Here is a 70,320-nt window from a genome sequence, read left to right as displayed (position 1 = left end):
CCAAGTCTGCAAGAATTTAAATACCTCTTTCCTCCCCAGGGCAGCACCTTTTTGCTGAGTCACATCTCCAGACAGTCTCACTCAGACCCTCTCTGTCCTTCTCACTTCCTGGTAGAGAAGGATGCAGAGGGAAGGGTAGGAGCTCCATCAGGAGACCAGAAACCCGGCTTGGGAGTGGGGAGGCAGAAACGTCCCAGAGCAAACAGACCACTGGGGAGCCGAGGACCGGAGGAGCTGACTCTAAAGTCACTGCTGTACTCTAGCAACAGTGCAGACCCAACGGCCCGCACTCTGCGCCCTTTCCAAAGGAGTTAACTCTTGAAGTTCGCTTATAGAGTGCCCGAGAAGCCTCTGTGAGTTTCCATTTATGAGGAAAAAATGTAAATAAAATAAAATAATGACAAACAAAACACTACTCCCTATTTTTTCCACTCTTTTATCCATCTCCTGTCGCATGCGACAGCCTCCTCTTTTGGGGTTACACCTACACTTTACTCTCACACACTGTCACTCATCTCAGCCCCAAACGAGCGCTAGACTAGTACTGCTGATATTTGGCGCATTTTAGACCTCCGCGGTTCTGCAGCCTGCAAAAACGAACACTCCTTGGCAGCGGTGGGATTCGAACCCACGCCCCCGAAGAGACTGGAGCCTTAATCCAGCGCCTTAGACCGCTCGGCCACGCTACCCGGTCGCGGAAACCCCTTTTCTACTCTTCCTGATACCAACTACTTTCTTTTACATTTCAGAGGTGCTGTATGCAATGTGTTCTCGAAATCCCAACTTTAAACATCAAGAGCAAGAAAAGGTATATGCAGTTTATTGCGTCAGTTGTATCTCAATAAAAGTTCTTAAAAAAAAAAGAGCAAGTAGGGGAAGGGTTCAGAGAACAGCGGAGGTTTATCATGAAAGCTTACTTTCCTCACTGGCTCTGAATTTTTCATCTTCCACCTAGTGCTTAAATGGGAAGAACTTAGTGAATGAATAAATGAATAATGAGTGAATTGAATATGTGCCACATACCAGGCTGTGGGCCTTCTGTAGGTGTCACTACGTTTTATTTTGGGGCGCTTCCTCTCAGTCTCGTCACAAATTTCTTAGGAAGATAAACGAAGGTTGACGCTAATTAAAACCACAAGAATCCTATCTTCGAAGGAGCATGACATCAAATGGCGTTTTAGAGCATTCGCAAATGCTTGAGCACCTACTTAAAGTTGGAATCTAACCAACAACCTAAAGATGTCAACAGAGCTCTACAGCGCACGCCCCCCCGCCCCCATTTTACCAGCTGAGGCATTAAAGAATGCACACTTGTGGCTCTGCTTAATTATTTCCTCAGAGAAGGCGAAGCCTCTCACACGGTTTTACACTCTATTCCCAAGACACTTGGAGATGTCTTCTGCTCTCATAGGGAGCAGATGCTCACTTCCTTTGAATTTGACGGTTTTAGGACCTTAGGGATCGCCCAGGCCGCCACGTTGACATCTCTACGTTACAAATCCAACCTCTTGCTGCTCCGAAACTTGCGCGGGGAAATGTCGATGTGAGCAAAAGGCAGCGCTCAAGTTCTCCGTTGACAAACTCTGCTCCCCTGGTGGAACCGTCAACGCACCACGAAAAGCTCTGCCCAGGGCTCCGGAAGGAGCTCTGTCTGTCTCTAGAAGTCCTGCTACTCCACAGAGGCCTGACTGGGGCTTCCGATCCCTGCAGCTGCCCTCTCCCACCAAGCAGTTTTTACTACCACGGAATATTCTGTTCTCATGTACGGATCACCTTCGTTTGATGGCTGACACCATTTTTCAGAAGAACATTCGGGCTCCTTCGGGTTTTTAACCTGGCACATCACATCCAAAATAATAATTAAATTCTGAGTGCAGTAGTTCTCAACCCTGGCTGTTCATTAGAATCACCTGAGGAACTTAAAAATATTCCCCTGTCGAGGCCGCACCCTCTACCGATTACATCAGAATCTCTATGGGTAGTATCCAAGCATCAACGTTTTGTGAAGTTTCCCAAGTGCAGCCAACATAAAAAAAAAGTGCAGGAGGATATTCCAGCAAACTTGTTCTATTCCTTTTAAGGACATCTCACTTGTCCTGCCTGTCAAGTCAAAACCTGCTTGGCCAGAAGCTATTTTCTCTGGACACCTGCTGGGACACAGCCAAGAAAGGTCATTGCTGGGTTCAATGCCTGGATGTCAGTGGGAGAATGCCACTTGGCTACCTTTGTCAGATCACGGAAAATATCGTGTGCTCTACATCTTACCAGTTACTAGACTTTCCAAAAATCAGGGTAAAGTTGTTATAGATTACAAGGAGGAACCACGTATAAGAAGGGCTTTTCCCCAGTCCCTCTAAATTCCTGACTTTCAGTCCTGTTCTTTGACACGTCTCAGGGTGATCCAGGGCTTCTAACTCCCTTATTCCCACCTATACACCTGGGGTGAGCTCTGGACTTAAAGCCTTAGCACTAGGAGCAAATACATATCCGAAAGGACACATGAGAATAGGTTTTCCGGTTCACAATTTCGTGGATCCTAAATCGTTCATTTAATTGTCGGAGACTGATTTAATCAACATAGTCTAAAAGTGTTGACTTCTCCTTGATCTTTGACGTGGCCTATAGAAAAGATGAGACAGAGATGCTACTCCCAGAGCCACTGCCCTCTTCCCAAAGCTTCTGCCCAGGAATTGGGGAGATTGCGGCGGGGGGTGGGGGGGGGGGAGAACCTTGGGGGAGGGTCTGGCTCCAGTCTCAGAGCCATCTGCACCAACACTGGAGATCTCCTATTAGGAGAGACATAGAGGTTGAAGTGGGTATTGTACGGGACAAATCAGGTGTGAGGGGGTGGCGGCTCCGTGTATCGTGGGCTTTGTCCAGACTCAGCAGCGCAGGCGGCATTCATACAGATTGTGTTCCTGTTTCATCTGGGCCTTGTCTTCTAGTGTGACTGCCTCCGGAGAGTGACGTGCAATTACCTGAGCCTAGGGACAAATATCTCCTACTTCTTCCTTCTGCCAGTTTTGTTGGTTGTGGATCAACAAAATGAAAGTCTCTCTTAGAAAAATACAATAAGGAGATTCAAAGATTAGTGCACCAGACAGGAGCTAAGATATGAAATCCCCATGGGGCCCTAGCTGTTGCACTTTTTATACTCTGTGATGTATTTACCAGACCAAGAAGACTTCACTGGTGAATTTTAACAAACATTTCAGGGAGAAACAATGCCATTTATACACAACTTCTTCCAGAAAAATTAAAGAGGAGGTAATAAGTCCTAACTCTTTCTATGAGGCCAGCATGTTTTTGACATCAAAACCAGACAAAGACATTACAGGAAAAAAGAAAACTACAGACCAATGTATCTCAAGAACATAGAAGCAAAACAAAACAAAACAAAAAAGAAAAAAACAACTTAGCAATACTTTAGCAAGTTGAATCCATGATATATAAAATAATAATACATAAGATCAAGTGGGCTTCATCACCGACAAGCAATGTTGGTTTAATACTCAAAGTCAATTAATGTAAGTTATCATAGTAACACATTAAAAGAAGAAAAATCATAGGATCTTACCAAAAGATGCAGACAAAGTGTTTGACAAAGTACGCATTCATTCTTGACACAAACTCTCAGCAAATTAGGATAAGAAGGGAACTTCTTCATCCAATAAAAGCATCTATGAAAACTGTCAACTAACATTGACTTAATAATAAAAGACTGAATGTCTCCCCCATAAGATAAGGAGCAAACAAGTACATCTGCTTTCATCACTTGTATCAACATGGTACTAGAAATTTTTGCCCAATCAGTAATGAAAAAAAATTGAAATAGAAGGCATCCAGCATCTGTGTTTGAACAAAGAAGTAAAGCTGTGTTTTTTTCCAAGAAAACATAACAGCCTGGGGCATGCGGAAGCTGCCTGGCTGCCGGGACACCAGGTAGGAGCATGAGGATATTCTCAGAGCTTCAGGGTGCTGCCCCATTGGCAGATTACCCCCCAGGCCGCCCTTTCCCCAAATGGTGAGCTATTGGGATGGTACCCCCGGAAACTCCTGGGTCTGCCCAGTGCCTATGCCCTTCCCTGGCCAGCTGGAATGCCAAGAATATGCTTTGGAGGAAAAGCAAGAGGAAGAGCCGACAGCACCAGCACTTCATGGCCCCAGAAGGCTAACTACAAATTGGCACTTGCCATCTACCTCTACAAGATTAAATCACATGTGCTGCTGTAGCTGCTGACCTTCCACATCCCCTGAAGAGAATTCAGGGTGGAGATCAGGAATGAGACACTCTGTGCTTTGGAAAAATGGGTGGAACAGGTCTTCAGATAGTTAGATGTTTTCAGGAGCTGATTTTGTAAGCCAATCTTTGCATCTCCTCATATATAGAAAAGTACTAAATCCCTTCATGGTGATGTCTGCTCCTTGTGACTAGCAGAAACCCGCTACAAAAATATGTGTTTGATTGCATGTACTCACTCCTTCACCAAGATCACATAGATACTGACCTTCCACCCTACCTCTTCAGAACAGTGTCTCAGAGCTATCTGGGATGCTGTTTCCTGGGCTTCAGTCTTCATTTTACCCCAAATAAAGCTAAACTTGCAACTCTCAGGTTGTGGAGTTTTTTTTTTTTTTTAGATCAACACAGGCTCTCACTCTTCCTTGTGCTGTGTGGATTTTCTGTCAGTCTGAGCAAAGTGGCAGGGCCAGGAAGGGAGAGACACATTACTGAAACCACACAGCTGTGAACTCAGGACCACAGATTGTTCCGGGAGCTGGCTGAGTCATTGACCGCTGCTGGCCTGGCTCCAGGACTTCGTTCTAGATTCCTTGAAAGTCTGTAGCTGACGCCACACTCAAGCTGAGCAGTAGCTTCAGTTCTTTGGTCTGTGGGTTGATGGAGGATGGAGCTGTTAGCAGTGGGGAAATGTACTCGGTTTAAAATGTTCTGGAATAAAACTCAATTGGAAAAGTGAAAAAAAACCATGAAAGCATGTATATATATTGTGTATACCGTATATAGTGTCTAGCAATGAACAATCAGAAATTGATTTTGAATTCTTTTAAGAAGCAATCCAATTTACTATAGAATCATTAAATATGAAATACTTAGCATTAAAATATGTCCAAGACTTGTACACCAAAAAAAAAAAAATGCTGAGAGAAATGGAAGAAAACCTAAATACAAGGAAAAACATTTTGTGTTTGTGAATGAAAAGACAATATTGTTAAGATATCAATTATCCCTAAATTGATTTATAGGTTCAATGCAATCCAAATCAAAATAACAACAGTTTTTTTCCCAGAAAATGATCAGCCGATTCCAAAATTCACACAAAAATTCAAAGACATAGCATGCCCCAAACAACTTTGAAACGAAGAACAAAATTGGAGGACTCACTCTGCCTGACATCAAGATTTATAAAGCTGCTATAATCAAGACTGTAGCATTGGCATTAAGATACAAAAAGCCAGATCTATGGAACAGGAGTACAGAGGTAGAACCATGCATGTATTATCAACAAATTTTTGACAAAATCTCAAAGGCAATTCAGTAGAGAAAGGTAGTCTTTTCAACAAATGATGCTTTAAAAAATTGTTTTTATCCCTACTTCACACTGAATGAAAAATTAACTTAAAATGGATCAAAAATCAAAACTATAAAATACTTAGAATAAAATATTTGTCAACTTGTGTTGGAGGAAGATTTCTTAGATGCAACATTAAAAGCATGACCCATAAAAGAAAAATTAAGTACAATGATTAATTGTACTTCATAAAATTAAGAAGCCCTGCCCTTTAAAAGACACTGTTAAGAGCTTGAGAAGACAGTACGGAAATATATGTATAAACACAGCTGATTTACCTTGTACAGCAAAAACTGGCACAACAGTGTAATGCAATTATACTCTAATAAAGAGCTTAAAAAACAGAGGGAGAGAGACTGAAAAGACAAACTGAACACTGGGAGTTAATACCCTCAGTCTTTAAGGGAGGATTCTGCTTCCCAGGGGACATTTGACAATGTCCGGAGACATTTTCCGTTGTCACAACTGGGACAGTACTACTGGTGTCTAGTGGGTAAAGTCCAGGAATGCTGCCAAACATTCTACAATACATATGACAGGCCCGCACAACAAGGAATTAACCAAAATGTCACTATGGTGAGGCTGACGAGTAACAAGTCACGTGGACAAATTTATCTCTCACCTCCTTTAGGGCACGGGCCAGTCAGGACCATCACCACCTACTAAAATGAACCGATGACTCCTTCCCAAAGGCTTGAGGAAAGAAACAACGCCTGGATTCAAACCTAGGTGCAGTGGCTGCCAGACCTTTCCCAATGCACCCTTTGGGTACCAAAGGCAGTACACATGGGGCAGGAAAGGCATTGCCCAAAGGTCAGAAAGTGAGACTAGTCCTTAAAGAGCTCAAATTCTGACTTTGAACCCATCCTAGGACACTTTGTGGGCTAGGTAGGGGTCAGGGTACTCTTCATCGTCTGGCTCAAGCCTGGGAATTGAATCACTTCCCTGAGCTGGTGAGCATTTGCCTCCTTTGATGATTAGCTTCCTGCTTAACCCATCTCCTTTACTGGCCTGACTTGACCACCTTTACCTGGAGGGAGAGACGGAAAGAGAAAAGGGGCGGGGGGTGGGGGTGCTATTGTAGCGGGGAGACCAGCAGAGAAATAGGGAACATCCTGTAGAAAACAGTAGGGGTCCCAGAGGCAGTCAGCGGCAGAAAGTATGCACAGGGACACTCTGCACCTGCCCGAATTTTGCCGGGTTAACACTTAGGAGCAAACGATGAGACAAAGCCTTACTTCACTCCCTGCTCTCCTCCATGTCCTGCCGTCCCGCCGCGCCGGTTTTAGGAGACATGCATTTTCAAGGTAGAAAGCCCCAGCTTAAATGCCATCCCTTTGGCAAGTCCTTATAGTGATCGTTTACGATTAATAAGCAAAACCCTGGCAGCGGTGGGATTCGAACCCACGCCTCCGAAGAGACTGGAGCCTAAATCCAGCGCCTTAGACCGCTCGGCCACGCTACCAACCCTACTTTGCAAAATTCCTTATACTTGCTAGCTATACTTTTCTGCCTTTTTTCAGCGTTGTCTACTCCCTGACCCGAAACCATGATTCTAGATATCACCAAAGGACGCTAAGAAAGTTCCCTGCTCTACTAGGACTCTAACCTGCACCCACCCAACCCAAACAGCTCTTCTCACTCCAGGAACTAGAAGGAAAGACTTTCAAAACCAAGTATCCGCTCCCGAAGCGCAGCACTAGGTGTCTAGCTAGAACGTTAAATAACTCCCCGAAGGCGGGTCGCATCAGCGTCCGCCTGGCGCCCAGCGAGCGCTCAAAAACTATTGGTTGAGAGGAAGAATGAACACCTTTAGACTTCAGATCACTTGGGGATAGTGGTGGTGGTGCAGTAAGAAAGGGAAAAGCTGTCTTTCCCTGTCACTCCCGCGGGGCGCGACTTTGATTCTTTGCTAAATTTTGAGTTTGATACTTTTCGGTTCTGAAGCCAGGAGAGGAGTCTGAGTCTCCAAAAGGCATGCATAGGGCGTGCATTACACGATTATAAAAAAAAAAAAAAAAAAAAGCAGCTTGTCTCTTAGTTAGTTTCCCTTTTGCTCCTCTTGGTGGAAAGCGCAAATAGCCGACGCCAGTCAGTGCCCGCTCCCTAGTGTCAGCCCAAGCAGAGTCGCAGAGTCTGCAGAGTCTTCCCAACTCAGCCTGACGGAAGGGAGGCTGTCTTTTAGGTTGGATCGGTTCCTGCTTCCGCGGAGCTTCCAGTCCCTTTCTTTGGAACATGTATCTCAGCGTCTTCCATCGCTGCGTCTCCCGGAGAGGTCCCGTTCCCCTGCGCAGTTGTAGCCATGCGGCGGCTGTTATTACCGGAGACTGCAGAAAGAGATGGCTGAGATGCCCTGCCCTAAGGACTGAGGCCAGATTCTGAGCTCAGGCTGGAACTCGAGGCACCCAGGATTTCAGAGAACTCTGCATGCTCCCGCTCCTCATCCTACCCAGAAGCCCAAGCCTTCAGACCTCCGGAGAGGAGCCTGGAAACTCGGCCAGAATAGGCGAGATAATTAGCTTCACATTGCCACTCCTCTTGACACAGAAGTGTAGCCACACATCGGTACTCCAAACGTTTTAGCATCTGTCTAGGGTCCACCAAACTTGAGTTTCCATGTTCCCTATGTGAAAAGGAATTTTTGCTTCTTTTAGTTACAACGAAGGGGAAATTTCAGAATGCCAAGATGCTGATACATCTGTTTTGCTAGCTTGCGGCGGTAGCCGAGAATTATTTCACAACTACCGCCTAGAGCTGCGGGGAGATGGTGGGGGTGTGTGTGGGGGGCAATTAAAACCATTGCAGCAGAGATCAGTATTGTATTTTGGAATTCTAACAGGTGACTGAGGCAAAAGGCTGGGTGATGGGATTGGGGGATGTTCCGGCCAATTTTCTGCCTTATAAGGGCAGAAATTGTGGCTCCCTGGTGACATCCGATCACATCCTTCATTTGATAAAATTAAAACTATTTGGGGGGGGGGCAAGTTTCCGTCAAGAACTTTAAATAGGGAGGTTGTATCTGCTCATGTTCTGTGCTTCCCTCTCGCTTTCAAATATACAGTCTATGTCAGGGAAGAAGCACCCAGACCTGGCTTAGTTCCTTAAGAATGGACAATTGTCATTGTCTCTTAGTTCCTCCAAGAGAAGGGAAAATTAATCCCATGGTGGTATTGGAGTTTCCCAAGTTACATAAAGGGGATTTACCCAGAGCCTCCAGTAAAATTCTGTGATCTTTGTTATGGGTAGAATTGTGTCCCTCCAAAAGAATATATAGAAGTCCTAATCCCCAGTACCCCAATATGTGACCTTACTTGGAAATAAGGCAGTTACAGAAGTAATCAAGTTAAAATGAGGTCATTATCACTAATCATCAGAGAAATGCAAGTCAAAGCCACAATGAGGTATCACCTCACACCAATCAGAATGGCCATCATCACAAAGTCTGGAAACAACAAATGTTGGAGAGGGTGTGGAGAAAAGGGAACTCTCCTGCACTGTTGGTGGGACTGTAAGTTGGTACAGCCACTATGGAAAACTATTTGGAGGTTCCTTAAAAAACTACAAATAGAACTACCATATGATCCAGTAATCCCACTCCTGGGCATATACCCAAAGAAAACCATAATCCCAAAAGAAACTTGTACCATAATGTTTATTGCAGCACTCTTTACAATAGCCAGGACATGGAAGCTACCTAAATGCCCATCAACAAATGAATGGATACAGAAGATGTGGCATATATATACAATGGAATATTACTCAGCTCTAAAAAGGGATGAGATGGAGCTATATGTAATGAGGTGGATAGAACTACAATCTGTCATACATAGTGAAGTAAGTCAGAAAGAGAAGGACAAATATTGTATGCTAACTCACATATACGGAATCTAAAAATGGTACTGATGAACTCAGTGACAAGAACAAGGAAGCAGATACAGAGAATGGACTGGAGAACTCGAGGTATGGGAGGGGGCGGGGGGTGAAGGGGAAACTGAGAAGAAGCGAGAGAGTAGCACAGACATATATATACTACCAACTGTAAAATAGCCAGTGGGAAGTTGTTGTATAACAAAGGGAGTCCAACTCAAGGATGGAAGATGCCTTAGAGGACTGGGGCAGGGAGGGTGGGGGGGACTCGAGGGGGGGGCGTCAAGGAAGGGAGGGAATATGGGGATATGTGTATAAAAACAGTTGATTGAACCTGGTGTACCCCCAAACAAAAAAATAATAAAAAAAAAATAAAAAAAATAAAGAAAAAAAAAATGAGGTCATTAGTGTGGGCACTAATCCAATAAGACCATTGTCCTTATAAAAAGGGGAAATTTGGGCATAGAGACAGAGACCTCATCCTGAAATCCCAAAAGTTTCAACATAAAAGTGAAGAGAACAGGGACTGGAGGAAGACTAATAACTCAGATTCTCTGTGGGATCTCTGTAGAAGAACCTCAATGTATTTTCAAGGATAATAGAGGTAGGCATATTAGGGCCAGCGCTCCCTGTTGGTGTGGAAAGAGACCATTGTAGAGAGGCATCTCTCCAGTGGTAGAGCAGCAGCTCTCAAATGTTAACATGCATTGCAATCACCCCAAGGGCTTATTAAAAAGACAGATTACTGGATTCAACTCTTAGAGTTTCTGATTTGGAAGACCAAGGGACTAAAAATTTATATTTCTAACAAGTAGTTAGGTGATGCTGATGCTACTGATCCAGGGACCATGCTTTGAAAACCATTGCAGCAAAGTTCAGTTTTGTATTTTGGGATTCTAACAGAAATGAGGAAGGCGGACTGAAGGAGTCAAAGATCTGCAGACCTCTTGAAAGTAGTGTGCAGGGAAGAGATGTATGCTCAGTGTGGTGGCAGTGGGGGGAAAAATTAGAGACCCCGGATATAAATGAGAGGGAAAAGCCTGGTGAAATATTCGGGGCTACTATTAAAGATAAGGTGAAGGTCCTTCCAATACTGGGGAACAGTACTGGTCACTTTATGACCCTTAAGACATGAATAGAATGTGGACCCAAGGATGCCCAGGACTAGAAACACTAGAGGTCTCAGATGAACCACACAAAAATGGAATCAAATGGTGCTGTCTTCTGAGGTCTCTGGCCAAGCGTATTTGTCTTGCTGGGCATGGCATAATAACAGCTGCAACCTTATGATTCCAAGGTCTTCTCTTGTAACTATGTAACCATTTTGGACCTCAGCCACTCCTTGTTTAACAAACATCCTTACTTCTTGGTCCTCCAATCCTAAATCTTGACAAACAACTTATATAACTTTGTAGGCCTCCCCCATTTTATAGGCTAGTGGAGCACAGTTCAAAGGCTTTTTTTTTAAATCTTTTGGCTGCAATGCAAGGCTTGTGGGATCTTAGTTTCCCAACCAGGGATTGAACCTGCAGCCCCTGCACTGGAAGCACAGAGTCTTAACCATTGGACCACCAAATAAGTCCCTCAAGGGCTTCTTGAATCTGTGTCTCCTGGGGTATAGTCCTTGGTTTGGCACAAATAAAACTCTTTTCTATTCCTATTGTTCATTGTTTATTGATTATTTCTGTCAACACATGTCTTTAGATTTAAAATGTGTTTTCTGGGATTTCCCTGGTGTCCCAGTGGTTAAGACTCTGTGCTCCCAATGCAGGGGGCCTGGGTTCGCTCCTTGGTCAGGGAACTGGATCCCACATGCATGCTGCAACTAAGAGTTTGCATGCCACAACTAAGGAGCCTGCCTGTCACAACTAAGACCTGGTGTAACCAAGTAAATAAATAAATATTTTTTAAAAATAAAATGTGTCTTCTATAAACAGTATAGAGTTGGGTCTCATTTTTACTCAATCTAGAAATTTTTGCTTTTAACTACAATATTTGTTCCATTTACATTAAGTGTAATTTCTGATATGGAGAAGATTAAGTCTACCAATTGCTATTTGATTTCTATTATGCCCATCAATACTTTTTTTTTTATTTTTTTTATTTTTTTGGGGGTACACCAAGTTCAATCAACTGTTTTTATACACATATCCCCATATTCCCTCCCTTGCTTGACTCCCCCTACCTCGAGTCCCCCCCACCCTCCCTGCTCCAGTCCTCTGAGGCATCTTCCATCCTCGAGTTGGACTCCCTTTGTTATACAACAACTTCCCACTGGCTATTTTACAGTTGGTAGTATATATATGTCTGTGCTACTCTCTCACTTCATCTCAGCTTCCCCTTCACCCCCCGCCCCCTCCCAAACCTCGAGTTCTCCAGTCCATTCTCTGTATCTGCATCCTTGTTCTTGTCACTGAGTTCATCAGTACCATTTTTAGATTCCGTATATGTGAGTTAGCATACAATATTTGTCTTTCTCTTTCTGACTTACTTCACTCTGTATGACAGACTCTAGGTCTATCCACCTCATTACATATAGCTCCATCTCATCCCTTTTTATAGCTGAGTAATATTCCATTGTATATATATGCCACATCTTCTTTATCCATTCATCTCTTGGTGGGCATTTAGGTAGCTTCCATGTCCTGGCTATTGTAAAGAGTGCTGCAATAAACATTATGGTACAAGTTTCTTTTGGGATTATGGTTTTCTTTGGGTATATGCCCAGTAGTGGGATTACTGGATCATATGGTAGTTGTATTTGTAGTTTTTTAAGGAACCTCCAAATAGTTTTCCATAGTGGCTGTACCAACTTACATTCCCACCAACAGTGCAGGAGAGTTCCCTTTTCTCCACACCCTCTCCAACATTTGTTGTTTCCAGATTTTGTGATGATGGCCATTCTGATTGGACCCATCAATACTTTTTAAAAACAACTTTATTGAGGTATGATCTGCACACCTTAAATTCATCCTTATAAATGTACCATTCAATGATTATTTTAGTAAATTTACCAAGTCATACAACCATCACTATAATCAAGGTTTAAAACATTTACATTATCACCATAAGATCCCTCTTTATCTGTTCTTTATTTCTTTATTCCTTGTTAACCAAGAATTTCAGGAACAGAGACCTGGTTGAGACAGAAAAAAAAGCTTTTATTTGGGGTTTGTTAGGACTGCAGCCCAAGAAGCACAAATTCAAGGAAGTACTTGAATTGTGTTCCGTTGGATTACAAAATGAAGGAAGCTTACAAAGGCAAAAAAACAAAAAAACAAAAAAAACAAACCTGTGAGGTTACATAAATCTTTTGTTAAGAATTAGAAGTAAGGGTGTTTATTAAGCAAGGATTGCTTGGGGTTTGAAATGATTACACAGTTGTGAAATAGGTGGGGGACACTTTGAAACTACAAGGTTGCAGCTAGCAGCAGCTAGCAGATATTATTTTGAAAATGACTGGTGATGTCTTTGAGTCTGATACAGTTCAGCAAGTACATTTTGGATGCCTGAAACATAGTTACTCCATTTTGATTTCTAAATGATCTTAAATATGGCATCATTGTCCTTTTCTGCCTTTCTTTGTATTAAACAAGCACTTTTATCATTCCATTTATCTCCTCTGTTTTGTTTTACTTTTAATGATGATTCTTTAAGTTCTTAATCTTAAATTTACTAAATGCATCATTTTCTTATTATAGGCTACCTGAAATTACCATTTTGTCATACCTCACTGCAAGAAACTTACAATGCAAGAAATGTATTGCAGATGGCAGAATTTCCTTCTTTTGAAGGGCTGAATAATATTTCGTTGTATACATGTATACCACATTTTCTCTATACGTTCATCCATCAACATTTAGGTTGTTTCCATATCTTGGCTACTGTAAATAATTCTGCAGTAAACATAGGAGTTCAGATATCTCTTTGAGATAGTGATTTCATTTCCTTTGGATATAAACTCAGAAGTGGAATTGCAAGATCATAAGGTAGTTATATTTAAATTTTTTTTCAGTAACTGCCATACTGTTTCCATAATGGCTGTACCAGTTAACATTCTAACCAAAGTCCACAATGGTTTCCTTTTGTCCTCATCCTCACCAGCACTTGCTATCTTTTGTCTTTTTGATAGTAGCCATTCTGGCAGGTGTGAGGTGATATCTCTTCATGGTTTTGATTTGCATTACTCTGATGATTACTCTGATTAGTTAGTACATTTTCCTATATCTGTTAGACATTTGTATGTCTTATTTTAAGAAATGTTTACTCAGGTTCTTTACCCATTTTTTAATTGGTTATTTGATTTTTTGCTTTTGAGTTGTGTGAGTTTTTAAAATATATTTTTGATATTAATCTCTTATCAGATATACGGTTTGCTAACATTTTTCCCCATTTGGTAGAAAATATTCACTCTATTGATTGTTTCCTTTGATGTACAGAAACTGTTTAGTTTGATGCAATCCCACTTGTCTATTTGCCTTTGTTGCCTGTGCTTTTGGTGTCATTTACAAAAGAATCATTGCTTAAGCCAATACCGAGGAGCTTTTCCTGTATGTTTTCTTCTAGTAGTTTTATAGTTCTAGGTCTAACATTTAAGTCTTTAATTCATTTTGAGTTGATTTTGTATAAGATATGAGATAAGGGTCCAATTCCATTCTTTTGCATATGGATATCCAATTTTCCTAACACCATTTATTAAAGAGGCTATCTTTTCCCTATTGTGTGTTCTTGGCCACCTTGTCAAAGATCAGTTGAACATAGATATGTAAGTTTATTTCTGGGCCCTATATTCAGTTCCATTGATCTATGTCTATTGAAGGCCAGTATCTCACTGTTGTGATTACTGTAGTTTTGTAATACACTTTGAAATTAAGAAGTGTGATGTCTCCAACTTGGTTCTTCTTGCTTACAGTTGCTTTGGTTAGCCAAGGGTTCAAAGAGGACAAAGAAGACAAAGAGATCAAAGATAATAAATACAGTCCTTTGTCTCCAGGTGTCCGAACTTTTGTGCAAGAGTTGTAAATAAACATTAATATTTCATGGGGGGGAAAAGAATGCTTTGGCTAATCAGGGACTTCTATGGATCCATATGATTTTTAGGATTTTTTTTCTATTTCTGTAGAGAATGAAATTAGGATTTTGATAAAGGTTGCCCTGAATTTGTAGATCAGTTTGGATATTTTGGATATTTTAACAATATTAATTCAATGTTAATTCTTCCAATCCAAGAACACAGAACACTTTTCATTGAACAGATGTTTAGAAAACAAAGTTGCTCTGTTGTGCAGATAAGTTTCTTAGGTGGGGCTTCTCTCACTGGAAAGTCTGTCTTTCCATTTGTCTGTGTCTTCTTTAGTTTCCTTTATTAATGTTTTATGACTTGCAGTGTAAAAGCCTTTCACCTGTTTAGCTAAGTTTATTCCTAAGTATTTTATTTTTATTTTTTGTTGCTATTGTGAATGGGATTATTTTCTTAATTTCCTTTTGACGTAGTTCATTGTTTGTATATAGAAATGCAACTGATTTTTGTATGTTGATGTTGTATCCTGAAACTTTACTGAGTTCATTTATTAGTTCTAACAGGTTTTTTTGTTGCTCAGTAGTTAGGATTTTTTACATATCTGATCAACTCATCTCCAAACAGAGATGATTTTACTTCTTTCTTTCCAGTTTGGATGCTTTTTATTTCTGTTTCTTGTCTAATTGCTCTGGCTAGGACTTCCAGTACTATGTTGAATAGAAGTGATGAGAGTGGGCATTCTTGCCTTCTATCAGAGCTTAGAGGGAAAGCTTTCAAGTTTCCCCCATTAATTATGATGTTAGCTGTGGGATTTTCATATATGACCTTTACTGTGTTGAGATCAAGTTCCTTCTATACCTATTCTATTGAGAGTTTTTATCATGAATGGATGTTGAATTTTGGCAGGTGCTTTTTGTGCATCTAGAGATGGTCATGTGGCTTTCTTTCTTTTTTTTTTTTCTGTTAATGTAGTGTATTGTATCAATTGATTTGCTTATATTGAAACATCTTTGCCTCCCAAAGATAAATCCCACTTGGTTATTGTGTATGATCCTCTTAATACACTGTTAAATTCAATTTGCTAGCACTTTTCATTGGTACTGGCATGTAATTTTCCTTTCTTGTAGTGTCTTTGTCTGGTATTTGTATCTGCATGATGCAGGCCCCATAAAATGAGATTGGAAGTGTTCTTTCATTTCCTAACACATGTATTCAACCCTGCTAGGGCAAATTTCCCTTGAGAAATGCCTCACTTCCCTTCTCAGATGTTTAGAAAACAAAGGTTGCCCTGTTAGGCAGATAGGTTTCTTAGGTGTGGCTTCTCTCACCAGAAAGTGTGTCTGTTTGAGGGTCTGAAATCACAAATTAGCCTGAGAAAGGTCTGACACATTTTAGAGGAAATCTACCCCAGCAGGGCTAAATGCACATACCATCCTAAACTTAGTCTACCTAGTGATTTGCTATGAACATTATCTTAGAGATTCTCAGTCTCAATAGGTAACCATGTTTATTTTTAGGTAACTTCTCTTTTCTGTAAGGATACTCTGTGTGTGTTGGGTGGGTAGGGCATTCATCTCTGTGCTGGTATCAGGTACACCATTTAGTGACTGCAAAATATGAGAATTGGCACGTGAGTTCAGACTGGTTTCCTGGAATTTATGCTAAATTTATGAGAGCTAAAAGTCCCTTAGAGATTTTCAGTGCTTGTTTTACCAAGAATTTCAGGAAGAGGAAACTAAAAGAATCTATTGTGCTCCAGATTTCTGGGGGTAATAATTTCCTTTATTCTCTGCACCTATCTGTGTATTTGTTTGCTCTCCATTTCAAGTATTTATTAATGCCCTGATATGTGTTGGTCACTTTGTTAAGTATTTTGGAGACCCAGAGGTCTCTAGGTATTTTGGAGACCCATACAACTTTCCCCCAAAAAAGCTGAGGATATAATGTGTAAAACTATTGATGGTGTACTAATACACAAAATTCTAAAAACAAAATAAAGTAGTCTATACCTAACTGCAATAGAGTCTCCTCCCCTTTTTCTTTTGCATCTCATTCAGTTCTTTCTTTGTATTTTTGTAGCGTTTTTCAAAAGGTGGACATAGACATAGATAGAAACCACAATTCAGAAGTAATTCTGAAGGATTAAAAAAATTAAAATGTGCTTTCTTTTGACAATATTTCATATAAGATGAAGAAATATGGGAAAGAGGACAGAACAATCCGATAATTTCATGATTGATTGACTGCAGTTGAATGGGTAATGTCAGTCTGGATGCTTACTTTCGGGTGCTAGGGACCACCTCCATTACATGTGTCTTGTTCAGAATCTTGAGAGAGGAACTGAAAAAGAAGGAACAACAAGAATAAAAAAGGTTCATGGGTTTCAGAGGGGAAAAGAGATGAAATCTATTTGGTAAAAAGCAAAGGCATGGTGAATTAGAACATTGAGATGGTCTTTCCGGGAGAAGTAATGTTTGATAGGTATAGAGAAATGGGAAATCATTCTAGCTGAAGAAATAATAGGCACGTGATCACAACTAGAAAAGGTGTGAGTGAGTTATATTTGGGGAATTATAAGTGGACCAAGCTGACCAGAACAAAGATCTGTACAGGGCAATCTATTGCCAACATATAACTGCCATTTGATGAATGTTGAACAAAATATTAGAAGATAAAAGCAATAAGGTAGAGAGACACATACTAACACCTTCAGTGTTAGTTAGGAGTCTTTTAAGTTGAAAATAATTTTTGCTAAAACAAAAAGGGAGGATTTCTGTAAGAATTCAGGGACGTCTCATAGATTCCAAGAGGGAATCCAGAGTGGCCTCTGGAATGGGCCATAACTGGAGACTTGGAAGGTATCCAGGCTTCCTTTCTCACTATCACCACTCTCTTTTTTGTGCTTTGGCATTCTCTCCCTTATGCTCTTTCTACAGTAATGCTTTCTCTGCTTCTTAGTCCATGTGGTAGAATATGACTGATGTTATAGCTCCCACCACTCTAATTTCTTTGCTAGTAATTGTGGGCTAATTAATTTGGACCAACTTCCTTGAGGAAAAATGATAAAAATATTGGATAAAATTTTATCAAATCTTCGTAAAAGTAATGAAGTACTGATATGATAACAAGCAACTAATAGGCCAGAATCTAAGGGAAAGATAGAATCTGAGAGCATTAATCTTTGTAGCTCTTAAGACACTTGTTTACTACTGCAAAAGTGGGCTATAGTTTTGGCAGCATATTTGGGTGGGAGAAAAAAGAGGGACAGATGTCAAGATCCAGCACCCACTCAAAGTGGAAATTCTAGTAAGGCACTCTCCCACATATTAAGTTGGGATCCCAAAGAGATAGTCTCACAAGATAAGGATGAACAAAAAGTTGACCTTCTACTTCCAATAATTGTTGTGGAGCTCCTCAGAAATCAGCTGAGCTTAGCAAGGGGAAATAGAAAGGATGAGTTTTCAACTTTTCCTGGTAACCACAGGTCAGATTTGCAGCTTGGACTTACATCATCTTGCAGGCCCAGGGAATATCTGGCCATGAACTTTTTTAAGGGTCCTCTTGGGTTGATAATAGTCCAGGTACATGTGAGAAACAAAACCCACATATATATATAATACATACTTAAAAAATATATATATATATACTTTTTTTATATATATACATTTTTTCCCCCAGGAAGACACCATCTTGACCTCAAAAATTCACTGCATGTATGCGGAGCAACTAAGCCCGTGTGCCACAACTACTGAGCCTGTGCTCTATAGCCTGTGAGCCACAACTACTGAGCCCACATGCCACAACCACTGAAGCCCGGTCATGTAGAACCCACGCTCCACAACAAGAGAAGCCACCGCAATAAGAAGCCTGTGCACTGCAACAAAGAGTAACCTCTGCTCTCCTAAACTACAGAAAGCCCATGCACAACAAGACCCAACGCAGCCAATAAAGAAAAAAATTAATTAATTAAAAATTCACTTCATGTAATTTTGCAAAGATAGTGAGCACTACACATTCAAAGATGAACAGTTACACATGGAAACAATGTGACATGAGTAAGAATCAACTAAAGCAACAGCATAATACAGAATTACCAGTTACAGATATTAAAAATTATAAATAGTATGTTTAAAGAGATTTTTAAAAAGCTGGCAGATATCTGCGAGGAATAGAAAATTACAAAATTTGGCTTAGCAGTTTTGAAAAAGAAACAAATAGAACTTCTAGAATTGAAAATTACGATTTATAATTACAGTTTACTCAGTGGGTAGATTTAACAGCTGATTAAACACAACAGTAGAGAAAATTAGTGAATTTTGAGTAAGAGCATGTAATCCAGAATGCAACATGGAGAGAAAAAAAAAAAAGGCAGAAAATACAGAAGAGAGGTTAAAAGAGATGGAGGACAGGGTGTGAAGGTCTAATATATGTTTAATTCCAGTTTCATGAACAGAGAAAGGAAAACAGAGAAAAACAACATTTAAGAAAATAATGGCTGAGAATTTTCCAGAACAGAAGAAAGACAACAATCTATAGATTTAAGAAATCCCACAGCCAAGAACCTGACACCTTCACCATTGGAAAAATATAGGACTTCCCTGTGGGATATTTACTCATGTTTTACACTTCTAAACCAAAATCTTCCCTCTATACATCTGATTGGTGGACCTAGGTCATAAGCTCACTCTCAGCTGCAAGGTGGGAAAGCAAGTTTTCTAGGACAGAGTTACTTATAATAATATGTGAAATTACAAAAACTAAGGAAAATGTTTAAAAAATGTCGGACACACTCGTATGACAAATGCCCGCAACAGGGCTATTCAGAAAGCTCATGTTCAGGTGTCTGCTGTTTTCTCTTTGTACTATCTTCCTTCAAGAGCACATAACTCTAAGAAGCTCTGACTCAATAAATAACTTATGTAATTTGATCTAACCTTGACCTATCAATGTACAGAACTCTAGACACAAGAGTATTCTGGGTATCATAAATTCTTTTTTTTTTAATTTTATTTATTTTTTGGGGGGGGTACACCAAGTTCAATCATCTGTTTTTATACACATATCCCCGTATTCCCTCCCTCCCTCGACTCCCCCCCAACTCTCCCTCGAGTCCCCCCCACCCTCCCCGTCCCAGAGTCCCCCTCACCCTCCCCGTCCCAGTCCTCTAAGGCATCTTACATCCTCGAGTTGAACTCCCTTTGTTATACAACAACTTCCCACTGGCTATCTATGTATCATAAATTCTTATGTCCTCCACCCACACCTCAAATTCAGCCTACCTAAATCCTAGCTAAATCCTAGCACTTCTTCACCCCTCTGCCTTCTCCAGATACTCGTCTCTCCTTTAGATTTTTTTTCCAGTAAGTATCACACTGCTTCGTCAAAGTATGACATTTGAGAATCCTCCCTCTTTCCTCTTTATTGTCTCTTATTTCGTCTTCATTCACCTCTACTTCTCTAACTTCAGCAGAATCTCGCAGAATCTCCCTTGCCTATTACCTCTCTCATTTTTTCCTTCCTTTCCAGTCCCATAACTATTACTCTCCTTCATTTTATGTTTGAGGATCTGCACCATGGCTAGGCTAGTCTCTGATGTCCCCTTGACTCTGGTTTCAATCTTCCCTTCGGTTCATTCTGCATCTGAGTTTTCACTGTTCAATTTTAATTTTATTTTTAAGTAATTATTTATTTATTGAGTGTTCCTTGCTGCACCGGGGCGGCGGGGGGGGGGGGGGGGCGGCTTGGAGAGCGGGGGCCAATAGTTATGGCACAAGGTCTTAGTTGCTCGAGGCACGTGGGATCCTCCCAAGCCCAGGGCTCGAACACCATGTCACCCTACAGTGGCAGGCGGGTTCTTAGCCACTGCGCCACCAGGGAAGCCCCTCAGTAGTCAGCTTCTAAAAGGGTGTAACTTCATTCCAGTAATTTCTCAGTCTCCTGCCAATCTGTTTTACAATCCCTCACTTCCACAAGGGCCGGCATCTTCCCTAGCCAGTGTTCTGCCTTGGCCCTCTCAATGCCTAGGTTTTGCTCTCCAACTTTGCTCACAAACTTTTCTCTACCAGGGATCGCTCCGCCCCAAACTTGTATAAGTCTTGACCTTTCTTCAAAGCGCATTTCAAATCCCATCTCCTCCTGAAGGCCTGCCTCTGTGATGGCACACTCTGTAGGTCTGGGAACCTTGACACTGTCCACCGCCCCCTCACACCCGGCACAGCTACTTTTCATTGTTCTCTTTCACCAAAACTAATGTTTTTTTAATACCACAAGACTATGCCAGTGACTTCAAAGTAAAGACCATATCTCGATGCCTCGATCCCAAGTGCACAGCCTAGCACAGAATTGGAGCTTAATGTTTATTGAATGAAGGGATGAATTAAACAGAATTAAATAATGCCTGCTCTGGCGCTGAAACTCGAGCTGTAGAGAGGTCCCTAGTCTGAGGAACTTGAGGGACGGTTGCCGGTCGGTGGATGTCCTAAGTCAAGGAGAAAACCAAATGCGGATGTCTGAGTTTCGTCTGAGAGGTCTGCGGTCGCAACGTACGCTATGCAGAGTTTCCCTTCTTAATTTTCACAGTCTGCAGAGCGCGGAGGGGGAAAGCTTTCACAACATTAGATGGTGTTAGGACAGATTTCTGCAATTTAAAATAGTGGTAGTTCCTGTCACCGCTTCCCCATATTGCGCTATCTCCCGCAACAGCCTACAAACTGAGTTCCAATAGTTGGGAGATAGATTGAAACGACGTCCATGTTTTGTTTGCCCGGTACAGACACTCAAATAAAGGCCCAGCATAAGAGCCTTCCTTTTCTAGCGAAGCGAGAGAACTTTCGTACGTCAGGCCCTATAGCTCAGGGGTTAGAGCACTGGTCTTGTAAACCAGGGGTCGCGAGTTCAAATCTCGCTGGGGCCTGCTGTATAGCAGCTGCTTTTAAACCTTTCTTCCCAGCCACCCACCTCTCCTCGGTAACTTTAACGTCTGCGAAAATTCCGCTAACTTGTATCTTTTCTCTAGGGTCCAGATATTCCAAGTAAACACCCGAGCGGAACCGCTTCCACTTAGGTTCCAATACTAGTGCGCAAGTGCTGCTTTGGCTGTCTTGACTGCGGCGGAGTCCGATACAAACTGCGGGAAGTACTGCCACCCTCCGCGGACGCCCTGGCTGTGCAGACCCGCAGCCAGAGCCCTGAGGGCGACCGAAGCCGGAGAAGGGCATAAGGGCGGCGGGGAAAGAGGTGGGATCGAGCCCTCAGCACCCGCTCTGGGCAGGTTTGGAGCCCCGAACAAGATCCCCTCCCCACAGGGGAAGAGCCGGCGTCAGCTGTCTCGATTAGGCGTCCGGGAGAATGTAGGCTGTCCGACAAGGTTTCATGTTTCAGTGTTTTTCGAACTCTTAGGTATCTCAGCGGGAAAATTAGGGTCGGAACTTGGATCACTAAATTTGTTATTGACTCAAAGAAACTGTGGCTTCCTCTTTGGAAAACCTTAAAATAGTTTCTCCAAGAGTCAGTTCTCATAGCAATATTGGGCTTAGCCATATGTATTATATACCATAGCCTCTCCCTCCCCTAGTCTGTGGACGTGTAAGCGGAAGAGAGGAGCAGCTTGCGTGTGCAAACTCCTGGATTTGGAGACGAGATCAGGAAATGAAGAAAAGAAAGGCCCAGGCCAGAGCTCCGAGGCCCGCCCTTCTCCTTGGCTAGCAGTTGCGCGATCAGAATTGTGTGTTCCACCACCGCTGCCCCTAGTTCTTCGATGCCCGGGTGTCCGCTCCCACTTTAGACACACATCACGCCAGGGAGGCCCCAGGCAGCGCGCTACGTGAAGACAACAGCCTGGGGGCGACCAGATCACCCCCGTTCGGGGCGGCCTCGGGATGCATAGGCTCTAGGTGCGCCTGTGAAGAGCCGACTGGTTGGTCCTGCTTGGAAGCTCCTCCCTGAAGGAGGAGAATCCATCTCTAGAGGGATTGTCCGCAGAACTGAGGATGTATGAGTTTCTCCTAAGCTGGCTGCTATGTGGTGTCCATGCACCAGCAACTAGTGGGCCGTTAGGCTAGAAGCTCTGTTTATCAATGTCCGCAGTATAGAATTCTAGATGAGGTAATTTAGCGCTTCCTTCGATAGCTTAGCTGATAAGGCGGAGAACTGTAGAGTTTCGCAGTATGGTTATTAGGTCGCTGGTTCGATTCCCGCGCGAAGGAGTGGGGTTGACGTTTTAGGGCAGCAACCACCCGGCGAGGTATTGCTCTCTAGTTTCTTACATCGTTTTCCGTCTTCTGGAGTCATTTTCTCCAGACCTTACCCCGTCCCAAAGATAAACGAGGCATACGTGTACGAACTTCGAGTGTAACATCCTTGAGAAGTTGGTCTCGTTGGGCACGGTTCTCAGTGAAAAGGGGAGTATGCACTCACTCTTTCAACCAACTAAAAAATTCTGGGTTTGATGTTCTAGCTGAATTCAGGTTGCTGCCTGAGGTCCAAAGGTTGGAAATCCAAGACCACTCGTTGGTACAGAATATATCCTACGGCCCTTGGGACTCTAATCTGAGGGACAAACCACTGAGATCTTCATTCACTCCACACATACACATTCATAAGGGGAGGCCCTTTTAATTTATTCAGCTGTGCATAGGTTTTTCTAGTTCCACAAAAGACTTTTTGAGCTGAAGCAGGAAGGAGGAACAGGATTTGACGTGAGTTGGGATGAGACTGGGGAGAGAGAATTCCAGACCGAGGAAACAATTTGAGCAGAAGTGGGGAGATGGAACATTTGATTCTCATTCAGGGGAATTGCGGGGGTCTGGACTTCACGAACACGCCCCAGACTGCTTCACCTCCAACAGATCAAAATACTGGCTCCCCGTATTTTGATGCCCATCAGTCCTGCCCCTAGGATTTTATACTCTCGCGAAGTAGTAGCAGCCCGACAGACACACATCCTGTGCGTCTGTCCTGGAGCTCAGGACCCTGCAGTCTTGCAATCGAACCCATCTCGGGTCCTCAGGCTCCAACTCGGTTCTCTCCAGGCTCCCTCCAGGCTGAAGCTCAAGGCTAGACTCTTCCCGGCGGGGCTTGAGGGAGCTGAGACACGCGGCCTGACTTAGGAAAAGCTGCCTCTCCTCACCCCATCCGGCGTCTCGAGGGGTCCAGGACGTGGATCGAGAATTAGCGAGGCTAGAGTCAGACGTGAGATTTCTTGAAGACGGAAGAGCTAAGCAAAGCCAAAGGGAAATGTCACAACAGAAAGAAAACACTCCAGAGAAACCTGGCGGCCCATTGCTGACAGAGAAGTAAGCTTTAGGGAAAATGTACAGGAGCGATCAGCAGCTTGGCTCGTTGGTCTAGGGGTATGATTCTCGCTTTGGGTGCGAGAGGTCCCGGGTTCAAATCCCGGACGAGCCCAACCTTTTGAAAACCTCTGCCAACTGCGGAAAAAAACCTCAGTTCTATACAAACTTTCCCGCGTTCCGAACTGTTCCACAAAAGAGACACACTCATCGAACAGGTAGTAGCTGGAGCTGATCACCTGCGTGAGGCCAAATTGCCTGGCTTCCTCGACTCTCGCCAGCAGGCGCCTGGGAGCGGCAGCCTCGCTCCCTGGAGCAGGGAACAGGATCCCGCAGCCCTTGTGCTCACGACCCCTGAGCGTCGGGCCCGGATCTCCAGGATCGCTCCCGCCCCAGGCAGGAACCCACCAGCTCCGCCTGGGGCGGGGGCTGCTCTGACACCCGCTTAGAAGGCGGGTCGTGGAGGAAAGCGCCTCCTCGGAGACACTGGGCGCGGTCTCAACTACAAAAAGGCTCACACCCCGACCCTCCTCTCCTCTTTGCATCTTTGCGTTTCTATCGGCTCCCCATCGTCCTTACAGAGAGGAAGAAGCGGGTGAGAAGCAAAAACTTCTCTTTCCACCGTTCTGCCTGTCTTTGCAGACTTGTTCCGAGGCCGAGGTAGGTTCACTCCTACGTACACTCCTCCTCCTCCAGCTCCTTTTCCTCCACTTCCCCGCCTCCTCCTTTTAGTAGCTTCATCTGGGGCGTTTGGGCTGGGGGAGTCCCTTCTTAGCAGGGGCAGTGTGGAGCTCCTTGGCCAGGCGGGACCGGACTGGAGGAGCTGAAGAATGGGAAGGAAGGTAAATGTCCAGTTCTTGTACAGTTAGTGATTCCACATTCCTAGTTCGAAGCTTATTTTCTGCAGCTGAGTAGAGATGCCAGTGTGAAATGCCAGTTGCCTAGAACTTAAGGCTCTAAGGGGGACCCCAGAATTGGTGAACCGAAGGGAAATCCCGGGAGGCCTGCAATTCCTCGAAACTAACGATTCTTTTGCTTGGTACCCACGGTGATAGCCAGATTTATGAAACAGGTGTTGTCCAGTTTTTGCAACCATAACTGACATTTGAGAACTCGTGTTTTCTTTTTCTGTTTATTCCTGTCTCCTCACCCTTAACCCACCTTCAGCCAGAGTTGTGAAATTTTTTGAGACACTGCCAACAACCTCTTCTCTAAGCTTTCTTAGTGGAACCATGGAATCCTCAGCTTTCTTACTCTGTGACAGCACATCAAATGATAACACAGGGCTTATTTAGGAAGGGCAGTAAAAGCAGTTTCAGCAGCATTCTGGGGCCTGAGGAAATCTCAAGTGAGCTCTAGGGGAACAGAATTTGCCGCCACAAAATGTCTCTTTAGCATACTATTTTAACCTGGTTATTTTAACAGCAGACAAGAGGAAAATCCTGAAAACTTAGTAGGAGTTACCTTTTTGTAATAAGAAACATTTACATTTATACGAGAAATCTCGATTTGTAAGAGTGTCTCCCTCGCTGTATCAGGAAGAAGAGGATGACCAAATCTCTACAAACTCCTGCCAACTGGAGAAGGCGAAGACTTAAGTTTGCATAATAGCCCTACCCTCGTTAACTGTGCTTTTCCTGGTAACCTTCCATAACTGACTCTCCCCACCCTCGACATCCTCTTTTGTCTTTAGCTGAGGATGGTATTTAAAGAGAGGGCTTCTGCCATTTTGGTGAGTTACTCAGTTTTCCTGGGTCTCTCTAATGGGTGCATGTTTTTAAACATCTGTTTGATTTTTCTCCTGTCAATGTCTCATGTCGTTTTGATTCTTAGACCAGCCAGAAGAACCTGGAAAGGTAGAAGAAAATGTCCTCTTCCCCGACAGAACCAAGACCTTTCCTGTGTCATTAGGAACCTCATAATCAAGTCATAAATGTAATCACTAGAGACCCAAGTAACATAATTATCTGAGTGACACATGGCTAACTTCCCAGAAGCAGCCAGAGGTATTCAAAGATCTACTTAACTACACAGCTACTAACTGGTTAGTGCAGAAGGATAAGACACCTGATTTCAAGCAACTTTTTTACAGATAATGGGGGAGTAAAATATTTTTGGAATGTATGGAAATATCCAAAGTAGTTTTCTCTTAAACAGCAACTTTTCATTGGCACCTTTAAAATTATCTTTGATTTCCTAGAAGTTACTAGTGTGGACTGTGAAAGCTGTGTGGTGCAGTGGGAAGCTACTAGTCCCTGGAACTGCAGATGTTCACTGAGGGATACATGTTCTTTTTTTGTTCCTCAGTTTCCTCATATGTAAAATGAGGGGTTGATAGATAGTCTCTGAGGCCCCTCTTCTAATTCTGACTATAGGATATTGGTAACATGACTCATATGAAAGAAGGTAGTCCAGTAATATGGAGAAAAACTACAGTTTGACAGAGAGGCTGGGGAAAATCATTCTAGAAAAAGAGGAGTGGCTCTGGCTATTGTTGAAAGAACAGATGTGAGTTTATAAGCTGTCAAAACTAAGGGGTTTGCCGGGTTACTGTTGGAAGCATTTGCCAGTGTGATTCATAAATTAAAGTAGATGGCCAAGAAAGTGGACCACAGCAAGCCGGTGTAACCGCTTTAGTTTTTTTTAATCTGTATTTGAGCAAAGAACAATTTCTGTAAGCAGCTATACTCAGAACACGTTTAAATACCTAGGAAAGAGCAAATGGGCACAGAACCCAGAGTTTGTTGAAAATTGAATGTTTAAGGTTTGTCTTCATTTGAAAATATAGATGGATCAGCAGGACTTTGTCCCCATCCTCCCTCAATCAATAGTGTCCCCCACTTCCTGGAGGTAGAGGCGTGATCCTTACTTCCATGTGGGCTTCATCCTCTTTTAACAGTTAGTTCTATTACTAAGTAAGTTTTATGCTTATAGACCTAAAACTTTTGGAGCTATAAAGGAATTTAGAGATTAACCCCTTCCCTACATCACCTACTTTTATAATTAGCCTTAAGGACAATTAAACATATGTATGCTGTATAAAGGGAAAAGTACACCAATACTAAATCCTTAGAAGGAGAACCCATACTTCGTGTGTCCATGTGCAGGGAAACTATTGACTTGAAGGAGAGAGAGAAAAACATTTTGGGAAAAGGGGAATGGCTTTAAATTCAAGTTGTCATAACACTTTTAAAATATATGAGCATTTTTTTTCAGTTAGCAATTGCTTCACATCTATTAAAGTTACTGACAAAAGATGTAACATTCCTTAATCATAGATTATACAGTAGTCCCTCGATAGCCAAGGGGGATTAGTTCCAGGACTCCTCAAGGGTACCAAAATCCAATGCTCAAGTCCCTTATATAAATTGGCATAGTATTTATATATAATCTGTGCACATCCTCCCTATATTTTAAATCATCTCTAGATTATTTATAATACCTAATACAATGTAAATGTTCTGTAAATAGTTGCTGGGGCACAGCAAATTTAAATTTTTGCTTTCTGGAAATTTCTAGAATTTTTTTTCAAATATTTTCAATACGTAGTTGGTTGAATCCGAGAATGAGGAACCTGTGGTTATGAAGGGTTGACTGAAGTTCCTCATTATAAGTATTTCGAGTAAGCACTTACATGCATTTTAATGAAACAGTAAAACTTTTTTTCCCCAAAATCTTATATTCTGTTTCATCATAACCTCATTGTGCCAAGGTGAAAAGAGAAACAGAATGAAAGCAATCATTCATCATTCACCAACTGGCTTTTGGCATTGTCAGTTCTATGGACAGGTTGTGAAATCTCCAAAGGTTTTCAGGTGAAATCCCAGAGGAAGAGAAAGGACTCAGCTGTGTTCATAGGCTGAAGGGTACCCCCCAGCACTACTGCATGACTGGCTCTAAAATCAGAGGCTGATCTGTTTGTGTGAGCTGGTGCTTGCACTGGTGTTTCAGGCCATGGGACCGTATGTGTGTGATGTTGGAGTGGAGTATCTTCTCTCTGCTTTTAGGGGATTTACCAGACATGAGTGGGGTTATGTTGATCAAGTCATCTTGATCCCCACAGGTTGTGGGAACTGGCTGCTGCTTCCTGGTCCAGGACTGCTGAGGCAATAAAGGTGTAGCAATGGGCCTGGCAGCCTCCTCCCTAACAGGTGACTGTTTGATAACTTTTTTTTTGGCCTGGCGCCGGGGCATGTAGGATCTTAGTTCCCTTAACAGGGATGGAACCTGAGCCCCCTGTGTTGGAGTCTTAACCACTGCACTGTCAGGGAAGTCCCCATAAATTTTTTTAAAAATCATATTATTTGTGTTAATAAATCTGAACTCACTACTAAAAGAAAAAGATTTTCAAATTTAATCTCAAAGCAAAACTCAGCCGTGTGGTTTCTGATGGTTGATAACTTTTTTTTTAAACATTATTGGGATTTTTATTTTCTTTATTTTAAAAAATATGTATTTATGTATTTATGTATGTATTTATTTAGGCTGTGTTGGGTCTTCCTTGCTGTGCGAGGGCTTTCTCTAGTTGTGGAGACCGGGGGCTACTCTGTTGTCGTGCAGTGGCTTATCTTGTTGCAGAGCACGGGCTTAGGCACCTGGGCTTCAGTAGTTGCAGCATGCAGGCTCAGTAGTTGTGGCTCTCGGGCACTAGAGTACAGGCTCAGTAGCTGTGGCACACGGGCTTAGTTGCTCCGCGGCATATGGGACCTTCCTGGACCAGGGATCGAAAAATTGGCAGGCAGCTTCTTAACCACTACAACACCAGGGAAGTCCTGGTTGATAAGTTTGTAAAACTCATTTCTTCAGTGTGTGTTTAAAAAAATGATGTGTGATTAATTTTCAATAGGGGCCCCTCTCAAACAGTATGTTTGCCTGTAAAAGAAAAGTGAGTGTTTGGGCACGTTGCTAGATGCCAGGAGAGACCCCACATCCCTCTACTTCTCTTTGCTCCGTTAAAAACCAAAATGCAACCAAATAAATTTGAACATCTAATTGGCTTTATTGAACAATTCATGAATGGGGCAGCATCTCATCTAGTAAAGAAGAGAGGTGCTGCGAGGAGCTCTGCAATGGAAGGCTTTTATAGGCAGAAGCTGGATGAGGGAGGAAGTTATTAGCAACAAAAATGAAAGGATTGTTTCAGTCAAGGTCCCCTGCTGTTTGATTTGGGAGTTTCCTCATAAGAATCATTGACTTACATAATACCCACCTTACACAGTCCTGATGAGGGTAAATGTAGTCATGTGTATGACTACTTCATAGAATGAAAGGTAACACTGATTATTATCATTATTATGATGATTTCAAGTGCATTTGTTTTACTGGTAGGCAGCCTATCTTCCACTGACACCTAAAATACAGGGAGACTGAAAACTTGGAGGTGGGTGGACGACCGTAGAAAGATGAGGATTTTTAAGAAGATAACAGTGTCCTAGACCCAACACCAGGGAAGGTGGCTGCTGAGCATCTGTGAAACCGTTGGCCTCCTGCTGCTATCAGATATTTGAGACCCTAGGTCTATAAGTGATCCTGGTGACCTTTGGTCCACTTTTTTTTTTTCCCAGCTATGGAGCCATACATTTTTTTTTAAGAACCTTTATTGAGATACAATTGACATACAATAAACTGCATACAATTTAAAGTGTGTTTTTTTTTTCGTATTAGTAATGTATATACAGCAATCCCAATCTCCCAATTCATTCCACCCCTCCCCACCCCGATCTCCTCCCCCCACCCCGGCTTTCTCCACTTGGTGTCCATGTGCTTCCAGTTTTTCACCATTGAGAATGATGTTTGCTGTGGGTTTGTCACATATGGCCTTTATTATGTTGAGGTAGGTTCCCTCTATGCCCACCGTCTGAACAGTTTTTATCATAAATGGATGTTGAATTTTGTCAAAAGCCTTTTCTGCATCTATTGAGATGATCATGTGGTTTTTATCCTTCAATTTGTGAATATGGTGTATCACATTGATTGATTTGCATATGTTGAAGAATCCTTGCATTCCAGGGATAAACCGCCCTTGATCATGGTGTATGATCCTTTTAATGTGTTGTTGGATTCTGTTGGCTAGTATTTTGTTGAGGATTTTTGCATCTAAATTCATCAGTGATATTGGTCTGTCATTTTCTTTTTTTGTAGTATCTTTGTCTGGTTTTGGTATCAGGGTGATGGTGGCCTCATAGAATGAGTTTGGGAGTATTCCTTCCTCTGAAACTTTTTGGAAGAGTTTGAGAAGGATGGCTGTTAGCTCTTCTCTAAATATTTGATAAAATTCACCTGTAAAGCCATCTGGTCCAGGACTTTTGTTTGTTAGAAGATTGTTAATCACAGTTTCAATTTCATTACTTGTGATTGGTCTGTTCATATTTTCTATTTCTTCCTGATTCAGTCTTGGAAGGTCATAACTTTCTAAGAATCTTTCCATTTCATCAAGGTTATCCATTTTATTAGCATATCATTGCTTGTGGTAATCTCTTATGGTGCTTTTTATTTCTGTGGTGTCCGTTGTAACTTCTCCTGTTTCATTTCTAAATTTATTGATTTGAGTCGTCTCCCTCTTTTTCTTCATAAGTCTTGCTAGAGGTTTAACAATTTTATTTATCTTCTCAAAGAACCAGCTTTTAGTTTTATTGATTTTTGCTATTGTTTTCTTCATTTCTATTTCATTTATTTCTGCTCTGATCTTTATGATTTCTCTCTGTCTACTCACTTTGGGTTTTGTTTGCTCTTCTTTCTCTAGTTTCTTTAGGTGTAAGGTTAGATTGTTTATTTGGGATTTTTCTTGTTTCTTGAGGTAGGATTGTATTGCTATAAACTTCCCTCTTAGAACTGCTTTTGCTGCCTCCCATAGGTTTTGGATCGTTGTGTTTTCATTGTCATTTGTCTCCACGTATTTTTTGATTTCCTCTCTGATTTCTTCAGTGATCCCTTGGTTGTTTAGTAGTGTATTGTTTAGCCTCCACGTGTTTGCAGTTTTTTATGGTTTTTTTCCTGTAATTGGTTTCTAATCTCATAACGTTGTGGTTGGAAAAGATGCTTGATACGATTTCAGTTTTCTTAAATTTACCAAGGCTTGATTTGTGACCCAAAATGTGACCTATCCTGGAGAATGTTCTGTGTGCACTTGAGAAGAAAGTGTTATCTGCTGTTTTTGGATGTAATGTCCTATAGATATCTATTAAATCTAGCTGGTCTTTTGTGTCATTTAAAGCTTGTGTTTCCTTATTAATTTTCTGTCTGGGTGATCTGCCCATTGGTGTAAGTGAGGTGTTAAAGTCCCCCACTATGATTGTGTTACTGTCGATTTCCTCTTTCATAGTTGTTAGTATTTGCCTTATGTATCGAGGTGTTCCTATATTGCGTGCATATATATATTTACAATTGTTATCTCCTCTTCTTGGATTGATCCCTTGATCATTATGTAGTGTCCTTTCTTGTCTCTTGTAACATTTTTTACTTTAAAGTCTATTTTATCTGATATGAGTATTGCTACTCCAGGTTTCTTTAGATTTCCATTTGCATGGAATACCATTTTCCATCCCCTCACTTTCAATCTGTATGTGTCCCTAGATCTGAAGTGGGTCTCTTGTAGACAGCATATATATGGGTCTTGTTTTGTATCCATTCAGCCAGTCTGTGTCTTTTGGTTGGTGCACTTAGTCCATTTACATTCAAGGTCATTATCGATATGTATGTTCCTATTACCATTTTCTGAAGTGTTTTGTTTTTGTTTTTGTAGGTCCTTTTCTTCTCTTATGTTTTCCGCTTAGAGAAGTTCCTTTAGCATTTGTTGTAGGGCTGGTTTGGTGGTGCTGAATTCTCTTAGCTGTTGCTTGTCTGGAAAGCTTTTGATTTCTCCATCAAATCTGAATGAGATCCTTGCTGGGTAGAGTATTCTTGATTGTATGTTCTTCCCTTTCATCATTTTAAATATATCATGCCACTCCCTTGTGACTTGCAGAGTTTCTGCTGAGAAATCAGCTGTTAACCTTATGGGAGTTCCCTTGTATGCTATTTGTCATTTTTCCTTTGTTGCTTTTAATAATTTTTCTTTGCCTTTAGTTTTTGTCAGTTTAACTACTATGTATCTTGGCATGTTTCTCCTTGGGTTTATCCTTCCTGGGACTCTCTGCATTTACTGGACTTGGGTGACTATTTCCTTTCCCATGTTAGGGAAGATTTCTACTATAATCTCTTCCAATATTTTTTCAGGTCCTTTCTCTCCCTCCTCTCCTTCTGGGACCCCTATAATGCAAATGTTGGTGCGTTTAACATTGTCCCAGACGTCTCTTAGGCTGTCTTCATTTCTTTTCATTCTTTTTTCTTAATTCTTTTCCACATTAGTGATTTTCACCATTCTCTCTTCCAGGTCACTTATTCGCCCTTCTGCCTCAGTGAATCTGCTATTGGTTCATTCTGGTGTATTTTTCATTTCAGTTATTGTGTTGCTTATCTCTGTTTCTTTGTTCTTCAATTCTTCTAGGTCTTTGTTAAACTTTTCTTGCATCTTTTTGATCTTTGCATCCAGTCGTTTTTCAAAGTCCTGGATCATCTTCACCATCATTATTCTGAATTCTTTTTCTGGAAGGTTGCTAATCTTCACTTCATTTAGTTGTTTTTCTGGGTTTTATCTTGTTCCTTCATCGGGTACAAAGTCCTCTGCTTTTTCATTTTCTCTATCTTTCTGTGGCTGTGGTTTTCAGTTCCACAGAACGAGATACTGCTGATACTGCTTGATACTGCTGCCTGCCCTCTTGTGGAGGCTGGGTGGTGGGAGCTCAATAAGACTTTAATCCACTTGTCTGCTAATGGGTGGGTCTGTGTTCCCACCCTGTTGGTTATTTGGCCTGAGGCTACGCAGCACTCTTCTCCATCCAGATCATTGCACGGGAACAATGAAACCTGGGTCCTGTCCTGGGCAAGAGTAAGATACAGGGACATAAGAGAAAGCCAACTTGGGGACAAAAGGCCATGTTTATCAAAATTTGCCTGCTAGAACAAATTTCTAATCTATTAAGGTGGGTTAATAGTTGACCCAGTCATGCCCAGGGAAGAGGTGAATGACTTTGTTTGTCCAAGAGCAGTGTCCTTGGTTTGCATGTCTCTGCCAGATTTGGGGATTTTGAGATCTAGTCTCCCCACCCTGTTCATCTGATCACTATATAATCAGAACCAGGAGGGGCCTCGAAGTTCACACAGCCGGAGCCATCTCCAGAAAAAAACAGCTGGAACCTCTCTTCAATTAGAGGAACACTTCCAGATTTTTGCGAGATTCTTCTTTTTGTATTTCTTTCTGTGTTTGTTTTTTTACTTATGTACTATTTCTAGCGGTCGATCCATTTCAGTGAAACTGTTTCCCCCCTTTTAAAAACTCTGGACCCAAGCTCATGAACTAAGAAAATGAATTACATTCCCAAGGTTAAAATGAAAACAGATTTCTTTAGGGGATATCCTATATAAAGATAAAGAGAAATTAGTGCGACTGGGAGCAAATGAAGGTTTAGGAGAGATTCCTGAATTGTGATAAAATTCCCAAAGATTTGGGAAAGCTGTTAGCTGAAGGGCACCTGGAAGTGCCCCTGGATATAGGCATTGTATATGGCTAAACAAGAAAAGAAACAGAAAGTATGTTTTTAGTTCTGTCGTTTTTTTCCCTTTTTTACGCTCTTTTTTTAAAAATTTAATCATTTAATTATTTGGCTGCTCCAGGTCTTTAATTATGGCACGTGGGAACTACCATCTTCTTTGTGACATGCAGGATCTTTCGTTCTAGCATTTGAACCCTTAGTTGGGACATGTGGGATCTATTACCCTGACCAGAAATTGAACCTGTCCTCCTACACTGGGAGCTCGGAGTCTTAGCAAGTGGACCACCAGAAAGGTCCCAGCTCTGTTTCCTTATAACCTTCACTGCTAATTTCTTTCCTTAAGAAAGTTTTGGTGGAATTCCTTGGCAGTCCAGTGGTTAGGACGCTGTGCTGTAACTGCCAAGGGCATGAGTTGAATCCCTGGTCAGGGAATTAAGCTCCAACAAGCCAGGCAGTGCAGCCACAAAAAAAAAAAAAAAAAGGATATTTTTGGTGCTCTTTGAAAGTCAAGTGGAACACATCCCAAGATCAAAAGAAGGTACATTGACCATAGTTACCCATCAGAAAAGGTCAGGGTAGTCCCTGGCGCATGAAGCGCAATGGACCCTTGAATACAAGGTGCTGCTGGTGGTGGGAGAAAGAGAATGTTAAGTTTTATAAAGACCACGGGATTGGTTTGAGACAGAGGATGAAGTAGGCTAAAGAACATTGGGAACAAATTCCACTGACAGCTACGTGCTTGGGTCTAGAGGATGTGTAAGAGAACGTGACCATCCTTGGCCAAGTGTGAGGCTCTGCTTCATGGGCCTCGGCAGCTTCACTTCTGTTCCACACATGATCTGTCTCTTAGTTGTTTTCTTCCCATTCCACCCTCCCTCTCTTTTGGGGAAATTTAGAATTGCCTATGTGAGCGTGGAAGGTGTGAGTAGGGGAGCAGATGTTACATAGTGGTGGCCGTGGTGTGTATTTGCTGGGATTTGGTTTCTGGATGTCTCAGGGGGTCAAGATTACAATAAGCCTGAGCAAACTTCAGCTGAGTTGTTACAGAATGAATGTGCAAATTCTGTGAATCAGAAACTAAGATATTCCTTTACCTCCCCAGACTGGGACATGAGGACGTTCAACCTCCCAAGGAACAAGTGGCTTTTTAGGTGCAAAGGCCTGAGGTAGGGTCAGTCCAGTGCCTTAACTAGAGGTGGCGTGGGCTGGACTTACACGCCGAGCCTTAAGGGATGATGGGTACCCGTGAGATGGGGTCGCAGACCATCCTGCCGTCACTTTCTTCCAGCTCGTCCCATGTGCCACCAACTAAACGTATACAAACTGCCCTTTCCAATTCCATGGTCACTGGACTTTGGCTAGTGAAACAAGAAAGACTCTCTCATGCTTAATGGGAACCATGGCATTTCAGACTTTTAGACCTAGCAACTCTCATTGTATAGATGAAGACATTTAGGCCTGCAGAGGAAAATGAAGTCAGTGACTACAAAAAGTATTATTGAGGGTCTACTGTGAGGCAGGCAGTATGATTCAAGGTGAATAATAGGAGCCCCGCCCTCCTGTAGATCATGCACCAGCAGGAAACAGTGATTTGTAAACAGGTAAGGGTTTGCTCAAGATCCCACGAATACCGGTTTGGGAATGGCACCCATGAGACCTGACAAGAGGTAAATCTTTATTTTGTGATACCCTTGTGGGCATACCCTGAGCTTTGTGACTTTTGCTTTGACACGGGTATGTAGTGAGGTGTCCTGGGTCTTAAAATCTAAAGCATAGAGTATTTGGACAGAGACCGTAGACAGGCCTGCCGGCTCACAGCACTGCCTGAACAGTAGTATCCCCTGTACAATACTGGCACCTTCTACAAGGACCCACTGTTTCCTCTACAGCATGGGAGACAGCATTCCTATCCGCCTCTGCCACCTAATGACTCTTTTGGGTACTGCCAGCTCAGGTTCTACTTCCAGATTTTTGCGCTCTGGGATTCTGGCCTCTGTTCCCTGTGTGACCTTTAAGGTCCCTTCCAACCTTGACAGCCTGCCATTCTACCATTGCCTGTGACATTAGAAGGCAATCTTTGTGCCTTGCAGAGCAAGAGACTTAATTGATTACCATTCAAGTAAACAGTGTCTTCCAAACAACTCGAAAGAGAAAACACACCCAGGACACTGAAATACACAATGTAAGTGTGAAGGGCTTGGCGCGTGGGGAGCGTGGCAGCCCTGCAGCTGTGTGGAGCAGCAGCCATGTAGCACTACTTGTTTTTCTCTTAGGTGTGACTGTCGCAGTCGTGTACCACTTTCTTCCTATCCTCCCAAGAACACATTTTGCTGCTTCTATGACAAATCATACTCTCATGTGCTTAATGGAACCCTTTTCACGACTCTTTATTTCACTATTGAGGAATGACCAAAGAATTTCTTAGTGTATGATTTGGTAATTCTTCGGCAGTATACCAAATTCTTCCATCGTTATGATCAGACAAGGTGGATCAAGGCCAAATGCTGATTAGATAGAGAAGTCAGAGAAATGCGCCATAAAAGTGCTCCAAACTACCATGAAGGTATGACTCTCTCTCTCTGAGCCCTCCTGTGTGTCTACCCACACGTACCCTACTCACTTTCCTCCTAATAAACACTTTACATGCTTCACTAAGGAAAAAAAAAGGAAAAAAAGTGAAAGAGAGGTCACTCCCCTCACCGCATCACAGGCCTTCCATGTAACCAGCAGAACCCCAAATCCTCTTGTCTTTCTAGAGTAACAGCTATACTCCCAGGGCTGTCAGCATCACTACAGGCTTAGTGCTACAACCTGTGGCCTCTTTAAGAGCTACAGAAATATTTAATTTGAAAATATGTTTATTGTCTAATGCATGAGGAAAGCACAATATAAAAAAGAATAATTAATTTAATATTCATAAGACTGTACCACTTATTTTAAAATTAAGTATGCATAAAGATTACAGCACATTTAAGGATAAATTGAAGGCCAAATTTTTGTCCATTGTAAGAATTTTTCAGCACATGTGATGGTTGCCAATTGTAAATTAAATGAGTGACTCATAGACAAACAATTTGAAAAACCAAATTACAAAAATCAGCTTCCAATTTACACTGGAAAGTCATCTTTGTTGTTGGATGTGAGGGCATTCGCATATATTTGGTATAAGGTGGAATAGGACTATGGTGGTTTCTTAAAAGGCTCTGTTCTTCTAATTTTTCTCCGAAGAGCTGAAGGTATAGTCGGAAACGACCTGCTACAAACACCAAATATCTTTCAAATCTCAAATTCTCAAGTTTCAGAAGAAATAAAATCTCAGTGGCTCATAAGAGATTTGTTTTCTATTTTGTTATAATCTATGCCTATTTAATTCTGTTGTAAATCATCTATCATGGAGTTAAAGTCGTGCCCCAGGAAGAAGCACAATATTGACTCTCTGGGCGTGCTGAGTGTCTGTGACACACCATGCCTGGAATGTGTGAGCTGTACAGATTGAGTTGACAGCTCTTGAGAAATGATGGCAGCTTTCTTCCTTGGAGGAAGATGTTAAGAAATCATTGGAGCAAATTGTAAGGCCTCTAATTTGATGAAGAGCTCTAAGGTGTTTTGTTTGTTTAACCACGTGGTAATACCATTTGCCTATTGTGTGTCAGTCTATGTATGTATCCAGGGAAAGTGGAAAATATTCCCAGTGGAGAATAATCCAAAGTGTTCTCAATGCAAGAAGCTCCTAAGAATAAGTTTGAATTCTTCTTGCTCCAGTCCTCTGTAAGAGCTGACCCCAGACCCACTCCCAAGCACTACATGGGTTCTTCCACACTCCTCCCTGTTCTTTCTAAATAGGACGAAATCATTCCACCTTCGGCCATGAACCACCTGCTCCGTGGGGAATTTGGTCTGCTTCCCTTCACCTCAGGGTGAAACTGCTCTCACTCTTCTCCTCACAGTCAACTGACAGGTTGTCTTGAGGATCTGGAATTTGACTTCAACAATCCTCTGATCACCCTTCCCTGGGTTCAAGGTTCCCTAAAAGTCCGTCTTCTTCAGAGCTCTTACCATCTACCTCACTGTCTCACCTTAGTAACTTGGCATTCCCACGTCTTCCCCATGGATGCTATATCCTGCATTAAGGAGGCACTTGGTGTGGCTTAATGGTCTTTGGGTTCCAGGACCCACGTTACCGAGTCCAAGCTCACTCTGCTCACTGCATGACAGGCCAATGAATTGGAGACGAGGTGTTGAGGCAAGGAGTATGACTTTATTTGTAAAGCTGGCAGACCGAGAAAATGGCAGACTCGTGTCTCCGAGATGCCATCCTATCGGGGTCTGGATGCTAGTTTCTTTTATAGAATCAGAGAGGGAAAGTCAAGGGAGTAAAGGAAAAAGGGTTATCAGTCTTGCAAAACATCTCCTGCAATGACTGGCCTCAGGGAAGGGATGCATTAATTTCTTCTTTTCTGCAGCCATTCACAGGTAGGTAGGGTTCCCTAAGGCAGGCCAGTGTGTATGATTAAAATAGCAAAAGCAATGAAAAGCAAAGGTTAAAGTCAAAGCAACAGATTGAACATGTAGTCTGATTTAGCTCTTCCCTGTTACACTAGCAAGGTGGCTGGTACCCAGCAGGGGCTTATATAGTGTTTGTTATCAAATTAGTTAATATGAATTAACGAGTGCGAATGGATTTTGTAATGCTACAACTGAGAGAAAAGTCGTTTTTCAGTGATCCTCAGGGACAGGAAAGAGCAGTTGGGGCTGGGAGTTGTGTTCAGGAAACTTTTAAATAGACTTTGCAAAGGAATTGATTGACAAGACACATGAGACTAATGAGGAAAGGAGCAGAAAAGAGATACGTAGGTGACAGAGGATCCCTGATTCTTGGCGCCTTGTCACAGGGAAAAGTCCCTGTCCTTTTCGCCTGATCTGACAATGCCATTCTGTGCCCCTACAGCATCTGCTTTTGCCCCTGGCAGGAGCCTTTGTGGGAAGAGATGGTGATGGTCCTGAGCCCCCTGTTTTTGGTCTTCATGCTGGGTCTGGGTCTGACGCCACTCACCCTGGCTCAGGATGACGACAGATACAGACACTTCCTGACCCAGCACTACGATGCCAGGCCATTCGGCCGGGATAGGAGATACTGTGAAACCATGATGAAGAGACGAGGCATGACCAGCCCCTGCAAAGACACCAACACCTTTGTTCATGGCACCAAGAATGACATCAAGGCCATCTGTGAAGAAAGGAATGGAACACCTTACCGCGGCAATCTCAGAATAAGCAAGTCTCCCTTCCAGATCACCACCTGCAAGCATAAAGGAGGGTCCCCCCGGCCTCCATGCCAGTACAGCGCCACAGAAGCACACAGAGTCATTGTTGTTGGCTGTGAAAATGGCTGGCCCACCCACTTGGAGGAGTCCTTTATCCCTCCAAGCCAGTAGCCTAGAGCTGGCTCTGCTCTTCTTTCCTTGCTTCCCCCCTCATACCATAGCAACATTCATGGCTAGGAATCCAGAAAGTGAGCTGTCTGATCTTTGTTTTCTGCTTTACTATATGCTTAATAAATAAAAACATCTCTGAAATCAGTAAGAATCAAAGCTCTTCTCACTGATTCTTGGTCTATTGATCTTACCCCATTTTCTCTATTCAGCTGCCCTCTGAGAGGGTTGGATGGGACAGAAATGCCTTTTTCCTTATGAGTCAGTTCCTTATCAGGCCTTAAGGAGGTAAACTTTACCTTTATGTGAAGGAAGGATGTTAAATTTATCTTACAGAGATTGGTGGGAAAATTCCAGGGCTGAAGGCCACTAAGCAGAATTTTTAGGAGAAGCAAACTGTTTTGTTGTGACCTTTAAGTTGCCAGTATTACTTTTACAAATGTTAAGCCTTAGGAAGAAGAGCTTAGGACTAAAGACCAACAGATCAATTACCCTTTATCTCCTCACCCCCACCTCCCACCCTCCATGTATATACACACATCTTTGTAATCCTGCCTGAATACCAAAATCCATTCAGGGCAGCTACTCTTACCTTAAGCAGGAAGTAATTTGATATTGCTTTGAATGCAACACTCCCAGGATATTCTCATGGTTATTTTATGTAAAGGTCAAAACTTTGATTATTATTATGTTCTCTTTCATCTTTTACTTCATCAACTGCTGTCTGGCAACTCTGAGGTCTTGGGGAGGTCATAGAAAGATTCCAAACTTATCCTTGATTCTTCTTCAACTTGATAGGTTTTCAAGTAAATACAAACTTAGCTTAACAGACAGTCTCTGTAAAATATGCTCATTCATCCACGGATTCAGTGGTTAACTTCCTGTTACATAATTTCATCAACAGATGCTTGGATATTTTATGTAGAAAGTAGTTAATAAATTACAGTTATACATCACCAGTTTTTCCATCTTATGAATGACTGTAGTGGTCACAGTATTTGCCATGGTGACCTCCCCTGCTGCCTACATGCCCTGAAGTGGACCAGAAGCCATGGGTCCTCGATACCTGGGTTATAGGCCAGTGTCCTGGTGCCACAGAGAGCCCAGCCTCACCAAAAGTATTCAATTTATGGAGGAAGGGATGGAGAAGGTTATGGGTACATACTCAACACCTCAATATATCTGCCTTAAGTTCATCTATTTCATCATTGAAAACATTGTCATTTCTTTCTGAAGTAGCCAGAAGGGTTTTCCAAACCTCTTTTATTCAGAAATTTGTGTTGGGACTTCACTGGTGGCACAGTAGTTAAGAATCCACCTGCCAATGCAGGGGACATGAGTTTGATCCCTGGTCTTGGAAGAGCCCAAGCAGCTCGGAGCAACTAAGCCCACGTGCCATAACTACAGAGCTTGTGCTGTGGAGCCCCTGAGCCACAACGACTGAAGCCCGCACACCCTACACCCTGCATGCCACAACTACTGAACCCATGTGTTGCAACTACTGAAGCCCATGTGCCTAGAACCCTTGCTCTGCAGCAAGAGAAGCCACTGCAATGAGAAGCCCATGCACTGCAACCAAACAGGAGCCCTCACTCACCACAACTAGAGAAAGCCTGTGTGCAACAACAAAGACCCAAAGCATAAGAAGAAAAAAGAAAAAACATACCTGAAACAGATGGTGGTAAAAGAAAAAAAAAAAGGAAAGTTTCTCTTAGTATAAAATCAACAAACCCTTAGGAAGAGAGAAATTTCCAGTCTTTGGTAGACTACTTGGACTTTTATTTTCTGGTTCTCCAATCAGTGATATGAGGCAAAGGGGCTTCCAAACAGACTACTGCTCACTCATGGTCTGGATGGGGAAAGTCAAAGGCATGGACCATTATTACATTCATGACATCAGAGCTGTGAAACTCACACCTCCAAATGTCTGCTTAGAGCATTATCATTGCATACCCTGCCCTGGTCTTAGGACAAATGACACTTTCCCAGGACATCATGTGGCAGTGGGATAGGTTGCTTCCTGACCTGCTGATGGAGCTAGCAGCTGCGTAGCCAATCCTGGTATTTTTTGCTCTCTTGTTCTCTCCCAACCAGAGCTGTTTAGAATGAAATGTTTAGTCACAGGAAAGTCATTTTATCGCAAGTCAGTCATTTGAGGAATTGAAATCCTAATCCACTATGTTTTGTTAACTTTGCAAGGAAAAGAGAAGAAGAACCCCCAAATGTCAAGTCCTTTGAAGAATGGTGGCATGCAAGGAAGGAAATTCCATGTGCTTTGGAGAGGAAACATTTGTCTAGGGACACAGCATAAAGTCTAGTGGCTGAGATGTTTCCGCTGAAAAACAGCCTTCTAATCTCTTGGGAATACAGGGTCTCTACAAAATAAGAGGGAGGGCGTCAATCGTATGTGTAATTCAGTGTAGCCATCATTTTCTCAGATTGAAGGGAACAAAGGAAACCAAGAAAATGGAAATTGTAGAAACGACCATTGTTGACATTTACTGAACACTCACCATAGGCTAGGCATTGTGATAAGCACTGTACATGAATTTTATCATTTATTCTTCACAGCATTCTAAGAAGTAGGTATTATTATTATATTTATTTTAGTTGTGAGGAAATATACTGAGAGAGGTTAAGTAACTTCCCCAAGGTCACATAGTTAGTGTGGTAGAACTAGGTCTTTGGGATCACCCTATCAAATGAAGTTCTCTCTGAGATTCGACGTGTGTGGTGGAGAAAGACTTTGGGACAAGCTCTACCCAAAAAGTATGTGTTGGGAGGGTTTGGGGCTCGTTTCATTTTCTGTTGTAGGAAGAACCTTGAGATGCATCCATTGATATCTACACTGGACTTCTGTTCATAATATTTTCCTGTGTCTTGTTAAGTCTGTTGGTTACCGTGGCTGAGGCCATGGCTTTGCTCTTGTGTGAACAGTTTAATCTTCTCTGTAGCTAGTCATCTTGCGAAACCATGTTGTTGGTCGCAAAGAAGCAAGATGAGAGAAAGTCGACAGAACTGTGCCAATTAGATTTGGGGAAAGCAACCCACAGCACACTGCTGTGATGAAGCTCTTAGCCAAGTGCTAAGTGTGTCTTCCGTAGTTGTGTCCAGTGGTCCTGGGGTGAGGGTAACTTGAGCATCATTTCTTCCTGCCATCCTGCTTCCCACAGCTCCTTTACCTCCCTCTCTTCCTAACTCCATATTGTGTCTCTGCGGCAGCAGGTGCCGGAATATGACATAGAGCTCTGTATCTTTCTGTGCACAGGCGAAAGCTGGTTGTGAACTTACAAGGTGGCATTTCAAAGAATGATAGTTATGTTTGACCCTGATCATTCTCGTTAAGGAGAGGCTGTAGGTGGAATAAAGTGCAGGTCCTCGTCAGCCGTTTTGGTCACATGCACAGTGTGATCCACCATCGTGATGCAGCATCTTTGAAAACAAAGGACAGTAGGAAGCATGTATACCAAACTAGGAGCTTCGCTGGGGTGACCCTTGCACTGTGTGTGTGTAGAAAATGGACCTGTCTGATGCTCCAGAACTGGTTCTTGCTGCTTTGGGTTGCTCACTTCCTGTTGAATCAGGCATGACTTTTCCTGCCCCTTGGTTTTTCTCTAGGCATCTCCGAGGTGGTGATGGCTCTCCAGAGGACCCCTGCATCACTTCTGCCCTTGCTGCTGACCCTGCTGGGGCTGGTGCTGCTGCAGCCCTCGTATGGCCAGATTCCCGGGTACCAACGATTCCTGAGGGAACACGTGGACTCTGGTGTGACAGGAGGCACTAATACCTACTGCAACATGATGATGCAAAGACGGCGCATGACTTTACCTCGGTGCAAGGGCTTCAACACTTTCATTCATGAAGACCTTGGGAACATTCTTAGTATCTGCCGCAACAACAATATTCGATGCAGGAATGGCCAGATGAACTGCCATGCGGGTGTAGTGAGGGTCACAGACTGCAGGCATACTGGAGGGGCCAGTGGCCCCAATTGCAGATACCAGGCGAGGGCCAGCACGAGACGTGTTGTCATTGCCTGCAATGGTAACCCATTGGTGCCTGTGCACCTTGACCGTTAGAAGCCACCCAGCAGGGGTTATGGCCCAGCTGCTGGCCTTTACCTTAAATAGCAATCAGTTTAAAAAAAAATTAAAAAAAAAATTTAAAAAATGGTTTGAAAACCTAAAAAAAAAAAATAGCAATCAGTGTTGCATTTGGGTTGTCCCAGACTCTGTCTCCACTGCTTCTTTTTTCCTTCTTTTTCCTTCTTTATATAACCCGCTCTGTTAAATACATTGCATGAAAGAGAAAGACGAGACAGAAACTTATCATGAATATGGGCTTTTCTGTAATAAGCTTCCATTTATAATATTGGTCAGCTTTGCTGTCTCTGATCTTATCCTCTGGAATTTAGTCATTACATGGCACTTCAGGAATTTCAAGGTGCTTTCAATCAAGTCACTTCATTCTAATACCATAGCCCCCTTGGGATGCTGCTGACAGTGTTACAATATACAGAAGCCTAAAGTCAAGGGAGTTGCTAAGACCAAAAAGTTAATAGAAAAGCTGAGACAAAAGTCTACTTTACATGGTTACTAATCCAGGGCTTTTTCCACTTCATCACAAGGAGTGTTTTGAAAGTATCTGGGTTTTGTTCCTCCCCAAAGTCAGCTGCTGGGGGAAGCTTTAAAAATTTGGAAATACATACTGGCAACATGAGAGCTCTCTGTGTATCATGTGGCAACCTTGCTGTGTTTGGATCTAATAAAAGCAAGAAATGATACAAGGAAGTTTCTTTTCTTCTTCCCAAACTTTTGAGTCACCCTAGTAAGTCAGAGTATTCAAATGTACTAGATCATTATGACTCATTCGCGCTTCCTGACTGAAAGAGTTTTCATGTTTTCCTTATTATAAAGGAAATAAAGTACCTAATGCCAGATATGTGAGAAGATTTTGGTCTTGTGTGTGAGATTATTTTCTTCCCTGCTGTCCTCCTTTAATTCTCTAGTTTATAAACACGCACGCACTGTTAACTCGGTGGGGGGCGGGGGTGATAGGCTGAAGGGTACCCCCCCAGCACTACTGCATGACTGACTAAAATCAGAGGCTGATCTGTTTGTGTGAGCTGGTGCTTGCAGTGGTGTTTCAGGCCATGGCACTATATGTGTGCAGTGTTGGAGTGGAGTATCTTCTCTCTGCTTTTCAGCGATTTACCAGGCAAGGGTGGGGTTATGCTGATCAAATCAATCTTAATCCCCGTCGATTGTGGGAACTGGCTGCTGCTTCCTGGTCCAGGACTGCTGAGGCAATAAGGGTGTGGCAAGTGGCCAGGCAGCCTCCTCCCTAACAGGTGACTGGTTGACTTTTCTTTTTGGGCGGCATGTTGGCTATTAGTTGGCCCACCAGGGATGGAACCTGCGCCCCCTGCATTGGAAGGGGGGAACCTTGACCACTGGACCAGCAGGAAAGTCCCAATAACTTATTTTTTTAATCGTATTATTTGTATTAATAAATCTGAACTCACTACTAAAAGAAAAAGATTTTCAGATTTAATCAGAAAGCAAAACCCAGCTGCGTGGTCTGCAATGGTTGATAATTTTTTAAAACTCATTTCTTCAGTGTGTTTTTATTTATTTTTGTTTGTTTGGCACACGGGCTTAGTTGCTCCGTGGCATGTGGGATCTTCCTGGAGCAGGGATTGAACCTGTGTCCCCTGCATTGGCAGGGGGATTCTTAACCACTGCACCACCTAGGAAGCCCTTCAGTGTGTTTTTAAAAAGTGATGGGTGATTAATATAAAAGTGCCTCTCTCAAACAGCATGTTTGCCCACTAAAGGAAAGTGAGTGTTTGGACACATTGTTAGATGCCAGGAGAGGCCCCACATCCCTCTACCTCTCTTTGCTCTGTTAAAAACCAAAATTCAACCAAATAAATTTGAACATCTATTTGGTTTTGTTGAACAATTCATGAAAGGGGCAGCATCTCATCTAGTAAATAAGAGAGACGCTGCGAGGAGCTCTGCAATGGAAGGCTTTTACAGGCAGAAGCTGGATGAGGCAAGGAAGTTATTAGCAACAAAAAAGAAAGGATTCTTTCAGTCAACGTCCCCTGCCGGTTGTTTGTTTTTTTTAAGAGAACTTTCTTTATTATTTATTCTTTTTTGGCTGCGTTGTGTCATTGTTGCTGTGCTTGAGCTTTCTGTGTTAGTGGTGTGTGGGGGCTACCCTTTGCTGTGGCACACGGGCTTTTCATTGTGGTGGCTTCTCTTGTTGCGGAGCACCAGCTCTCGGCCCATAGGCTTCAGTAGGTGTGGCACAAGGGCTCAGTAGTTGTGGCTCACGGGTTTTCTTGCTCCGCTTCATGTGGGATATTCCCAGACCAGGGATCCAACCCATGTCCCTTGCATTGGCAGGCGGATTCTTAACGACTATGCCACCAGGTACTTAACGAAGTACCTCCCTGCTGTTTGAGTTGGGAGTTTCCTCTTAAGAAACACTGACGTGGGCTTCCCTGGTGGCACAGTGGTTGAGAATCTGCCTGCCAATGCAAGGGACACAGGTTCCAGCCCTGGGCCGGGAAGATCCCACATGCCGCAGAGCAGCTAAGCCTGTGTGCCACAATTATTGAGCCTTCGCTCTAGAGCCCACGATCCACAACTACTGAGCCATCTTGTTGCAGAAAACCCATCCCACAAGAGACCAAGCATCACACTCAGAGGGTTGGAGAACTCAGGTTCATTGAGCCGGCGGACCCAGACGAGCTAACGCTCCAAAATTCTGGTGCCCTGTTTTGGGGGAGTCTTTTCCTTATATAGGTTAAAGCATATAGCTATAATTGGTACAGACTGATTGGTTGGTTTAAACAAGACTCTAGTGGAGTTTTTACATAAACTGATTGGTTACAAAATTACTATAGGTTATGGGCAGTTACAGAGCACTGGAGTTGCTATGGGTTACACACTAGGTGGGAGGGTCCCCAAACAGAAACTTGTAGGAGCAGGACATTCTATACTTATCAGGACTAAGGTCACAATTGGCATTTTCTTATTGGTTACAGGTTGAAGTTAATGATTGCATAACAAGTCTATGTGTAAAGGGTCTTGAACAAAGGCTTGGGGTGGGTGCCTAAGAACGAGTCATTCCTCCCTTATCTGATCACTCTAGTAACTCATTTTACTGTTTAACCCAGAGTGGTGAGCAGGCTTTTGCTAGATAGAGGAGAGTAAGCAATCACAAGCACTGGAGTTCCAATTTTTCCTCATCAATGTGTCGCAACTACTGAAGCCCAGGCGCCTAGAGTCAGTGCTCCACAACAAGAGAAGCCACCACAATGAGAAGCCCATGCACTGCAACAAAGAGTAACCCCCGCTCTCCACAACTACAGAAAGCCTGCACGCAGCAAGACACAAAGAAGCCAATAAATAAAAATAAATAAACAAACAAACAAATTAAATTAAAAAAACAAACAGAAGCACTGACTTACACAATACCCACCTCACACAGTCTGGTGAGAGTTAGGTGTAGTCATGCATATGAGTGCTCCATAGAATGAAAAGTAACACTGACTGTTATAATTGTTACTGAGTCCAGGCTTGCTCTGCTCGCCGCACGACAGGCCAATGAATCACAGACGAGGTGTTGAGGCAATTCGTGAAGATGAGACTAGTGCCTTTAAAAAACCATCTTGTTGGGGTCTGGATGCCAGTTTGTTCTATAGAACCAGAGAGGGAGAGGCCATGAGGAAGGAAAGTTAAAAGGCCATCAGTCTTACAAAAGATCTCTGGGAATAACCAGCCTTGGTGAGGGGACATGTTAATTTCAGCCATTCACACAGTGGGCAGGGCAGATTGTCCGCCTGGTGGGCTGAACAGAGGCACTTTAGTTCAACTTTCAGGCAGAGGGGCAGGGTTCCCTGAGGCAGGCCATTATGTATGATTACAATAACAAAAGCAACAAAAAGCAAAGCTTAATTCAAAGAAACAGATCTAACATGGAGTCCGAAGCTCTACACGGTGGGTAACATAATTATTATGATGATTTCAAGTGCATTTGTTTTACTGGTAGGCAGCCTGTCTTCAGTTGACACCTAAAGTACAGGGAGACTGAAAATTGGAGGTGGGTGTGATTTCCGACGCAGGCAGCACTAAGCGGCAGCTTGCAGCAAACAGCAGGGAGCAGCAGCTAGAAATGAGATCTTGATTCTTAGTTCCCAGACCAGGAGTCCTAACCACTGGACCACAGGGGCCAGTGGCTAGGGCCTGGGTCCCTAGTTCTTGCCTGCCTTGTCAAGAATGAATTCAGGTGAGGGGGCAGAAGGGAAAGGGAAAAGTAAAAAAGCTTATTGGAAAAGCAAAGTACATGCGGAAAGACGCATGAGCAAGCTCAAGGAGAGAGTCCCTAGAGTCACGCCTATGTGGGAGTTTAAATTCTTTATAAAGGGGTAGTCTTCCGGGTCTTTGTCTTCTTGGCCAATCATATTGTTTTGACCCCAGCGTTAATTTGCCTCTGGATCCTCCCCTGGGTGTGCACCCCTCCATTAAGATGGATCCTATCTCAAAGGCCTCTGGGAGACAGATAGCAAGACTTATTATGATCTGGCGTCCCCTGCTTTTTGACCCCATGAAGGCTTTTCCCCATGCGTAGTGTCTCCCTTGTCTCAAAGATGGGGAGTGTATGACCTCTCGATCTCTTAACAGGGTTAGCCCCTCTCTGTCCCTGCCATAAAAGTGTCCAAATGTCCAATTATTTACCCTATTTCTGTTGCTGTTTCGTATATCGAGATTTGCAAATCTCAAAATATAGACAGGAGTCCAGTCATAAATACGTAATCCGGAGTGCAGTTGTGTCTTGCTTTAGGAAATGTAAACAGGGAGGGGGTAATGGATGTCTGGCCTGGAGCTCATCTTCTTCTCAGCCCAGAGGTGTGAACAGGCCAATTGTAAATACTTAGCCTGGGGCCCATCTCTCTCCTCCCTCAGATGGATGACAATGGAAGGGTGAGGATTTTTCAGAAGACAACAGTGTCCCAGACCCAACACCAGCGAAGGTGGCTGCTGAGCATCTGTGAAACTGTTGGCCTCCTGCTGCTACCAGGTATTTGAGACCCTAGGATCTATAAGTGATCCTGGTGACCTTTGGCCCACTTTCTATGCAGGCAACGAATGCACTCTGTGAGTGGACACAATGTCAGTGTTGCACTGTGCAACTGTGTTACAGGGGACAGAAGATTGAGCGCTCAGTTAGTCACTTGTGGTCCGGTAAAGATGAAAGGAAAGAGAAGCCCAGGGAACATGGTAAGGATATTTCTGAGGGTTAGTAGCTGGGAGGCTGAGGTCAAAGGCAGGGTGCTAACAGCTGTCACATAACCCTCTCTGGAAGTGCTTTCCTGGTTCTGTGAAACCTACGTAGCCCCCTTTCATGAAACGAAATTACGTGGGTAAACAGAAAGCACAGTGGAACAGCATCCTGCTGGGAGACCCCATCTTACTCTGCAGCTTCTTCCAAGGCAGTTCTTGGAGCTGGCCCAGGTAACAACATCTTCTGCATCCAGATCATAGCATGGGAACAGTGAAACCTGGGTCCTGGTCTGGGCAAGAGGATGTCAACCAGGGATGTCAGAAAAAGCCAACTTGGGGACAAAAGGCCATGTTTATCAAGCTTTGCCTGCTAGAACAAATCTCTGATCTGTTCAGGTGGGTTAATAATTGACTCAGTCAGGCCCGGGGAAGAGGTGAATGACTCTGTTTGTCCAAGAGCAGTGTCCTTGGTTTGCGTGTCTCTGCCAGAACTGGGGATTTTGAGATCTAGTCTCCCCACCCTGTTCATCTGATCACTATATAATGAGAACCAGGAAGGGCCTCCAGGTTCACATAGCCAGGACGCATCTGCAGGAATAAACAGCTGGAACCTCTCTTCAATTGCAGGGAAACTTCCAGATTTTTGTAAGATTCATCTGTCTGGGTAATCTTTTGTTTAATTTATGTGTGTGTTTGTTTTTTTACTTATATACTATTTCTAGCCATCCCTCCATTTCCGTGAAACTATCTCCCCCCTTTTAAAGCCTCTGGGCCCAAGGCCACAAACTGAGAAGAAAATGAGTTAGATTCCAAAGTTAAAAATGAAAACAGATTTCTTTAGGGGATATCCTATATGAAGATAAAGAGAAATTAGTGTGACCTGGAGCAACTGGTGGTTTAGGAGAGATTCCTAAATTGTGATAAAATTCCCAAAGATTTGGGAAAGGTGTTAGCTGAAGGGTATCTGGGAGTGCCCCTGGATATACGCATTCTATGCGGCTTAACAAGAAAAGAGACAGAAAGTATATTTTTAGCTCTGTTTTTGTTTTCTTTCCCTTCCTTTCCTTTTCTTTCTTTTTTTTTAAAATACTTAATTGTTTGGCTGCTCCAGGTCTTAGTTACAGCACGTGGGATCTTCCTTCTTCGTTGTGACATGCAAGATCTTTTGTTGTAGCATTTACACTCTTAGTTGGGACATGTGTGGGATCTATTACCCTGACCAGGAATGGAACCCTTCACCCTGCATTGGGAGCTCAGAGTCTTAGCAAGTGGACCACCAGGGAAGTCCCAGCTCTGTTTTCCTATAAGCCTCAATGCTAAATTCTTTCCTTAAGAAAGTTTTGGGGGAATTCCCTGGCAGTTCAGTGGTTAGGACTCTGTGCTGTCACTGCCGAGGGTGTGGGTTCAATCCCTGATCAGGGAACTAAGCTCCAACAAGCCATGCAGTGCAGCCACAAAAAAAAAAAAAAAAAAAAAAAAGGATATTTTTGGTGCTCTTTGAAAGTCAAGTGGAACACATCCCAAGATCAAAAGAAGGTACATTGACCATAGTTACCCATCAGAAAAAGTCAGGGTAGTCCCTGGCGCATGAAGCGCAATGGACCCTTGAATACAAGGTGCTGCTGGTGGTGGGAGAAAGAGAATGTTAAGTTTTATAAAGACCACGGGATTGGTTTGAGACAGAGGATGAAGTAGGCTAAAGAACATTGGGAACAAATTCCACTGACAGCTACGTGCTTGGGTCTAGAGGATGTGTAAGAGAACGTGACCATCCTTGGCCAAGTGTGAGGCTCTGCTTCATGGGCCTCGGCAGCTTCACTTCTGTTCCACACATGATCTGTCTCTTAGTTGTTTTCTTCCCATTCCACCCTCCCTCTCTTTTGGGGAAATTTAGAATTGCCTATGTGAGCGTGGAAGGTGTGAGTGGGGGAGCAGATGTTACATAGTGGTGGCCGTGGTGTCTATTTGCTGGGATTTGGTTTCTGGATGTCTCAGGGGGTCAAGATTACAATAAGCCTGAGCAAACTTCAGCTGAGTTGTTACAGAATGAATGTGCAAATTCTGTGAATCAGAAACTAAGATATTCCTTTACCTCCCCAGACTGGGACATGAGGACATTCAACCTCCCAAGGAACAAGTGGCTTTTTAGGTGCAAAGGCCTGAGGTAGGGTCAGTCCAGTGCCTTAACTAGAGGTGGCGTGGGCTGGACTTACACGCCGAGCCTTAAGGGATGATGGGTACCCGTGAGATGGGGTCGCAGACCATCCTGCCGTCACTTTCTTCCAGCTCGTCCCATGTGCCACCAACTAAACGTATACAAACTGCCCTTTCCAATTCCATGGTCACTGGACTTTGGCTAGTGAAACAAGAAAGACTCTCTCATGCTTAATGGGAACCATGGCATTTCAGACTTTTAGACCTAGCAACTCTCATTGTATAGATGAAGACATTTAGGCCTGCAGAGGAAAATGAAGTCAGTGACTACCAAAAGTACTATTGAGGGTCTACTGTGAGGCAGGCAGTATGATTCAAGGTGAATAATAGGAGCCCCGCCCTCCTGTAGATCATGCACCAGCAGGAAACAGTGATTTGTAAACAGGTAAGGGTTTGCTCAAGATCCCACGAATACCGGTTTGGGAATGGCACCCATGAGACCTGACAAGAGGTAAATCTTTATTTTGTGATACCCTTGTGGGCATACCCTGAGCTTTGTGACTTTTGCTTTGACACGGGTATGTAGTGAGGTGTCCTGGGTCTTAAAATCTAAAGCATAGAGTATTTGGACAGAGACCGTAGACAGGCCTGCCGGCTCACAGCACTGCCTGAACAGTAGTATCCCCTGTACAATACTGGCACCTCCTACAAGGACCCACTGTTTCCTCTACAGCATGGGAGACAGCATTCCTATCCGCCTCTGCCACCTAATGACTCTTTTGGGTACTGCCAGCTCAGGTTCTACTTCCAGATTTTTGCGCTCTGGGATTCTGGCCTCTGTTCCCTGTGTGACCTTTAAGGTCCCTTCCAACCTTGACAGCCTGCCATTCTACCATTGCCTGTGACATTAGAAGGCAATCTTTGTGCCTTGCAGAGCAAGAGACTTAACTGATTACCATTCAAGTAAACAGTGTCTTCCAAACAACTCGAAAGAGAAAACACACCCAGGACACTGAAATACACAATGTAAGTGTGAAGGGCTTGGCGCGTGGGGAGCGTGGCAGCCCTGCAGCTGTGTGGAGCAGAGCCATGTAGCACTACTTGTTTTTCTCTTAGGTGTGACTGTCGCAGTCGTGTACCACTTTCTTCCTATCCTCCCAAGAACACATTTTGCTGCTTCTATGACAAATCATACTCTCATGTGCTTAATGGAACCCTTTTCACGACTATGTCTTTATTTCACTATTGAGGAATGACCGAAGAATTTCTTAGTGTATGATTTGGTAATTCTTCGGCAGTATACCAAATTCTTCCATCGTTATGATCAGGCAAGGTGGATCAAGGCCAAATGCTGATTAGAAAGAGAAATCAGAGAAATGCCCCATGAAAGTGATCCAAACTACCACGAAGATGTGACTCTCTCTCTCTGAGCCTTCCTGTGTGTCTACCCACACGTACCCTACTCGCTTTCCTCCTAATAAACACTTTACTTGCTTCACTAAGGAAAAAAAAATGAAAAAAAGTGAAAGAGAGGTCACTCCCCTCACCGCATCACAGGCCTTCCATGTAACCAGCAGAACCCCAAATCCTCTTGTCTTTCTAGAGTAACAGCTGTACTCCCAGGGCTGTCAGCATCACTACAGGCTTAGTGCTACAACCTGTGGCCTCTTTAAGGGCTACAGAAATATTTAATTTGAAAATATGTTTATTGTCTAATGCATGAGGAAAGCACAATATAAAAAAGAATAATTAATTTAATATTCATAAGACTGTACCACTTATTTTTAAATTTAGGATGCATAAAGATTATAGTACATTTAAGAATAAATTGAAGGCCAAATTTTTGTCCCATTGTAAGAATTTTTCAGCACATGTGATGGTTGCCAATTGTAAATTAAATGAGTGACTCGTAGACAAACAATTTGAAAAACCAAATTACAAAAATCAGCTTCCAATTTACACTGGAAAGTCATCTTTGTTGTTGGATGTGAGGGCATTCGCATATATTTGGTATAAGGTGGAATAGGACTATGGTGGTTTCTTAAAAGGCCCTGTTCTTCTAATTTTTCTCCGAAGAACTAAGGTGTAGTCAGAAACTCCCTGCTACAAACACCAAATATCTTTCAATTCTCAAATTCTCAAGTTTCAGAAGAAATAAAATCTCAGTGGCTCATAAGAGATTTGTTTTCTATTTTGTTATAATCTATGCCTATTTAATTCTGTTGTAAATCATCTATCATGGAGTTAAAGTCGTGCCCCAGGAAGAAGCACAATATTGACTCTCTGGGCGTGCTGAGTGTCTGTGACACACCATGCCTGGAATGTGTGAGCTGTACAGATTGAGTTGACAGCTCTTGAGAAATGATGGCAGCTTTCTTCCTTGGAGGAAGATGTTAAGAAATCATTGGAGCAAATTGTAAGGCCTCTGATTTGATGAAGAGCTCTAAGGTGTTTTGTTTGTTTAACCACGTGGTAATACCATTTGCCTATTGTGTGTCAGTCTATGTATGTATCCAGGGAAAGTGGAAAATATTCCCAGTGGACAATAATCCAAAGTGTTCTCAATGCAAGAAGCTCCTAAGAATAAATTTGAATTCTTCTTGCTCCAGTCCTCTGTAAGAGCTGACCCCAGACCCACTCCCAAGCACTATATGGGTTCTTCCACACTCCTCCCTGTTCTTTCTAAATAGGACGAAATCATTCCACCTTCGGCCATGAACCGCCTGCTCCGTGGGGAATTTGGTCTGCTTCCCTTCATCTCAGGGTGAAACTGCTCTCACTCTTCTCCTCACAGTCAACTGACAGGTTGTCTTGAGGATCTGGAATCCGACTTCAACAATCCTCTGATCACCCTTCCCTGGGTTCAAGGTTCCCTAAAATTTCCTCTTCTTTAGAGATTTTACCGTCTACCTCACTGTCTCATCTTAGTAACTTGGCATTCCCACGTCTTCCCCATGGATGCTACATCCTGCTTTAAGGAGACACTTGGTGTGGCTTAATGGTCTTTGGGTTCCAGGACCTAGCGTTACTGAGTCCAAGCTCACTGCATGACAGACCAATGAATTGGAGACAAGGTGTTGAGGCAAGGAATATAACTTTATTTGGAAAGTGGCAGACCAAGAAAATGGCAGACTCGTGTCTCTGAAAAACCATCCTATTGGGGTCTGGATGGCAGTTTCTTTTATAGAATCAGAGAGGGAAAGTCAAGGGAGTAAAGGAAAATGGGTTATCAGTCTTGCAAAACATCTCCTGCAAAGACTAGCCTCAGGGAAGGGATGCATTAATTTCTTCTTTTCTGCAGCCATTCACAGGTGTGTAGGGTTCCCTAAGGCAGGCCAGTGTGTATGATTAAAATAGCAAAAGCAATGAAAAGCAAAGGTTAAAGTCAAAGCAACAGATTGAACATGTAGTCTGATTTAGCTCTTCCCTGTTACACTAGCAAGGTGGCTGGTACCCAGCAGGGGCTTATATAGTGTTTGTTATCAAATTAGTTAATATGAATTAACGAGTGCGAATGGATTTTGTAATGCTACAACTGAGAGAAAAGTCGTTTTTCAGTGATCCTCAGGGACAGGAAAGAGCAGTTGGGGCTGGGAGTTGTGTTCAGGAAACTTTTAAATAGACTTTGCAAAGGAATTGATTGACAAGACACATGAGACTAATGAGGAAAGGAGCAGAAAAGAGATACGTAGGTGACAGAGGATCCCTGATTCTTGGCGCCTTGTCACAGGGGAAAGTCCCTGTCCTTTTCGCCTGATTTGACAATGCCATTCTGTGCCCCTACAGCATCTGCTTTTGCCCCTGGCAGGAGCCTTTGTGGGAAGAGATGGTGATGGTCCTGAGCCCCCTGTTTTTGGTCTTCATGCTGGGTCTGGGTCTGACCCCACTCACCCTGGCTCAGGATGACGGCAGGTACAGACACTTCCTGACCCAGCACTACGATGCCAGGCCATTCGGCCGGGATAGGAGATACTGTGAAACCATGATGAAGAGACGAGGCATGACCAGCCCCTGCAAAGACACCAACACCTTTGTTCATGGCACCAAGAATGACATCAAGGCCATCTGTGAAGAAAGGAATGGAACACCTTACCGCGGCAATCTCAGAATAAGCAAGTCTCCCTTCCAGATCACCATCTGCAAGCATAAAGGAGGGTCCCCCCGGCCTCCATGCCAGTACAGCGCCACAGAAGCATACAGAGTCATTGTTGTTGGCTGTGAAAATGGCTGGCCCACCCACTTGGAGGAGTCCTTTATCCCTCCAAGCAAGTAGCCTAGAGCTGGCTCTGCTCTTCTTTCCTTGCTTTCCCCCCTCATACCATAGCAACATTCATGGCTGGGAATCCAGAAAGTGAGCTGTCTGATCTTTGTTTTCTGCTTTACTATATGCTTAATAAATAAAAACATCTCTGAAATCAGTAAGAATCAAAGCTCTTCTCACTGATTCTTGGTCTATTGATCTTACCCCATTTTCTCTATTCAGCTGCCCTCTGAGAGGGTTGGATGGGACAGAAATGCCTTTTTCCTTATGAGTCAGTTCCTTATCAGGCCTTAAGGAGGTAAACTTTACCTTTATGTGAAGGAAGGATGTTAAATTTATCTTACAGAGATTGGTGGGAAAATTCCAGGGCTGAAGGCCACTAAGCAGAATTTTTAGGAGAAGCAAACTGTTTTGTTGTGACCTTTAAGTTGCCAGTATTACTTTTACAAATGTTAAGCCTTAGGAAGAAGAGCTTAGGACTAAAGACCAACAGATCAATTACCCTTTATCTCCTCACCCCCACCCCCCACCCCCCATGTATATATACACATCTTTGTAATCCTGCCTGAATACCAAAATCCATTCAGGGCAGCCACTCTTACCTTAAGCAGGAAGTAATTTGATATTGCTTTGAATGCAACACTCCCAGGATATTCTCATGGTTATTTTATGTAAAGGTCAAAACTTTGATTATTATTATGTTCTCTTTCATCTTTTACTTCATCAACTGCTGTCTGGCAACTCTGAGGTCTTGGGGAGGTCATAGAAAGATTCCAAACTTACCCTTGATTCTTCTTCAACTTGATAGGTTTTCAAGTAAATACAAACTTAGCTTAACAGACAGTCTCTGTAAAATATGCTCATTCATCCACGGATTCAGTGGTTAACTTCCTGTTACATAATTTCATCAACAGATGCTTGGATATTTTATGTAGAAAGTAGTTAATAAATTACAGTTATACATCACCAGTTTTTCCATCTTATGAATGACTGTAGTGGTCACAGTATTTGCCATGGCGACCTCCCCTGCTGCCTACATGCCCTGAAATGGACCAAAAGCCCTGGTTCCTCAATACCCAGGTTATAGGCCAGTGTCCTGGTGTCACAGAGAGCCCAGCCTCACCAAAAGTATTCAATTTATGGAGGAAGGGATGGAGAAGTAGGTTATGGGTACACACTCAACACCTCAATATATCTGCCTTGAGTTCGTCTATTTAAAAATTGAAAACATTGTTATTTCATTCTGAAGCAGCCAGAAGGGTTTTCCAAACCTCTTTTATTCAAAAATTTGCCTTGGGACTTCACTGGTGGTGCAATGGTTAAGAATCCACCTGCCAATGCAGGAGACACAAGTTTGATCCCCGGTCTTGGAAGAGCCCACAGACCTTGGAACAACTATGCCCGTGCGCCACAACTACAGAGCCTGTGCTGCGGAGCCCCTGAGCCACAATGACTGAAGCCCGCACACCCTACACCCTGCATGCCACAACTACTGAACCCATGTGTTGCGACTACTGAAGCCCATGTGCCTAGAACCCTTGCTCTGCAACAAGAGAAGCCACCACAATGAGAAGCCCATGCACTGCAACCAAACAGTAGCCCTCACTCACCACAACTAGAGAAAGCTTGTGTGCAACAGCGAAGACTCAAAGCAGAAAAAGAAAGAGAAAAAAACATTCTGAAAATAAATGGTGGTAACAAAAAAAGGAAAGTTTGTCTTACTATAAAATCAACAAACTCTTAGGAAGAGAGAAATTTCTAGTGTTTGGTAGACTATTTGGACTTTTATTTTCTGGTTCTCCAACCAGTCCTATCTCCCTAATATGAGGCAAAGGGGCTTCCAAACAGACTACTGCTCACTCATGGTCTGGATGGGGAAAGTCAAATGCATGGACCATTATTACATTCATGACATCAGAGCTGTGAAACTCACACCTCCAAATGTCTGCTTAGAGCATTATCATTGCATACCCTGCCCTGGTCTTAGGACAAATGACACTTTCCCAGGACATCATGTGGCAGTGGGATAGGTTGCTTCCTGACCTGCTGATGGAGCTAGCAGCTGCGTAGCCAATCCTGGTATTTTTTGCTCTCTTGTTCTCTCCCAGCCAGAGCTGTTTAGAATGAAATGTTTAGTCACAGGAAAGTCATTTTATCGCAAGTCAGTCATTTGAGGAATTGAAATCCTAATCCACTATGTTTTGTTAACTTTGCAAGGAAAAAAGAAGAAGAACCCCCAAATGTCAAGTCCTTTGAAGAATGGTGGCATGCAAGGAAGGAAATTCCATGTGCTTTGGAGAGGAAACATTTGTCTAGGGACACAGCATAAAGTCTAGTGGCTGAGATGTTTCCGCTGAAAAACAGCCTTCTAATCTCTTGGGAATACAGGGTCTCTACAAAATAAGAGGGAGGGCGTCAATCGTATGTGTAATTCAGTGTAGCCATCATTTTCTCAGATTGAAGGGAACAAAGGAAACCAAGAAAATGGAAATTGTAGAAACGACCATTGTTGACATTTACTGAACACTCACTATAAGTTAGGCGTTGTGATAAGCACTCTACATTGATTTTATCATATATTCTTCACAACATCCTAAGAAATAGGTATTATTATTATGCTTGTTTTAGTTGTGAGGAAATATACTCAGAGAGGTTAAGTAACTTCCCCACGGTCACACAATTAGTGTGGCAGAACTAGGTCTTTGGGATCACCCTATCAAATGAAGTTCTTACTGAGATTCGATGTGTGTGATGGAGAAAGACTTTGGGACAAGCTCTACCCAAAAAGTATGTGTTGGGAGGGTTTGGGGCTCGTTTCATTTTCTGTTGTAGGAAGAACCTTGAGATGCATCCATTGATATCTACACTGGACTTCTGTTCATAATATTTTCCTGTGTCTTGTTAAGTCTGTTGGTTACCGTGGCTGAGGCCATGGCTTTGCTCTTGTGTGAACAGTTTAATCTTCTCTGTAGCTAGTCATCTTGCGAAACCATGTTGTTGGTCGCAAAGAAGCAAGATGAGAGAAAGTCGACAGAACTGTGCCAATTAGATTTGGGGAAAGCAACCCACAGCACACTGCTGTGATGAAGCTCTTAGCCAAGTGCTAAGTGTGTCTTCCGTAGTTGTGTCCAGTGGTCCTGGGGTGAGGGTAACTTGAGCATCATTTCTTCCTGCCATCCTGCTTCCCACAGCTCCTTTACCTCCCTCTCTTCCTAACTCCATATTGTGTCTCTGCGGCAGCAGGTGCAGGAATATGACATAGAGCTCTGTATCTTTCTGTGCACAGGCGAAAGCTGGTTGTGAACTTACAAGGTGGCATTTCAAAGAATGATAGTTATGTTTGATCCTGATCATTCTCGTTAAGGAGAGGCTGTAGGTGGAATAAAGTGCAGGTCCTCGTCAGCCGTTTTGGTCACATGCACAGTGTGATCCACCATCGTGATGCAGCATCTTTGAAAACAAAGGACAGTAGGAACCATGTATACCAAACTAGGAGCTTCGCTGGGGTGACCCTTGCACTGTGTGTGTGTAGAAAATGGACCTGTCTGATGCTCCAAAACTGGTTCTTGCTGCTTTGGGTTGCTCACCTCCTGTTGAATCAGGCATGATTTTTCCTGTTCCTTGGTTTTTCTCTAGGCATCTCCGAGGTGGTGATGGCTCTCCAGAGGACCCCTGCATCACTTCTGCCCTTGCTGCTGACCCTGCTGGGGCTGGTGCTGCTGCAGCCCTCCTATGGCCAGAGTTACATGTACCAACGATTCCTGAGGCAACACGTGGATGCTGATGAGACAGGAGGCGATGATGGCTACTGCAATGTGATGATGCAAAGACGGAAGATGACTTCACGTCAGTGCAAGGGCTTCAACACTTTCATTCATGAAGACCTTGGGAACATTCTTAGTATCTGCAGCACCACCAATATTCAGTGCAAGAATGGCCAGATGAACTGCCATGAGGGTGTAGTGAGGGTCACAGACTGCAGGCAGACAGGAAGTTCCAGGGCTCCCAACTGCAGATACCGGGCCAGGGCCAGCACGAGACGTGTTGTCATTGCCTGCGACGGTAACCCAGAGGTGCCTGTGCACTTTGACCGTTAGAAGCCACCCAGAAGGGGTTATGGCCCAGCTGCTGGCCTTTACCTGACTCCTTAAACAGCAATGAGTATTGCTTTTGGGTTGTCCCAGACTCTGTCTCCACCGCTTCTTTCTTTCTTTTTTCCTTCTTTATATAACCCGCTCTGTTAAATACATTGCATGAAAGAGAAAGACAAGACATAAGCTTATAATGAATGTGGCCTTTTCTGTAATAAGCTTTCTTTTATAATATAGGTCAGCTTTGCTGTCTCTGATCTTATCCTCTGGAATTTAGTCATTACACAGCACTTCAGGAATTTCAAGGTGCTTTCAATCAAGTCACTTCATTCTCATACCACAGCCCCCTTGGGATGCTGCTGACAGTGTTGCAATATACAGAAGCCCAAAGTTAAGAGATTTGCTGAGACCAAAAGTTAGTAGAAAAGCTGATACAAAAGTCTACTTTACATGGTTACTAATCCAGGGCTTTTTCCACTTCATCACAAGGAGTGTTTTGAAAGTATCTGGGTTTTGTTCCTCCCCAAAGTCAGCTGCTGGGGGAAGCATTAAAAATTTGGAAATATACACTGGCACCATGAGAGCTCTCTGGGTATCAAGTGGCAACCTTGCTGTGTTTGGATCTAATAAAAGCAGGAAATGATACAAGAAAGTTTCTTTTCTTCTTCCCAAACTTTTGAGTCACCCTAGTAAGTCAGAGTATTCAAATGTACTACATCCTTAAGACTCATTCACTCTTCCTGACTGAAAGATTTTTCATGTTTTTCTTATAATAATGGAAATAAGATACCTTCAATTCCAGGTATTTGAGAAAATAACTGTCTTGTGTGTGAGATATTTTTTTTCCTCCTTTCCTTTTTTAATTCTTTTCTAGTTTATAAACATGCACACACTTTAATATCCTCATAAACTCTGGCTTAAGACTAAAGCGAATCAGATCAATGACCATGACACAAAAACCTTTGTCTCATTTGTTCCAGAGAGAATGATTCCTTTTAATGCAATTCTCACATCCCTTCCTTCTCCCTCGGAATATTTAGGAAAAAATTGAGGATAGACATTAACTGCTAAAGAGGGAAAGTGTGTGTGTGTTTGTGTGTGTGTTTGTGTGTGTATGTGTAAGGACTGAACTGAAAGCATTTGAAGTATAGCAGACACATATTGTTTATATTTGAGATATACAACTTGATTTGGTATACATACACATTCTGGGATAATCACTGTAATCAAGCTAACAAACATTACCTATCACTTGGCATGGTTCCCCTTATGAGTATATGTGCGTGATGAGAATCCACAGGATTTACCCTGTTCACACATTTTAAGTATACAGTATATGGTACTGTATTGCTACCTGTTAAAAAACTAGGGGTTCAGAAGAGGGCTCCCCAAGATGTGCTACTTTGGCATGTAAATTATTTTGAGCTAATAGCAGTGGAGACCCTGTGAACTCAAGAGAAACTACTGCCCTTCACTTAACTTCCTAGCACAATTTAAATTGGAGATTTTTCCCAGAAAAAGAATTATTAGCAGACATGAAATGGATCTCTTTCTTTGCTTGCTGCTTCACACATGAGCTCTAGCAGTGCCTCCCTCCTGCCTCTACATATCTTGAGTCACTGCTTCATTTACATCTTCAGTGGATAACACTAATTTGCTGGGAAGGGCTCAAGATGTATGGGTACAGGATGGACATCTTATCTTTTCTTAGAGTCATCTCTCAAGTCCTCCATAGCCAGGTGCCCAGTATTCCTGCCTTTTTACTCCCCCTCTTCACCCAAAGAACTAGAGAGTAGTTGGATTTACAGCATCCTCTGAGACAACCCCCATCTAGTCTATCAGCACATGATTCCCCATTATTCAAGGAATACTTGACATGAGCTAGGGCTTGAAGTGCACCAGAGTTTCTGTAAATACTAACACATCCCTATAAATGCCAACACATCCCTATCTAATCCTGATGACATATTTCCCTTTCAAAGAGAAGAAGCAGGATGGCATTTCTACTAACATGCTTTAAAGACAAATTCTGGATATAAACTAAACATTCTGACTACAGGACAGGAAAAAGAATTTTCCCTCTGTCCTTCTGGGTTCTGAGACCTGGCTGAGATCCCCTTGTAATAAAAAATAAATAAATAAATAAATCAACGAGAGAAAATGTTTGCTCTAAAACAAACAGACTGCCAGTTTTTTCTCCAGCAAAAAATGGGTTTATTTGAGAACAGCAAAGAATTGCAATTTGGGGCCCTCAACCATGGTGAACCACATGAAAGTCTCCAGCAAAAATGGAGAGGGAACTCTTTTATAGAGGGGGAAAAGAAGTTGGGTGGGCTATAGTAAACAGTGTGCATGGCTTTTCCTCGGCTGAGTTGTGAGAGTCTCTGAATGTCTGAGCCAGGAAAGAAGAGGAAATCTTTCTTCTTCCTGTTGGCTCTGCTATCCTTGTACGCTCTGCATGAGAGCTCCCCTTTCTGGTCCCCTGACTCTATTTAATTGGGATTTCTATTTATTAATTTTTTTACAAAAAATGAACAAAAGCTTAACAAAATGTATATTTCCTGTATAAATGGGCAATACCCAGGAAAGCTGAATAAACACCCCCCAGTGGCCAAAGCCGATACTTCAAATACCATTTTCAGCTAAGGACAAGAGAGGAAGTTAGGGATAGTATTTCGGGACTGCTAAGGGAAGGAAGGCAATTCACCAGAAGCTGAAGGGAGCAAATGTTGGTAAACAAATATTTGTTGAGGCTTGCAGAGACAATGGGACAGAGAGAAATTTTAGCAAAGAGACTTTGCTAGGGTCCTCTTGTCTACACACCTACACTATAATTATCCATGGTGTAACTCTCTTCCTGGAACAAGTTCCCTATCCACATTCTGTCGACTGAAAAAAAGGCACGACCTAAACGGTGAGAATTTTGTTTCACTTGGCAGACTTACTGAGGACTTAAGCTTGGTAGACAGCCTCTGAGATAGCTCTGAGGGGCTGTTTTGAAGAGGTAAGGGAGGAGTTAGGATATACAGTTTTTCAACAACAAAAAAAGCAGGTAGTTGGAACATCAAAAGATTACTGTAAATTTAAGAAAAACCAGGCATCTCAGGTTTAATGAATTTAGCACTTTTCTATGTATAAGAAGATGCAAGAGTCTGGGCTCACTGAAATCTTTCCTTTGAGATGCACCTTAACTATCTAGGGCCAGTATCCTGCTTGTCTCCATCCTGAGTTCTCCGCGTGCAGCGTTGCGGGTGGCTGCAGTGGTTGCTGGCTTGATGGCTTCAGTATCCTTTCTTTACTGAAATGGCAGGTGATATTCTTTGTCCACAATTCTTGTAGGTAGTTAGATGGAAGCCCAGTGGTTCTTCCTGAGTCTTGTGTGCCTTGACTGTGTTCAGCTCACAATAATCCACGTGCCAAAGAGACACATTTTGGGGAGGCATATTTGGGGGTGGCATATTCTGCTAGGCTTTATGACATTTTGTTTTTGTTTTTTCTTTAAGCTCTTTATTGGAATATAATTACTTTACACTGCTGTACCAGCTTATGAGGTACACCAAAGTAACTCAGCTGTATTTATACACATAGCCCCATATACCCTCCCTCCCACAACTCCCCCTGACCCTCCCGGTCCCAGCCCTCCAAGGCATCACCTATCATCGAGTTGATCTCCCTTTGTTATGCAGCAACTTCCCACTAGCTATCTATTTTACAGTTGGTAGTAAATATATGTCTATGCTACTCTCTACTTCGTCCCAGCTTCCCCTTCGCTCCCACCGCCCCCAACCTCGTGTCCTCCAGTCCATTCTCTGCATCTGCATCCTTATTCTTGTCCTGTCACTGGGTTCATCAGTACCATTTTTTTTTTTTTTTTTTTTAGATTCCATATATATGAGTTAGCATACAGTATTTGTTTTTCTCTTTCTGGCCCACTTCACTCTGTATGACAGACTCTAGGTCTATCTGCCTCATTACATATAGCTCCATTTCATTTCTTTTTATGGCTGAGTAATATTCCATTGTATATATATGCCACATCTTCTTTATCCATTCATCTCTTGATGGGCATTTAGGTTGCTTGCATGTCCTGGCTATTGTAAATAGTGCTGCAGTGAACATTATGGTATATGTTTCTTTTCGGATTATGGTTTTCTCTAGGTATATGCCCAGTAGCGGGATTACTGGATCATATGGTAGTTCTATTTGCAGTTTTTTAAGGAACCTCCAAACTGTTTTCCATAGTGGCTGTATCAACTTACATTCCCACCAACAGTGCAAGAGAGTTCCCTTTTCTCCACACCCTCTCCAACATTTGTTGTTTCTAGCTTTTTTGATGATGCCCATTCTGATTTGTGTGAGGTGATACCTCATTGTGGCTTTGACTTGCATTTCTCTAATGATGAGTGATGTTGAGCATCTTTTCATGTGTTTGTTGGCCATCTGTATGTCTTCTTTGGAGAAATGTCTATTTAGATCTTCTGTCCATTTGTTGATTGGGTTATTTGCTTTTTTGATATTGAGCTGCAAGAGCTGCTTGTATATTTTGGAGATTAATCCTTTGTCCGCTGCTTCGTTGGCAAGTATCTTCTCCCATTCTGAGGGTTGTCTTCTTGTCTTGTTTACGGTTTCCTTTGCTGTGCAAAAGCTTTTAAGTTTCATTAGGTCCCATTTGTTTATTCTTGATTTTATTTACATGATTCTAGGAGGTGGATCAAAAAGGATCTTGCTTTGATGTATGCCATAGAGTGTTCTGCCTATGTTTTCCTCTAAGAGTTTTATAGTGTCTGGCCTTACATGTAGGTCTTTAATCCATTTGGAGTTTATTTTTGTGTATGGTGTTAGGAAGTGTTCTAATTTCATTCTTTTACATGTTGCTGTCCAATTTTCCCATCACCACTTATTGAAGAGGCTTTTTTCTTTTGTATATTCTTGCCTCCTTTGTCAAAGATAAGGTGCCCATATGTGCTTGAGTTTACCTCTTAGTTCTCTATTCTGTTCCATTGATCTTCCTTTCTATTTTTGTGCCAATACTGTCTTGATCACTGTGGCCTTGTAGTATAGTTTGAAGTCAGGAAGCCTAATTCCACCAACTCCATCTTTCCTTCTCAAGATTGTTTTGGCTCTTCGGAGTCTTTTGAGTTTCCATACAAATCGTAAGATTTCTTGCTCTAGTTCTGTGAAAAATGCTGTTGGTAATTTGATAGGGATTGCATTGAATCTGTAAATTGCTTTGGGTAGTACAGTCATTTTCACAATGTCGATTCTTCCAATCCAAGAATGTGGTATGTCTCTCCATCTCTTTGTATCATCTTTGATTTCTTTCATCAGTATCTTATAGTTTTCTGCATACAGGTCTTTTGCCTGCTTAGGCAGGTTTATTCCTAGGTATTTTATTCTTTTTGTTGCAATGGTAAATGGGAGAGTTTCCTTAATTTCTCTTTCTGCTCTTCCGTTGTTCGTGTATAGGAATGCAAGAGATTTCTGTGCATTAATTTTATATCCTGCTACTTTACTAAATTCATCAATTAGTGCTAGCAGGTTACTGGTAGAGTCTTTAGAGGTTTCTATGCATAATATCATGTCATCTGCAAAGAGTGACAATTTTCCTTCTTTTCCAATTTGGATTCCTTTTATTTCTTTTTCTTCTCTGGTTGCTGTGGTTAAAACTTCCAAAACTATGTTGAATAATAATGGTGAGAGTGGACACCCTTGTCTTGTTCTTGTTCTTAGAGGGAATTCTTTCAGTTTTTCCCCATTTAGAATGATGTTGGCTGTTGGTTTGTCATATATGGCTTTTATTATGGTGAAGTAATTTCCTTCTATGCCCATTTTCTGGAGAGCTTTTATCATAAATGGATGTTGAATTTTGTCAAAAGCTTTTTATGTGTCTATTGAGATGATCATATGGTTTTTATCCTTCAATTTGTTGATATGATGTATCACATTGATTGATTTGCGTATTTTGAAGAATCCTTGCTTCCCAGGCATAAACCCCACTTGATCATGGTGTATGATTTTTTTGATGTGCTCTTGGATTCTGTTAGCTAGTATTTTGTTGAGGATTTTTGCATCTATATTCATCAGTGATATTGGTCTGTAATGTTCTTTTTTTGTGACATCTTTGCCTGGTTTTGGTATCAGGGTGATGGTGGCCTCATAGAATGAGTTTGGGAGTGTTCCTCCTTCTGCTATATTTTGGAAGAGTTTGAGAAGGATAGGTGTTAACTCTTCTCTAAATGTTTGATAGAATTCTTCTGTGAATCCATCTGGCCCTGGGCTTTTGTTTGTTGGGAGATTTTTAATAGCAGTGTCAGTTTCAGTGTTTGTGATTGGTCTGTTCATATTTTCTATATCTTTCTGGTTCATTCTTGAAAGATTGTATTTTTGTAAGAGCTTATCCATTTCTTCCAGGTTATCCAATTTAATGGCATATAGTTGCTTGTAGTGGTCTCTCGTGATCTTTTGTATTTCTGTGGTGTCAGTTGTTACTTCTTTTTCATTTCTAATTCCGTTGATTTGCATCTTCTCCCTTTTTTTCCTGATGCGTCTGGCTAATGGCTTATCAATTTTGTTAATCTTCTCAAAGAACCCGCTTTTAGTTTCATTAATCTTTGCTATTGTTTCCTTCCTTTCTTTTTCATTTATTTCTGATCTGATCTTTATGATTTCTTTCCTCTGCTCCCTTTGGGGCTTCTTTGTTCTTCTTTCTCTAATTGTTTTAGGTGTAAGGTTAGCTTGTTTATTCAATATTTTTCTTGTTTCTTAAGGTAGGCCTGTATTGCTATAAACTTCCCTCTTAGAACTGCTTTTGCTGCGTCCCATAGGTTTGGGGTTGTTGTGTTTTCATTGTGGTTTGTTTCTAGATATTTTTTGATTTCCTCTTTGATTTCTTTAATGATTTCTTGGTTGTTTAATAGTGAATTGTTTAGCCTCCATGTGTTTGTATTTTTTGCAGTTTTTTTCCTGTAATTGATATCTAGTCTCATGGTGTTGTGGTCTGAGAAGATGCTTGATATGATTTCAATTTTCTTGAATTTGCTGAGGTTTGATTTGTGACCCAAGAGGTGCTCTATCCTGGAAAATGTTCTGTGTGCACTTGAGAGGAAAGTGTATTCTGTCGTTTTTGGATGGAATGTCCTATAAATATCAATTAAGTCGAGATGGTCTAATGTGTCATTTAAAGCTTGTGTGTCCTTATTTGTTTTCTGTTTGGATGATCTGTCCATTGATGTAAGTGTGGTGTTAGTCTGCTACTATTACTGTGTTACTGTTGATTTCCCCTTTTTTGGCTGTTAGCATTTACCTTATGTATTGAGGTGCTCCTCTGTTGGGTGCATAGATATTTACAATTACTATAAGTTCTTCTTGGATGGATCCTTTGATCATTATGTAGTGCCCTTTCTCATCTCTCGTAATAGTCTTTACTTTAAAGTCTAGTTTGTCTGATATGAGTATTGCTACTCCAGCTTTCTTTTGACTTCCACTTGCATGGAATATCTTTTTCCATCCCTCTATGTTCAGTCTATATGTATGCCTTGGTCTGAAGTGGATTTCTTGCGGACAGCCTATATAAGGGTCTTGTTTTTGTATCCATTCAGCCAGTCCGTGCCTTTTGGTTGGAGCATTTAATCCATTTACATTGAAGGTGATTATTGACATGTGTGTTCCGATTACCATTTTCTTAATTGTTTTGGGTTTGTTTTTGTAGGTCTTTTCCTTTTGTTGTGTTTCCTCCTTAGAAAAGTTCCTTTAGCAATTGTTGTAAGGCTGGTTTGGTGGTGCTTAATTCTCTTAACTTTTGCTTGTCTGTAAAGCTTTTGATTTCTCCATCGAATCAGAATGAGATTCTTGCTGGGTAGAGTATTCTTGGCTGTAGGTTTTTCTCTTTCAGGACTTTCAGGATATCCTGCCATTCCCTTCTGGCCTGCAGATTTTCTGCTGAAAGATCAGCTGTTATCCTTATGGGTTTTCCCTTATCTGTTTTTTGTTGCTTTTCTCTTGCTGCTTTTAATATTTTTCTTTGTGTTTAATTTTCATTAGTTTGATCAATATGTGCCTTGATGTATTTCTCCTTGGGTTTATTCTGTATGGGACTCTCTGTGCATCTTGGACTTGATTAACTATTTCTTTTGCCATGTTGGGGAAGTTTTCCACTATAACCTCTTCAAATATTTTCTCAAACCCTTTTTTTTTTTCCTTCTTCTTCTGGGATGCCTATGATTCAAATGTTGGTGCACTTAATGTTGTCACCAAGGTCTCTGAGACTGTCTTCCATTCTTTTTATTCTTTTTTCTCTTTCCTGTTCTATGTCAGTTATTTCCCCCATTCTATCTTCCAACTCACTTATTCGTTCTTCTGTCTCAGTTATTCTGCTGTTTATACCATCTAGAGTATTTTTAATTTCAGTTATTTTGTTGTCCATTACTGTTTGTTTGCTCTTTAGTTCTTCTGAGTCCTTATTAACTGTTTCTTGTATTTTCTGTATTTTGTTATTGAGATTTTGGATCATCTTTACTATCATTACTCTGAATTCTTTTTCAGACAATTTTCCTATTTCCTCTTCATTTATTTGGTCTTGTAGGTTTTTTCCTGCTCCTTTGTCTGCATGGTGTTTCTTTGTTTTCTCATAGTAATCCAAACTTCAGAGGTTGCTTGTCCTGGCAATAAAGGGATTTAAAGAAGACTGTCCAAGTCCCAGACTAATGGCAGAGTGTTGAGTCAAACAGATACTAAGTCAAGGAAACACATACATGTATAAGACACACAAATACTGAATCCAATAGAACATAAGGCACTAGAAAGACCTGGCAGAAGAACCCCAGTATGCTATCAGACATTCAAAGAGAAAACCAACAGAAATTCAAAACCAAAACAGAGCAAAAAACAAAAACAAAAACAAAACCAACCAAACAAACAAACAAAAAACACCACACACACAAACACAAATTCAGTGAGATTTTGAAAGCTAAGGTCAAATATAATAAAGAGCTAGAGTACCACCAGACAGACTGAAGATTCTCAGAATGAAATCAGACAATTATACTTAGAACTAAGGTAAAGACAAAACCTAATAATAAATACCAAAGCAGTGTGTCATCTGGAGAATAAAGCAAGGAGACAGAGCAGACCAATAATATTGCTTATAAGTATATTAAGATAAAATAAACTAATAAAGGATAGAAGACAGGGCAACAGAAGAGCATAGTGTGACTGGAAATATGAAAAGAAAAAGAAAGAAATAGAAATGTATAAAAGATAGAGATGAAAAGAAGGTAGGAGAGATACAGTCAGCACTACAAAAAACAGCTAGAAATAGAAATATATAAAAAGGCTAAAAATAAAAATAGAATAAAAAATATGTTATAAAATGTGTAGATCCCTTAGGACTAAGATCGTAATTAACAATAATAATAAAAAATACTAGAACTGACCCCAGAATGGACCAGATCAATGGAATTAATACTAACATTTCTGTTTCCTTGGGGTCTCAGCTATAAGTGTCCTTCTATCTGCCTTGGGCTTTTTGTATTATTCTGCGACCAGCAGAGTTTCCTTTATTGTTCATCTGTAAGCGCTTGTGTGTGTGGGGAGAAAGGGTACAATAGTGGCTCCTTCCCTGGGAGTGAGTGAGCAGTGGCACCCTGCCTAGGTCACGGGGGCTTGGGTGGCTCAGGCCAAAATCGACTCCAACCGTGGCTCCTCCCCCCTGCTATGACTCCACCAGGGTGCCCTGCTTGTGTCACAGTGGCTCAGTCAGCCGTGGCAGTGCCTGTTGCAGAGGGATGCTGGTGGCTCAGGTGTAAACAGAATGTCTTCAGAGCTGGGCCACTCTGTGGGCTTTTGGATCTCGGCCGCAGGCACCCTAGGCCAGCCCCGCCCAGGGGCCTTTGTTATCCCTGAGTGCGTTAGCTAGGCCCACAGGAGTCCTTCCTTTGTCTGTCACAGGTGCCGAGAGAGAGGCTGTGCCTGCAGCTCCTCCCCCCTGGCTTGTGAGTCAGCAGTATCCAGCTGCCACTATGGCCTCACAGCTTTCTGCAGTAGGCACTCTGCTGCGGATTTCTTCCCTCCTGTCCTCTCAGTCCATCTCCCCACTGCCAACAGTGTTTCTCACCCTGAACCAGTTCTCTGGTTCCCACGTTCCAGCTCCCAGACCCCCTGTTCAGCTGTGAATCGATGTCTCGGTCCGGACACACTGAGCCGTGGTACAGACCCTCTGTGTGTTTCCCACTCTTTCCCATCTGCCACAGCTCAGCTGCTTCACCCTTTGAACAGTCCTAAATGCCTCCCTTCTGACCCAGGGAAATTCCCCATTGGAGAAGGGGTTTCCCCATCAGATAAGGGACCTTTCCGCAAATTCAGCAATCTCCCCTCTGTTTCAGATCCCCCCACCCCAGGGTGTGGGACCTGTCCCTTTCCTTTCTTCTCCTCCTCTGTCTCCTTTTTTTTCTTTTCCCTTCTGTCCTACCCAGTTATGTTGGGATCTTTGCAGTCCTTTCTGGTGTCCGAGGTCGTTTGCTGGTGTTCAGCTGGTTCTCTGTGGGAATTATTGCATCTTTTGGTGTATTCCTGATGCATCTGTGGAGAGGGATGCATTTCACATCCTTCTACTTCCCCGCCATCTCCCTTTATGACATTGTGATAACAAGGTGGCCCAGTGAGAAATGCAACCAAGGAGGCTTAGCTAGGAACAGCCCTTGAAGAAATATGTTGATAGAAAACACATTCAAGGATGTCACTTTCTCCACAAATTGCACCTTTGACTAGATGCTTTTCACCTCTCAAGGAAAGTCCCACAGTTTACAACTCCAGGTGTGGTTTTCCTCACTGAAGTCCCTGTGGAACATAGCCATTCAGGGACTTTTTCCTAGAATTTAATTGGGAAATGAGTTTAGAAGCCAGATCTCTGGTTGTCTCCAGATAACTCTAGATAACCCCTCTCTGGGGTTACCCAGGGCCTTACAATTCCTTTAAGCCCACAGGTCAGCTTTTGATGTTTGACAGCTTTGCTCCAGGCTATTCTCAGAGTGAACCCAAGTGTTCTAGATGAGAAGATATGGGAACCGGTTCTCTTAGTAAGGCTGTCCCCCACCCCTGCCCCACCACCACCTACTGCCAATCAGCTGGGGCACTGTATCACCCACTGCTATTCCTTCCTTCCTTCACTGCTGCAGACTTCTCGGCTCTAAGAAAAGAGGAAAGACACAGACTCTCTGCTGCTCAGATCCATAAACAGACCCCACGAAGACCAGTGCCAGGACTGTTGGATCTGAATAGGGTGAGTTATGGTTAGAAGGGTTGGTGCTGAGAATGCTAAGAAGGAAAGGCCCAGAAACACTGGAAGGGGCTTGATTAGACTTCTAGATGGTGGAATTAAGAATAGACAGTGATCCAACTTGTAAGAACCAGAGACCTGGATTCAACACAGCATTAATCTCACTGGTACAGTTCTTATAGCCTCTCTCCACCCTTCCCCTCCTCCCCACTTCCTCCCCAGTCTTCCTGAGCATAATATCATTGTCCCTTGGTATCCATAGGGGATTGGTCCAGGACCCCCCATGTCCAGGATACCAAAATCGGAGCATGTTCGAGTCCCTTATATAAAACGGTGTATGTAGTATTTGCGTCTAACCTACGTGCATCCTCCTATACACTTTAATCATCTCTACATTACTTATAATACCTAATACAATGTAAATTTTATGTAAATATGAGGGTGAATCAAAAATTA

At 42.5% G+C, this 70,320-nt stretch overlaps 4 protein-coding genes and 4 non-coding genes across 14 annotated transcripts; 6 read left to right on the top strand and 2 right to left on the bottom strand.

The window, feature by feature from the left end:
* Positions 1-607: 607 nt before the first annotated feature.
* On the bottom strand, positions 608-689 carry TRNAL-AAG (transfer RNA leucine (anticodon AAG)). The gene has a single exon. It is a non-coding gene; the product is annotated as a tRNA-Leu (tRNA).
* A 6,285-nt stretch (positions 690-6,974) lies between these two features.
* Positions 6,975-7,056, bottom strand: TRNAL-UAG (transfer RNA leucine (anticodon UAG)). Its single transcript has one exon. It is a non-coding gene; the product is annotated as a tRNA-Leu (tRNA).
* Positions 7,057-21,318: 14,262 nt separating this feature from the next.
* On the top strand, positions 21,319-21,391 carry TRNAT-UGU (transfer RNA threonine (anticodon UGU)). The gene has a single exon. It is a non-coding gene; the product is annotated as a tRNA-Thr (tRNA).
* A 2,420-nt stretch (positions 21,392-23,811) lies between these two features.
* On the top strand, positions 23,812-23,883 carry TRNAP-UGG (transfer RNA proline (anticodon UGG)). Its single transcript has one exon. It is a non-coding gene; the product is annotated as a tRNA-Pro (tRNA).
* Positions 23,884-24,288: 405 nt separating this feature from the next.
* On the top strand, positions 24,289-43,733 carry LOC130846484 (ribonuclease 4-like). Of its 4 annotated transcripts, none has more exons than XM_057724762.1 (3): positions 24,312-24,428; positions 27,832-27,919; positions 42,409-43,733. In XM_057724762.1, exons 2-3 carry the CDS (start codon positions 27,892-27,894, stop codon positions 42,867-42,869), a joined length of 489 nt encoding a protein of 162 aa, XP_057580745.1. In that variant the 5' UTR covers positions 24,312-24,428; positions 27,832-27,891; the 3' UTR covers positions 42,870-43,733. The 4 variants fall into 4 exon arrangements, with proteins under 4 accessions (XP_057580747.1, XP_057580745.1, XP_057580748.1 ...); XM_057724761.1 differs by lacking the exon at positions 24,312-24,428 and adding an exon at positions 24,596-24,610; XM_057724764.1 differs by lacking the exon at positions 27,832-27,919 and having other exon boundaries at positions 24,289-24,428.
* ANG (angiogenin) lies at positions 38,313-38,915 on the top strand. Its single transcript, XM_057724766.1, has one exon. The coding sequence runs from the start codon at positions 38,347-38,349 to the stop codon at positions 38,791-38,793; it is 447 nt and encodes a 148-aa protein (XP_057580749.1). The 5' UTR covers positions 38,313-38,346; the 3' UTR covers positions 38,794-38,915.
* A 4,908-nt stretch (positions 43,734-48,641) lies between the features above and the next one.
* On the top strand, positions 48,642-59,390 carry LOC130846549 (ribonuclease 4). Of its 2 annotated transcripts, none has more exons than XM_057724861.1 (2): positions 48,642-48,731; positions 58,138-59,330. In XM_057724861.1, the coding sequence occupies exon 2, from the start codon at positions 58,155-58,157 to the stop codon at positions 58,596-58,598; it is 444 nt and encodes a 147-aa protein (XP_057580844.1). In that variant the 5' UTR covers positions 48,642-48,731; positions 58,138-58,154; the 3' UTR covers positions 58,599-59,330. The 2 variants fall into 2 exon arrangements, with proteins under 2 accessions (XP_057580844.1, XP_057580843.1); XM_057724860.1 differs by having other exon boundaries at positions 48,664-48,750; positions 58,138-59,390.
* Positions 48,660-54,657, top strand: LOC130846548 (angiogenin-1-like). Of its 3 annotated transcripts, none has more exons than XM_057724859.1 (2): positions 48,660-48,750; positions 54,027-54,657. In XM_057724859.1, the coding sequence occupies exon 2, from the start codon at positions 54,067-54,069 to the stop codon at positions 54,511-54,513; it is 447 nt and encodes a 148-aa protein (XP_057580842.1). In that variant the 5' UTR covers positions 48,660-48,750; positions 54,027-54,066; the 3' UTR covers positions 54,514-54,657. The 3 variants fall into 3 exon arrangements, with proteins under 3 accessions (XP_057580842.1, XP_057580840.1, XP_057580839.1); XM_057724857.1 differs by having other exon boundaries at positions 48,677-48,731; XM_057724856.1 differs by having other exon boundaries at positions 48,677-48,750; positions 54,049-54,656.
* Positions 59,391-70,320: the final 10,930 nt, after the last annotated feature.

The sequence above is a fragment of the Hippopotamus amphibius genome, chromosome 2 (genome assembly GCF_030028045.1).
Source record: "Hippopotamus amphibius kiboko isolate mHipAmp2 chromosome 2, mHipAmp2.hap2, whole genome shotgun sequence".
In the NCBI taxonomy this organism is placed as follows: domain Eukaryota; kingdom Metazoa; phylum Chordata; class Mammalia; order Artiodactyla; family Hippopotamidae; genus Hippopotamus; species Hippopotamus amphibius.
The sequence above is the reverse complement of the archived record's forward strand: the minus strand, read 5'-3'. Positions and strand labels throughout refer to the sequence as shown.

Bases quoted from the DNA above. Each gene is read 5' to 3' on its own strand.
- LOC130846548 (XM_057724859.1), top strand. From the start codon at position 54,067: ATGGTGATGGTCCTGAGCCCCCTGTTTTTGGTCTTCATGCTGGGTCTG.
- ANG (XM_057724766.1), top strand. From the start codon at position 38,347: ATGGTGATGGTCCTGAGCCCCCTGTTTTTGGTCTTCATGCTGGGTCTG.
- LOC130846549 (XM_057724860.1), top strand. From the start codon at position 58,155: ATGGCTCTCCAGAGGACCCCTGCATCACTTCTGCCCTTGCTGCTGACC.
- LOC130846484 (XM_057724762.1), top strand. From the start codon at position 27,892: ATGGGCCTGGCAGCCTCCTCCCTAACAG. The intron at 27,920-42,408 runs GTGACTGTTTGA...GTTTTTCTCTAG, and splicing joins GGCAGCCTCCTCCCTAACAG to GCATCTCCGAGGTGGTGATG.